Genomic DNA, 72,089 nt, shown 5'->3' on the forward strand with positions numbered 1-72,089 from the left:
ATTTTTGAAAATATCTTCCCTCTTTTTCAAAAATTTCTTTTTAATTAACTAATTATTCTTATTTTTATTTTTAATTTTAAAAAAAAAAATTTTTTTCGAAAAAATACTAACAATTTTCAAAAACCATTTTTGAAAATCACTAACTCTTTTTCAAAAAAATATTTTCGAAAATTCTCCCTCTCCCATCTCATTCTATTTACTCATTCATATCCTAACATCTCATCTCACATATCTAGCCTCCTCACAGTTGTGTTTCTTCCATTATATTACATTCTTTGTCTCCCCCTCTTCTTCTACTCACACAGGGATCCCTATACTGTGGTATAAAGAATCTCTATTATTATTATTATTTTTCTGTGCCTTCTTCTTTGTCATATGAGCAGGAGCAAGGATAAGAACATTCTTGTGGAAGCAGATCCAGAACCTGAAAGGACTCTGAAGAAAAAATTAAGAGAAGCTAAAATACAATAATCCAGAAATAACCTTTCAGAAATTTTCGAACAGGAGAAGGAGATGGCAGCCGAAAATAATAATAATGTAAGGAAGATTCTTGGTGACTTCACTGCACCTAATTCCAATTTACATGGAAGAAGCATCTCCATTCCTGCCATTGGAGCAAACAACTTTGAGCTGAAACCTCAATTAGTTTCTCTGATGCAGGAGAACTGCAAGTTTCATGGACTTCCATCTGAAGATCCTTTTCAGTTCTTAACTGAATTCTTGCAGATATGTGATACTGTTAAGACTAATAGAGTAGATCCTGAAGTCTACAGGCTCATGCTTTTCCCTTTTGCTGTAAGAGACAGAGCTAGATTATGGTTGGATTCTCAACCCAAAGACAGCCTGAACTCTTGGGATAAGCTGGTCACGGGTTTCTTAGCTAAGTACTTTCCTCCTCAAAAGCTGAGCAAGCTTAGAGCTAATGTTCAAACCTTCAGACAGAAAGAAGATGAATCCTTCTATGAAGCTTGGGAAATATACAAACAGTTGACCAAAAAGTGTCCTTCTGACATGCTTTCAGAATGGACCATCCTGGATATATTCTATGATGGTTTATCTGAGCTATCAAAAATGTCACTGGACACTTCTGCAGGTGGATCCATTCACCTAAAGAAAACGCCTGCAGAAGCTCAAGAACTCATTGACATGGTTGCTAATAACCAGTTCATGTACACTTCTGAAAGGAATCCTGTGAATAATGGGACGCCTATGAAGAAGGGAGTTCTTGAGGTTGATACTCTGAATGCCATATTGGCTCAGAATAAAATATTGACTCAGAAAGTCAATATAATCTCTCAGAGTCTGAATGGAATGCAAGCTGCATCCAACAGTACTCAAGAGGCTTCTTCTGAAGAAGAAGCCAATGATCTTGAGAACCCTGCAATAGCAGAGGTAAATTATTTAGGTGAACCTTATGGAAACACCTATAACTCAAGATGGAGAAATCATCCAAATTTCTCATGGAAGGATCAAAAGCTTCAACAAGGCTTTAATAATGGTGGAAGAAACAGGTTTAGCAATAGCAAACCTTTTCCATCATCAACTCAGCAACAGACAGAGAACTCTGAACAAAATACTTCTAATTTAGCAAACTTAGTCTCTGATCTGTCCAAGGCCACTGTAAGTTTCATGAATGAAACAAGGTCTTCCATTAGAAATTTGGAAGCACAAGTGGGCCAGCTGAGTAAAAGGATCACTGAAATTCCTCCTAGTACTCTCGCAAGCAATACAGAAGAGAATCCAAAAGGAGAGTGCAAGGCCATTGACATAAGCACCATGGCCGAACCCAATAAGGGAGTGGAAGACGTGAATCCCAGGGAGGAAGACCTCCTGGGACGTCCAGTGATCAATAAGGAGCTTCCCTCTGAGGAACCAAAGGACTCTGAGGCTCATCTAGAGACCATAGAGATTCCACTGAACCTCCTTATGCCCTTCATGAGCTCTGATGAGTACTCCTCTTCTGAAGAGAATGAGAATGTTACTAAAGAGCAAACTGCCAAGTTTCTTGGTGCAATCATGAAGATGAATGCCAAATTATTTGGCATTGATACTTGGGAAGTTGAACCTCCCTTGTTCATCAATGAACTAAGTGATCTGGATCAACTGACATTGCCTCAGAAGAGACAGGATCCTGGAAAGTTCATAATACCTTGTACCATAGGCACCATGATCTTTAAGGCTCTGTGTGACCTTGGTTCAGGAATAAACCTCATGCCCCTCTCTGTAATAGAGAAACTGGGAATCTATGGGGTGCAAGCTGCTAAAATCTCATTAGAGATGGCAGACAGTTCAAGAAAACAGGCTTATGGACAAGTAGAGGACGTGTTAGTAAAGGTTGAAGGCCTTTACATCCCTGCTGATTTCATAGTCCTGGATATTGAAAAGGAAGAGGATGAATCCATCATCCTAGGAAGACCTTTCCTGGCCACAGCAAGAGCTGTGATTGATGTTGACAGAGGTGAAATAGTCCTTCAATGGAATGAGGACTCCCTTGTGTTTAAAACTCAAGGATCTCCCTCTGCAACCATGGAGAGGAAGCAGAAAAAGCTTCTCTCAAAGCAGAGTCAACCAGAGCCCCCACAGTCAAACTCTAAGTTTGGTGTTGGGAGGCCACAACCAAACTCTAAGTTTGGTGTTGAACTCCCATATCCAAACTCTAAGTTTGGTGTTGGAGAGTCTCAACAAAGCTCTGCACATCTGTGAGGCTCCATGAGAGTCCACTGTCAAGCTATTGACATTAAAGAAGCGCTTGTTGGGAGGCAACCCAATTTTTATTTATCTAACTATATTAGTTATATGTCTTTGTAGGTTCATGATCATGTGGAGTCACAAAATAAATATAAAAATTGAAAACGGAATCAAAAACAGCAGAAGAAAAATCACACCCTGGAGGAGCATCTGTCTGGCGTTCAGCGCCAGAACAGAGCATGGTGCTGGCGCTGAACGCCCAAAATGGGCAGCTTCTGGGCGCTGAACGCCAGAACAGGCATGGTTTTGGCGTTCAACGCCAGAAATGGCACACAAATGGGCGTTGAACGCCCAAAATGGCCACCAACCTGGCGCTGAACGCCCAGAGTTGGGTACAAAGGCATTTTTACATGCCAATGGGTGCAGGGATGTAAATCCTTGAACACCTCAGGATCTGTGGACCCCACAGAATCCACTCAGGATCTGTGGACCCCACAGGATCCCCACCTACCTCCACTCACTTCTTCTCACCACTCTCTTTCACACAACCCCATAAACACTCTTCTCCAAAAATCCTTCACCAATCACCTCAATCTCTCTTCCCCATCACCTCTTCACCTCTCACATCCATCCACTCTTCCCCATAAACCTACCTCATAAACCCCACCTACCTTCAAAATTCAAAACCAATTTTCCACCCAAACCCACCCATATGGCCGAAACCTTCCCCCCTCCCTTCCCTATATAAAGACCTCCATTCTTCATCAAATTCACACAACACACCCCTCTACACTCCTCTTGGCCGAAACCACATCTCCCTCTCCCTCTCCATATTTCTTCTTCTTCTTCTTCTATTCTTTTGTTTATTACTCGAGGGCGAGCAATATTCTAAGTTTGGTGTGGTAAAAGCATAAGCTTTTTGTTTTTCCATTACCATTGATGGCACCTAAGACCGGAGAATCCTCTAGAAAGGGGAAGGGGAAGATAAAAGCTTCCACCTCCGAGTCATGGGAGATGGAAAGGTTCATCTCCAAAGCCCATCAAGACCACTTCTATGATGTTGTGGCCAAGAAGAAGGTGATCCCCGAGGTCCCTTTCAAACTCAAAAGAAATGAGTATCCGGAGATCCGACATGAAATTCAAAGAAGAGGTTGGGAAGTTCTAACAAATCCCATCCAACAAGTCGGCATCCTAATGGTTCAAGAGTTCTATGCCAATGCATGGATCACCAAGAACCATGATCAAAGTAAGAACCCGGATCCAAAGAACTATGTTACAATGGTTCGGGGGAAATACTTAGATTTTAGTCCGGAGAATGTGAGGTTGGCGTTTAACTTGCCCATGATGCAAGGAGATGAACGCCCCTACACTAGAAGGGTCAACTTTAATCAAAGCTTGGACCAAGTCCTTATGGACATATGCGTGGAAGGAGCTCAATGGAAGATTGACTCCAAAGGCAAGCCGGTTCAACTAAGAAGATTGGACCTCAAGCCTGTAGCTAGAGGATGGTTGGAGTTCATTCAATGCTCAATCATTCCCACTAGCAACCGGTCTGAAGTTACTATAGACCGGGCCATCATGATCCATAGCATCATGATTGGAGAAGAGGTGGAAGTTCATGAGATTATACCTCAAGAACTCTACAAGGTGGCTGACAAGTCTTCTACTATGGCAAGGTTAGCCTTTCCTCACCTCATTTGCCACCTATGCAATTCGGCTGGGATTGACATAGAGGGAGATATCCTCATCAAAGAGGACAAGCCCATCACTAAGAAAAAGATGGAGCAAGCAAGAGAGCCCACTCATGGAGCTCAAGAGGCGTATGAAGCTCATTACCATGAGATCCCTGAGATGCCTCAAATGCACTTTCCTCCACAAAACTATTGGGAGCAAATCAATACCTCCCTAGGAGAATTGAGTTCCAATATGGGACAACTAAGGGTGGAACATCAAGAGCACTCCATCATGCTTCATGAAATAAGAGAAGATCAAAAAGCAATGAGGGAGGAGCAACAAAGACAAGGAAGAGACATAGAAGAGCTCAAGGACATCATTGGTTCTTCAAGAAGGAAACGCCACCATCACTAAGGTGGATTCATTCCTTGTTCTTATTTCTTCTGTTTTTCGTTTTCTATGTTATGTGCTTATCCATGTTTGTGTCTTCATTACATGATCATTAGTAGTTAGTAACTTTGTCTTAAAGTTATGAATGTCCTATGAATCCATCACCTCTCTTAAATGAAAAATGCTTTAACTCAAAAGAACAAGAAGTACATGAATTTCGAATTTATCCTTGAACTTAGCTTAATTATATTGATGTGGTGACAATGCTTCTTGTTTTCTGAATGTATGCTTGATCAGTGCATATGTCTTTTGAAGTTGTTGTTTAAGAATGTAAAATATGTTGGCTCTTGAAAGAATGATGACTAGGAGACATGTTATTTGATAATCTGAAAAATCATAAAAATGATTCTTGAAGCAAGAAAAAGCAGCAAAGAACAAAGCTTGCAGAAAAAAAAAATAGGCGAAAAAAAAAATATAGAAAGAAAAAGAAAAATGCAAGCAGAAAAAGCCAAAAGCTCTTAAAACCAAGAGGCAAGAGCAAAAAGCCAATAACCCTTAAAAATAAAAGGCAAGGGCAATAAAAAGGATCCCAAGGCTTTGAGCATCAGTGGATAGGAGGGCCTAAAAGGAATAAAATCCTAGTCTAAGCGGCTAAACCAAGCTGTCCCTAACCATGTGCTTGTGGCGTGCAGGTGTCAAGTGAAAACTTGAGACTGAGCGGTTAAAGTCAAGGTCCAAAGCAAAAAAAAAGAGTGTGCTTAAGAACCCTGGACACCTCTAATTGGGGACTTTAGCAAAGCTGAGTCACAATCTGAAAAGGTTCACCCACTTATGTGTCTGTGGCATTTATGTATCCGGTGGTAATACTGGAAAACAAAGTGCTTAGGGCCACGGCCAAGACTCATAACGAAGCTGTGTTCAAGAATCATCATACTGAACTAGGAGAGTCAATAACACTATTCGAAATCTGAAGTTCCTATAGATGCCAATCATTCTAAACTTCAATGGATAAAGTGAGATGCCAAAACTATTCAAGAGGCAAAAAGCTATAAGTCCCGCTCATATGATTGAAGCTCTGTTTCATTGATAGTTTGGAATTTATAGTATATTCTCTTCTTTTTATCCTATTTGATTTTCAGTTGCTTGGGGACAAGCAACAATTTAAGTTTGGTGTTGTGATGAGCGGATAAGTTATACGCTTTTTGGCATTGTTTTTAGTATGTTTTTAGTAGGATCTAGTCACTTTTAGGGATGTTTTCATTAGTTTTTATGTTAAATTCACATTTCTGGACTTTACTATGAGTTTGTGTGTTTTTCTGTGATTTCAGGTATTTTCTGGCTGAAATTGAGGGACTTGAGCAGAAATTAGATTCAGAGGTTGAAAAAGGACTGCTGATGCTGTTGGATTCTGACCTCCCTGCACTCAAAGTGGATTTTCTAGAGCTACAGAACTCGAAATGGCGCGCTTCCAATTGCTTTGGAAAATAGACATCCAGGGATTTCCAGCAATATATAATAGTCTATACTTTGGCCAAGAATAGATGATGTAAACTGGCGTTCAACGCCAGCTCTCTGCCCAAATCTGGCGTCGAGCGCCAGAAAAGGAGCCAAAACCAGAGTTGAACGCCCAAACTGGCACAAAAGCTGGCGTTCAACTCCACAAATGGCCTCTACACGTGCAACACTCAAGCTCAGCCCAAACACACACCAAGTGGGCCCAGGAAGTGGATTTATGCATCAATTACTTACTCATGTAAACCCTAGTGACTAGTTTATTATAAATAGGACCTTTTACTAGTCTTTTTGACATCTTTGGTCTCAGTTTTAATCCATTGTTCATCTTAGGAGACTATTGATCACGCTTTAGAGGGCTGGCCATCTCGGGCATGCCTGGACTTTCACTTATGTATTTTCATACGGTAGAGTTTCTACACTCCATAGATTAAGGTGTGGAGCTCTGCTGTTCCTCAAAGATTAATGCAAAGTACTACTGTTTTCTATTCAATTCATCTTATTTCACTTCTAAGATATCCATTCGCACCCAAGAACGTGATGAAGGTGATGATTATGTGTGACGCTCATCACTATTCTCCCCTATGAACACGTGCCTGACAAACACTTCCGTTCTACATGAAATAAGCTAGAATGAATATCTCTTAGATCTCCTAACCGGAATCTTCGTGGCGTAAGCTAGAATGATGGCAGCATTCAAGAGAATCCGGAAAGTCTAAACCTTGTCTGTGGTATTCCGAGTAGGATTCAATGATTGAATGACTGTGACGATCTTCAAACTCGCGATTGCAGGGCGTTAGTGACAGACGCAAAAGGATAGTAAATCCTATTCCAGCATGATCGAGAACCGACAGATGAATAGCCGTGCCGTGACAGGGTGCGTGAGCATATTATTCACTGAGAGGATAAGATGAAGCCATTGGCAAGGGTGATGCCTCCAGACGATTAGCCGTGCCGTGACAGGGCATTGGATCATTTTCCCGAGAGATGACCGAAAGTAGCCATTGACAGTGGTGATGTATCACATAAATCCAGCCATGGAAAGGAGTAAGACTGATTGGATGAAGATAGCAGGAAAGCAGAGGTTCAGAGGAACGAAAAGCATCTCCATTCGCTTATCTGAAATTCCTACCAATGATTTACATAAGTACCTCTATCCCTATTCTATTATTTATTATTCGAAAACACCATTATCAATTTATATCTGCCTAACTGAGATTTGCAAGGTGACCATAGCTTGCTTCATACCAACAATCTCCGTGGGATTCGACCCTTACTCACGTAAGGTATTACTTGGACGACCCAGTGCACTTGCTGGTTAGTTGTATCGAAGTTGTGAACCATGGTATTGGCACTATGTTCTTGGCGCCATTGCCAGGGAAAGAAAGAGCCATGAATTTTACATCATTAAAGTGTAATCACGATTACGCGTACCAAGTTGCTCACGTTGCCAAGGATTGTTCGAGCCTGGACATCACAATTTCGTGCACCAAAGGACCAGCTCTTGCTGTGGCTAGGAAGGGTCTTCCAAGGATGATGGATTCATCCTCTTCCTTCCCAGTGTCTAGGATTATGAAATCAGCAGGGATGTAAAGGCCTTCAACCTTTACTAACACGTCCTCTACTTGTCCATAAGCCTGTTTTATTGAGTTGTCTGCCATCTCTAATGAGATTCTGGCAGCTTGCACCTCAAAGATTCCCAGTTTCTCCATTACAGAGAGGGACATGAGGTTTATCCCTGATCCAAGGTCACGTAGAGCCTTCTCAAAGGTCATGGTGCCTATGGTACAAGGTATTAAGAACTTTCCAGGATCCTGTTTCTTCTGAGGCAATCTCAGTTGATCCAGATCACTCAGTTCATTGGTGAGCAAGGGAGGTTCATCTTCCCAAGTCTCATTACCAAATAATTTGGCATTCAGCTTCATGATAGCACCAAGGTATTTGGCAATTTGCTCTTCAGTAACATCTTCATTCTCTTCAGAAGAAGAATACTCATCAAAGCTCATGAATGGCATAAGGAGGTTCAATAGAATCTCTATGGTCTCATGATGAGTCTTAGATTCCTTTGGTTCCTCAGAGGAAAACTCCTTATTGATCACTGGACGTCCCAGGAGGTCTTCCTCACTAGGATTCACGTCCTCCTCCTCTCTTGTGGGTTCGGCCATGATGTTCAATTCAATGGCCTTGCACTCTCCTTTTCGATTTTCTTTTGTATTGCTTGGGAGAGTACTAGGAGGGATTTCAGTGATCCTTTTACTTAGCTGACCCACTTGTGCTTCCAAATTTCTAATGGAGGACCTTGTTTCATTCATGAAACTTAGAGTGGCCTTAGATACATCAGAGACTATATTTGCCAAGCTAGATGGATTCTGCTCAGAACTCTCTGTCTTTTGCTGAGTGGATGATGGAAAAGGCTTGCTATTGTTAAACCTGTTTCTTCTACCATTAGTAAAGCCTTGTTGAGGCTTTTGTTGATCCTTCCATGAGAGATTTGGGTGATTTCTCCATGAGGGATTATAGGTGTTTCCATATGGTTCACCCATGTAATTCACCTCTGCTATTGCAGGGTTCTCAGGATCATAAACTTCTTCTTTAGAAGATGCCTCTTGAGTACTGTTGGATGCAACTTGCATTCCATTCAGACTCTGAGAAATCATATTGACTTTCTGAGTCAATATTTTGTTCTGAGCCAATATGGCATTCAGAGTATCAATTTCAAGAACTCCCTTCTTCATAAGCGTCCCATTATTCACAGGATTCCTTTCAGAAGTGTACATGAACTGGTTATTAGCAACCATGTCAATGAGTTCTTGAGCTTCTGCAGGCGTTTTCTTAAGGTGAATGGATCCACCTGTAGAATGGTCCAATGACATCTTTGATAACTCAGACAGACCATCATAGAATATATCCAGAATGGTCCATTCTGAAAGCATGTTAGAAGGACACTTTTTGGTCAGTTGCTTGTACCTCTCCCAAGCTTCATAGAGGGATTCTCCTTCTTTCTGTCTGAAGGTTTGAACATCCACTCTAAGCTTACTAAGCTTTTGAGGAGGGAAGAACTTGGCTAAGAAAGTCGTGACCAGCTTATGCCAAGAGTTCAGGCTATCCTTAGGTTGAGAGTCCAACCATACTCTAGCTCTGTCTCTTACAGCAAATGGGAAAAGCATAAGCCTGTAGACCTCGGGATCAACTCCATTGGTCTTAACAGTATCACAGATCTGCAAAAATTCAGTTAAGAACTGAAAAGGATCTTCAGATGGAAGTCCATGAAACTTGCAGTTCTGCTGCATCAGAGAAACTAATTGAGGTTTCAGCTCAAAGTTGTTTGCTCCAATGGCAGGAATTGAGATGCTTCTTCCATGTAAATTGGAATTAGGTGCAGTGAAGTCACCAAGTATCCTCCTTGCATTATTGTTGTTAGGTGCGTCTGCCATCTCCTTTTCTTGTTCGAAAATTTCAGTAAGGTTGTCTCTGGATTGTTGTATTTTAGCTTTTCTTAGTTTCCTCTTCAGAGTCCTTTCAGGTTCTGGATCAGCTTCAACAAGAATGCCCTTTTCCTTGTTCCTTCTCATATGAAAGAGAAGAGAACAAGAAAAGAAGAGGAATCCTCTATGTTACAGTAAAGAGGTTCCTTATTGTTAGTAGAAGAAGAAAGGGAATAAGAGTGAAGAAGAATGGATAATCCAAACACAAGGGTGAGGATAGGAGCAGAGATATGAGATGAAGAGAAGTGTTAGTAAGTAATTAAATAAATAGAAGAAGATGAGAGAGAGAAGTTTTCGAAAATAATTTTTGAAAAAGAGTTGATGATTTTCAAAAATTAAAGGGGAAATAAAATTAAAATTAAAATTTGAAACAATTAATTAATTAAAAAGAATTTTTGAAAAAGAGGGAGGTATTTTTGAAAATTAGAGAGGGAAGAGTAGTTAGGTGGTTTTGAAAAAGATAAGAAACAAACAAAAAGTCAATTAGTTAGTTGAAAAAGATTTGAAGATCAATTTTGAAAAGATAAGAAGATAAGAAGTTAGAAAAGATATTTTAAAATCAAATTTTTGAAAAAGATGATTAAAAAGATATGATAGAAAGATATGATTAAAATTAGTTTTGAAAAAGATTTGAATTTTAAAATCAAAATTAATGACTTGACTCACAAGTAATTACAAGACATGATTCTAGAACTTAAAGTTTGAATCTTTCTTAACAAGAAAGTAACAAATTTGAAATTTTTGAATCAAAACATTAATTGTTGATAATATTTTCAAAAATTATGAGATAAAATTAAGAAAAAATGAAAAGATTTGATTTTTGAAAAAGATAGAATTTTCAAATTGAAAATTTGATTTGACTCATAAGAAACAACTAGATTTTAAAAATTTTTGAAAAAATCAACTCAAATTTTCGAATTTTATGAGTAAAAAAGGGGAAGATATTTTTTTTTTTGATTTTTGAATTTTCAATGATGAAAGAGAAAAATATCAAAAAGACTCAATGCATGAAAACTTTGGATCAAAACATGTGATGCATGCAAGAACACTATGAATATCAAGATGAACACCAAGAACACTTTGAAGATCATGATAAACATCAAGAACATATTTTTGAAAAATTTTTTATGCAAAGAAAACATGCAAGACACCAAACTTAGAAATTTGCAAACTTCAGACACTAACAAATTGAAAATGCATATGAAAAATAAGAAAAGACACAAAACAAGAAAATATGAAGATCAAACAAGAAGACTTACCAAGAACAACTTGAAGATCATGAAGAACACTATGAATGCATGAATTTTCAAAAATTTTTATAAAAATAAAAGTATGCAATTGACACCAAACTTAAAAATTGACTCAAGACTCAAACAAACAACATAAAATATTTTTAATTTTTATGATTTTATTAATTTTTTTGTATATTTTTTTTCGAAAACATATAGGAAAAAGGAAGTAATGAATTCAAAGTCCTCAATCAAGATTCCAGGAATCATACCGGGTTAGTCTAAAGCTTGATGGCCAGCCAAACTTCAGCATACCATTTGGAAACTTTAGAATTCGTTCTTAAAAATTTTAAAATAATTTTCGAAAACAAAAGGAAAATTTTTTTTTTGAAAGATTTTTGAAGAAATTTTTTTTTGAAAATAAAACAAAAAGAAAATTACCTAATCTGAGCAACAAGATGAACCGTCAGTTGTCCAAACTCGAACAATCCCTGGCAACGGCGCCAAAAACTTGGTGCACGAAATTGTGATCTCAGGCAACGGCGCCAAAAACTCAGTACGCATGTCTTAATAAATCATTTTTCATTCACAACTTCGATACAACTAACCAGCAAGTGCACTGGGTCGTCCAAGTAATAAAACTTTACGTGAGTAAGGGTCGATCCCACGAAGATTGTTGGTATGAAGCAAGCTATGGTCATCTTGTAAATCTCAGTCAGGCGGATATCAAATGGTTATGGAGTTTTCAAATAATAATAATAAATAAACAGAAAATAAAGATAGAAATACTTATGTAAATCATTGGTGAGAATTTTAGATAAGCATATAGAGATGCTTTCGTTCCTCTGAACCTCTGCTTTCCTGCTGTCTTCATCCAATCATTCCTACTTCTTTCCATGGCAAGCTTTCTGTAAGGCATCACTGTTGTCAATGGCTACATCCCATCCTCTCTGTGAAAAAGGTCCAAATGCTCTGTCATGGCACGGCTAATCATCTGGAGGTTCTCGATCATACTGGAATAGGATTCACCCTCCTTTTGCGTCTGTCACTACGCCCAGTACTCGCGAGTTTGAAGTTCGTCACAGCCATCCCTTCCCAGATCCTACTCAGAATACCACAGACAAGGTTTAGACTTTCTGGATCTCAGGAATGGCCATGTATGGGTTCTAACTTATACCACGAAGATTCTAATATCTCAGACTTGGTCCTCTGTATTAGATATCTAAGAGATACTCATTCTAGCTTGTTTGCATGTAGAACGGAAGTGTTTGTCAGGCACGCGTTCATAAGTGAGAATGATGACGAGCGTCACATAATCATCACATTCATCATGTTCTTGGGTGCGAATGGATATCTTAGAAGCAGAATAAGTTGAATTGAATAGAAAAACAGTAGTACTTTGCATTAAATCATGAGGAACAGTAGAGCTCCACACCTTAATCTATGGAGTGCAGAAACTCTACCCTTGAAAATACATAAGTGATGAAGGTTCAGGCATGGCCGAATGGCCAGCCCCCAATGTGATCAATATGATCCAAAGATAAACTAAAAATCATATATATTATGATAAATACAATAGTAAAAAGTTCTATTTATACTAAACTAGCTACTAGGGTTTACAGAAGTAAGTAATTGATGCATAAATCCACTTTCGGGCCCACTTGGTGTGTGCTTGGGCTGAGCTTGAAGTTTACACGTGCAGAGGCTTCTTTTAGAGTTGAACGCCAAGTTGTAACGTGTTTTTGGCGTTCAACTCTGGTTCGTGACGTGTTTCTGGCGTTTAACTCCAGACTACAGCGTAGAACTGGCGTTCAACGCCCTTTTGCGTCATCTAAAATCGGGCAAAGTATGGACTATTATATATTTCTGGAAAGCCCTGGATGTCTACTTTCCAACGCCGTTGAGAGCGCGTCATTTGGAGTTCTGTAGCTCCAGAAAATCTACTTTGAGTGCAGGGAGGTCAGAATCCAACAGCATCAGCAGTCCTTCTTCAACCTCTGAATCTGATTTTTGCTCAAGTCCCTCAATTTCAGCCAGAAAATATCTGAAATCATAGAAAAACACACAAAATCATAGTAAAGTCCAGAAATGTGAATTTAACATAAAAACTAATAAAAATATCCCTAAAAGTAACTAAATCCTACTAAAAACATACTAAAAATAATGCCAAAAAGCATATAAATTATCCGCTCATCAGTAGCTCGGAAAGAAACCCAGGAGGCTTTCTTCTTCGCTACCCCAGGCTTCGTCAAAACAAAAAGGTAAAGAAAGAGAGTTTGGGTAGGTCGGATATCCAGCTCTTAACACAGCAATTGGAAGATTTTTATGAAGCCCCAAGAATTCGGGTGGAACTGAGAAGGAGCTACATTGCAGGACCACAGCAACTCAGTCTCAAAAGGGGTAAAAGGAATGGTAATATTCAATTGACTAAAGAAATAGTTATAAGCGTAGAAAAAGGGACGTTCTTCTGGAGCCAAAGGAGGAAAACTAACCCTCTCCTCAGGGTCAGGTGACACTAACTCATAATTTTTTTCCTGATCCCTATCACTACAAATTCTATGGTGCCTTCTAAGTTGCACGCAGCACTCATGGTCAGCCACCGTAACACACATCGAAACAATAGAATCCAGCCAGTCAAACATGCCTTCCGGGATCTTGGTAGACATCTCAACAATATTTTTGTGAGAAGACATGGGACAACTATTCCTACAGTGAGAAAAAGGAAAATGGGTTACTACCAAACAACTCGGGCAAATAAGGAAGTAACTCGGACAATAACATATGAACATCAAGAGTCAGATACGGCAGTAAAAGGGAAACCCCAGGATTCACAGTAAAATCCAGGGACACCCTTTGGAGGCAGTAACAAGGTAAGAACCAGGAAAAGAAGACGATCTATGCCCTAAATATCTCACAACAAGGAAAACACAATCCTTCTCTAGTCATCATCACCAACAAAAAACATCAAAATTACAACCTTTCCTAATAACAAGTTTATCACCAAAAGATTGATTAAGCCAGAACAAAAAAAAGCCAGACAATAGTGAAAAGAAATAAGAACAGCAACGAAAATCCTAAGCAAGATCACCAGAAGGCACACATTTTTCTCAAAAGACGAGCGACAAGGAAAAATCACAAGTCATGGATCAAGACATAAAAAGACGCAATCTTTTCACAGAAGAATCAAAGTTTTTCAAAGATAAAAGTCAAAGCCTTACATCAAAAGCATGCATAGTTGTCAAGGGTAAAAAGAGAAAAGAAAGAAAACACTAACCTGCAGAGGAGAAGATAATAGCGGCTCAAGTGAAGAACGACGCAATCCACACCAAACAGTCACTTCGAAGCAAGGAAAATAGAAGGCTTGAAAGGCACAAAAATGCGAAGGCAAAGCGCTACAGCAAGCAATGAATTAGGGGCAAGTAAAGGGAATCGCAGCATTAATAAAAAAAATGCAACCTTTAGGATCAAGCCTTTTTAAAGCGGATTTGATCAAAATTTTTCACAGACATGCAATACCAAGACAAATTATCGAAATGAAAGTATGGAGGAAGAGATACCAACCTGTAAGGAGAAAAGAAACCAAGGAAACAGGGGGCAACAATCGAACACCTTCGAGACAAAGAAAACAGAGAAAACTACGAAGCAGGCAGAGGGGATAAAGCACTTCAAGCGAAACGACGAAAGCAAAGGGTAAAGAGAAAGGAGAAGAAGAAGAAACTGAAAGAAAGCCTTTTGAAATTCAAAATGAAAGGTAAAAAGTAAAGAGGGAACGGCAAGAGGAGTTAATAAGCATTAAAACCCTCGCATGTTTCCAAGGGAAGTACAACGCGCGCTACAATAAAGAGAAACGCTTCGTATCCAAGGAGCCTCAACAAGAGATGAACCTAAGGTAAGATGCTCGAACACGGTTTTCCTAAAAGAGATCGAAATCTAAAAGGAAAGACCGAGCTCGAGCAGGGGCACTGTTCATACCCTGGGTCGAGCTATCCGACCCAGGCTGATCGAAAATAAAAGTAACCGACCTCTTCAGGTCAGGACCCCCGACCTCTACTACAAATAGGTCGGCCAAATCGCTACGAGAGGTCCAAGAAGGCCCAAACAAAGGGACACAGCCCAATCTAAAGGCAGCTAAAGCCTAGAAAGATGAAGGCGGTCCCCCTTTAGAGATAAGATGACTTCACTTAAAGATAAGATATAGATAACTAACTTATCTTATCTAGAAAGGTTAGCCCATACTACTATAAATACACTGGAGCACCCAGGTATAACTCATACTCTGATTCTACCAAATACCTGCTTAAAGCCCATGCTAACTTAGGCATCGGAGTCCCTTACAGGTACCACCACCCTCCGGTGAACACGGATCAGCAGCACTACGAAGGCCCACAAGTCGGACACGACAGTTCCAGCCACCACCGCAGATCTTGACCGAGATCGACTTTTAGTTTCAGGTAACCCTCAGAACACTTTCCTTTTATGCCTTTGACGGGTGAAAAATTGCCGATTAAGAATTTATAATGGAAATAACATTGCGAGTACAGTTCTTAACCGACGAAAATTCCGCTTATCAATTTAAAAAGAGTTGTCACATATTAAGAATAAAATACTGGGAGTAGAATTCCCGGGTCATCTCCGAACGCGTTGACAAAATAGTGCAATTTATTGGTCAAGAATTTTTTGAGAAATTTTAGAGTTGGAGAATGGAAAAATAAATGATTAAAAATTAAAGTAATGGAAATTAACGAGAGGTTTTTTGTAATTAAAATAAAAAGCCTTGACTAGGAGAAGATTAATCAGAAGTTCTATCCTTGTTGAATTTTCCCAAGTGTAATAGTAAGAGGTTGTTGTTTCTACTTAGTTATCCCTTACCGAATAAAGGAAAGTCAAGTAACTGAACCAACTCCGATTCACAAGTCCTAATTCTCTTCTATGGAAGGATTAGCGTTAGTGACTAAAGAGTCAGCCAACAACTTCCAATTACAAATTAACACTTGAGTATTCCAACTCAAGGGTCTCATATTAATCAACTCCAAAGTCAAGTTGAGAGCCTACTCCATTGAGATGGATGCCAATTTCACAAACATGTAAAGGGAGTAGAAAGGAGACATGGTAATTAAAATTAATTTAATAAAAGCTATTTTGAAATAATAAATTGAGGGAAGATGATATTCAATAAATAATGAAATTAAATGTAAAAATAACTCTTGCATTAATACTTTCCAAAATCAAAGATATCTATATGTAACTCTGAACAAAGTAAATGGGAAATAAAAGAGTAAGGAAATAAGAAAACAAACTATAATGATAGAGACTTCAAACGGAGGTAGTAATTCTCTCAAGATCCAATCCAAAAGCATAAACTAGAAATCTATGAATGTGAAGAACCCTAGAGGAAGTAGTATTTTTCACTCTAAGATTCAAAACTAAAACTATAAACTAAGTGAATGAGAATGTGTCTTGAGTCTCTGCTGTCCCCTGGCTTTAGTCTGTGTTTCTGGGCTGAAAACTAGGTCCAAACTCAGCCCAAAATCGCCCCAGCATCATCTGCAATTTCTGCACGTAACGCATGTCACACGTACACGTCAGTCACGCGTACGCATTGATGGTCCTCTGTGCGTGTCATGCGTACGCGTCAGTTACGCATACGCATCGGTGTACGACTTCACCTGTCACGCGTATGCATCTATTACGCATATGTGTCGCTGTGGAATGCGCCAAGTCACGCGCACGCGTGAGCCATGCGTGCGCGTCGATCCTCGCTGGTCAGGTCCTTAGTTTCTTGTGTTCCTTAAATTTTTCCAAGCTTCCTTTCCATCCTCTAAGCCATTCCTGCCCTATAAAGCCTGAAAACACTTAACACACAGATCATGGCATCGAATGGTATAAAGGAAAATTAAAAATTGACAATTTAAAGGCTTAGGAAGCAAGATTTCAATCATAGAACAAAATTAGGAAGATGAATGTAAAACATGCAAATTACATGAATAAGTGTGCAAAGAACTGATAAAAACCACTCAATTTAGCACAAGATAAACCATAAAATAGTGGTTTATCAGCCTTCCAAGTATTTGACAAAATGCTTGGTTGGATTTTAGAGTAGATTTTTCTCCTGTTGGCTTTGGTTGAGTAATTGGAGACTCTTGAGTTATTAAACTATTTTGTTGATTAATAATTAGAAGTTGCTAATTGACTTGAATGATACTAACTCTAGTCTCTGCTTAGGATTAGACTAGGACTTGTGGACTCAAGTTGATTTATCCACTTGACTTTTCTTCCTAGTTAGAGGTTTACTAAGTGGGAGCAATGGACAATTCTTGTCACAATTGAGGAGGATAATGAGGATAGGACTTCTAGTTCTCATACTGATGTGTGGAAAATGATCCAACACAAAACTCACTGGCAAGTGTACCGGGTCGCATCAAGTAATAATAACTCACATGAGTGAGGTCGATCCCACAGGGATTGAAGGATTGAGCAATTTTAGTTAGGTGGTTCATTTAGTCAAGCAAACAAGTGTTGAGTTGAGTGATTTGTATTCAACAGAAGCTAAATTGCATGAAATTTAAAGGGAGAGGGAGAATTGACAGTAAATTAAAGGGCAAAAGAAGTAAAGGAGCTAAATCTTAAAGTGTAAGTAATGTAAATGACAGAAGCTTAGATTGCAAGAAATGTAAATAGCTGAAGCTTAGAGTGCAAGAAATGTAAATTGCTTGAATAGTAAAGGGTCTTGGGAGTTGGGATCTCAGAAATTAAACAAGAGAATGTAAATAGTAATCAACAGAGAAGTAGAAGATGAATTGAAATGCATTAGGTCTCAAACAGAAAAGAAAAATTACTTGAAGAATCAATACAGAAAGTGAATTCAACTCAATTGTAAAATCTAAAAGAGAAGTTGAAGATCTCAGGGGCTGAATGAGACTAGAAAATAAGTCTAGATCTCAATTCCTTCCTTGATCCAACAGAGAATAATTGCAGAAGAAATAGAGATGAAAGCAGTAAAGAAAACTTAGATCTAAATCACAATTCCTTGAAATTATGCAGAAAGTAAACAAAGAGAGATCTCAGATCAAGAATGAACAAAATTCCTTCAATTCTCAATCCAAGATTCAAAACAAAGAGTGAAGAGTGTAGAAGTAAGAACAAAGAGGAAGAGAATTGAATTCTCAATCCCAATTCCTAAACCTAAAGCTAAAATCTAAAATGAGCTCCCAAAATGAAAAATGAAAAGTAAAAGTGTCAAAAATGTTTCTCTCTAAATCAAACTAACTTCTATTTATACACTTCCTATTTTTGAATTTCAGAATTTGGAGTTGGCCTTTCAATTTGGTGAAGAATTGAATCCAATTTGATTTTTAATTGAATTTTGGACCATGGGTGCTGCTCCCAATAGTGCGCTCGGTTGAAAAAGAGAGCGCAGCACACCCTTGGTTCAATTGTTGCGTGACAAGCTCCTTGGGCAGCCCTCCTAGCACTCGGTTGTGTGAGAGAGCGCAGCGCCCTTTGTGTGGGAATGAGGCTCCCCTCCGAGCCTTGGCCTTGCCAAATTGGCGCTCATTTCCTTGGAAAAACAAAAGGGTAGCGCTCAGTTAAGTATAAGAGTGCAGCATCCCTTTGCTTGCAAGGTGAGGCTCCAGGTTCGAATCCTTGTTGAGCCAATAGTGCCCAATTTCTTGCAAGTGAAGTAGCGCTCCTTTGCCTTCAGTGTGGGGAGATCCTCGTTCGAATCCTTGCTGAGCCATTTTGGCTTATTTTTCCTTGCCCAAGCCTTGTAGTAGCGCTTCTCTTGTCCCTTAAGTGCTAGGTTCGAAACTTGGGGCCTCCACTCCTTGGTTTTGTGACTTGAATTTCCTTGAGGAAGAGCCCGAAAAGGTTAACTGAGTTAACCGAGCGCTATGCTTTTTGCTTGGTTTCCTTGGATCCTTGTGGCGCTCGGTTGAGTGAGAGAGCTCAGCATTCCTTGCCTTTTGCTTTCTTGGATTGGATTAGTGCTCAATAAGAGAGCGCTGTGCTCACCAAGAGAGCGCTGCTCCTTGGTTTATTGATGCGCCACGCTTTTTTTCTTCCTTAGGCCACGCTCTCCTTGTTTCTTTCTTTTCTTTACCTATAAGTAATCAAAACAACCAATCAAAGTATCACCAAATTCACAACGTTTAAAATTCATTCAAAATTCAATTAATTCTAGCTTAGACCTCATGATTTTGTGTCAAATAAAGGGTGATTGATTGATTTGACCAAACCATGCAATTCCACTCCAAATCACTTACTTACAATGCAAGAAAGTGCATAAAACCAAATGAAACAAGTGAAAAATGCTTGAAAAGCTAGCATAAGATGACTTGTCATCACATACCTCGACAAGAGCTTTCTTAGCTATTAGTTTATTTCTTTCCATTTACTCTTCATGTTTCTTATCTCAAAACCCCAAAATATACATCTCATAACCAATAACAAGAACACTTCCCTGCAATTCCTTTGAGAGACGACCCGAGGTTTGAATACTTCGGTTATTTTTATTGGGGTTTGTTACTTGTGACAACCAATTTTTTGCATGAGAGGATTATTTGTTGGTTTAGAAACTATACTTGCAACGAGAATTTATTTGTGAAATTCTATACCATGAAAAATCTATTCATCAAAAACATCCAACCACAAACCACTTAACCTTTACTCACTCTTATCCATTCTCTCTCTCCCCTTTACTTACCTTTCCATCCACATTCATCCATTCCGTCACCCATTACTTCCCTTGATTCCCTCACCCCACCTTTCACTCTACCCAATCACCTCTCATCAATCCTATCCATCTCTCTTCCCAACAACCCACATTCAAATTCAATTTTCCCCAATCCCCCCCACTATAACCGAAACCCAACCCACCTTTCCCCTATAAATACCCATCCTTTCATCCACTTTCACCACACCTCCACTACTCTTCCCTTCTTATTCACTCTTCCCCATACACATTCCCTTTCTTCATTTTTTCCTTTCTTCACCCAAAGGCCGAAGCCTCTACCCCATCCCTTCTATCTATTTCTTCTATTTTCTTGTCTTTTTCTTTTTTTATATTTTTATTTGCTCAGGGACGAGAAACATTTTTAAGTTTGGTATTGGACGCTCCACTTTTTGTTTCTTTTATCTTACTCCCATAGCACCAAAGACCGGAGAATCCTCAAGGAAAGGAAAGGAGAAAGCCCCCATTTCTGAGCCATGGGATTTCACCAAATTCTTCACCAAAGACCTGTCAAGACCATTTTTATGATGTGGTGAGAAAGAAGAAGGTGATTCCCGAGGTCGCCTTTAAACTGAAGGACGATGAGTACTCAGAGATCCTATACCAGATTCTGAAATGGGGTTGGGAAGTTCTGGCCAACCCCGTGACCGAAGTTGGAGTATTGATGGTGCAGGAGTTCTATGCCAATGCCTGGGTGATGAAAAAGCATGATAGAATCGTAAACCCAGAGTCGAAGAGTTGGCGCACCATGGTCAGAGGACACATTATGGATTTCAGCCCAGAGAATGTGAGGGTGGCACTACAATTGCCAGAGCCACCAGATGACCCTCATTCATACACTTGCAAGGCCAACACTGACCAAAGGTTTGATCAAGTTCTTGCTGACATCTGTGTACCTTGAGCTCAGTGGAGGAGGGATGCTCAAGGTCGGCATTACCAGTTGGCTAGGCTTGACCTTAGGCCAGTAGCTAGAAGATGGTTGGAGTTCATCCAATGTTCGATCATCCCTACGAGTAACTACTCTGAGGTTACAGTTGAGCGAGCAGTGATGATTCACTGCATTATGCTTGGCAATGAGGTAGATGTACATGAGGTAATCCCTCAAGAGCTTTACAAAGTAGCCAACAAGCCCTCCATCTTTGCTAGGCTGGCCTTACCTCATCTCATTTACCGCTTATGTGCAGTAGTTGGAGCTCACATAGAGGGAGACACCCTGATCAAAAAGGATAGACCGATCACGAAGAAGGGTATGGAACACGCTGGTGCACGAAACAGACTCTGCACGTTTCGCACAGATAGACCGGCAATTATACCGGGTCGTCCAAGTAATACCTTAGGTGAGTGAGGGTCGATCCCACGGAGATTGTTGGTTTGAGCAAGCAATGGTTACTGATGTGAGACGAACCAAATGCATTGGATTAGGAACTTAGTTATCGAAAATGAATTTGGCGTTGTAAGTATAGTCCTAACCCAACAAATTGGCCGTCAATCAAATTGGAAATTCACAAGATGTGTCGCAATTGAAAACTAATTCAAAACCGAGAGTATTTGACTCCCGAGTCGTCTCCTAAAGAATACTTTAGAACAATGAGTGTGCAATTCCGGTTGTAGTGATCAAGGAGTTGTCAATGAAGAAATGAACATATAAAGCAATAAAAGAACATGCAAAATTGTAATGATTGAACTAATGAAGAAATTAAAGAATCGACTATGTAATATAAACAAGTAAAGTATAAAAGAGATTAACATAGGAATGTATGAAAGATTGAAAGCATACAAAGAGGCTTGGCTTGGAGTGAGCTAAGGGTCCTTTCTTTGTTGGAACCACAACTATGACAATTATGATAAATTAGTCTCACTTGATCAACCCTCACATCGGAAAGTAAGTTAAATGAGCATAAGTGTTCTTAATCCACAAATCCTAACTTGCTTGCTAATTGCCTTAGCAACAAATTAGCGTTAGTGGGAACAAGAACAATTAACAATCCAAGAATTGAAACTAAATGTTGGACATTCCAACTCTAGGAACCCAATTGGTCACTTTACCCAAGCCAAGAACAAAAAATTTAGCCTAAAACCATGTTTGACATTTTGTCAAACACTTGGTGGGAAAAAAGCTTAAACATGGAGAAAATGAGAAAAGACTTGAAACTAAAAATAACAATTAATCTCAATCAACAAGAATAACATAAGAAAGCATGAAACAAACATCAAACATCAAATTCATCAACAAGAAATTGAAATTGCAAGAGCGAAGCAAAATTGAACTATAACTTGAATTAGAAGAAAGAGTAATGACAATGTAACTATAAAGAGTAATAACAAGAGAATACTTACAATGAAAGCTAGCAAAATCCAAGATCAAAAATTGAAATGGTACTTGAATGTAAAATCCTAATATAAACCCTAATAGAGATGATGAAAAACTTAGAGAAAAACTAACTAAAAGCTTCCTGCTACTACTCCTAAAACTATACTAATGATATGCTATGTTATGTCCTTCATTTTCCCTCAAATATGAGCTAGAAGACTTCAGAAATGGGCCTCCAAAGCCCCCAAATCGTGAGTCACGTGCTCTTTTAATGAAGCCATGTGCAGACACCTGTGCGGACGTACAGACGTGTGCGTCCGCACACCTTGCGAAAAATCCCTTTCTGTGCATACGCACAAGTAGCTGTGCGTACGCACAAGTAGCTGTGCGCATGCACACTAGGCGATGCATGGCTGGATACACGACGCTCTTGAAATGATCCACGCACTCTGATTGGACAGCTATGCATACGCACAAGCAGCCGTGCGCACGCACACGTCTCTAAACTCATCTCCTTTGATTCCTCTTGTTTCCTCCACTTTGCATGCTCTTCTTCTATTTTCTCCAATCCATTCCTGCCTTATACACCTAAAATCACTCACAAACAACATCAAGGCATCGAATGGAAGGCAAATGGAATAAAATAGACTAAATTAGGCACAAAAGAGCATATTTTCATAATCAAGCGCAATTTGGAAGGAAAGTTCAAAAGCATGCTATTCAATGGAATAAGTGCAAGTTTATGTGATGAAAATTATTCAATCCTAACCAAAAATCATCATCAAATATGGGTTCATCAATTCTCCCACACTTAAATACTAGCATGTCCTCATGCTAAACACACACAAAGAAGATAGATGAAAGGGAAAATGACTTGTGCTATATACTACTTAAATGCATGCAACTATCCTAAGGCTAATCACCAATATGTACTATGATGAGAGTTGGTAGAAACAAACCATGAAATTCCAATCCATCATCGGAAAACTTTAGGGCTAATACAAAGAGTTCATGCACTAAGATCGATGTCCAAAGAATTGAATTGAAGTTATCAAAACTATCCAATTAAACAACTTTCAAGAAGATACAATATGAGGCGTAGGAACATAGAATTGAGCGATCGAACCCCTCACTAGATGTGTATCCACTCAATTCGCTCAGTTTTTATGGTTTAACCACTCAATTCTTCTTTTCTTCATACTTTTCAAAGATTTGCAAGTCATCTAACAATCAACTAGTATTTAATGAATGAATAACAAGTATCATGAGGTCTTTAGAGGGATGTAATGGGGCTAGAGTTTAGGTAGGATGAATTATGGTTAAGTGGACTTAAAGAATTAGTTCTTTGATTAGCTTGGATATCCACCTAATCCTACATCCTATGCACTCATAACAATTCAACCTTTCTACCCATTTTCTTTTTTCTATCTCACCTCACTCATGCATTTTCTTTTCAAACATGGCATATGCATCCTTTATTTACTCTTTTATTTCATACTTTGTTATGCACAAGTTTTTTTTTTAATTTGAACTATGAATGCATATGTTTTAATTAATAAAATGCATGAGCATTACCTAATTGCCCAAAAATTTTTCACAAAGAGTTCATGCCTCTATCACCAATGCTTCCCAAAATTCCTCCACACTTAGAATTTACACACTAATCCACCCAAGCTAATCAAAGAGTAATTCAGGGACATCAATGGTTTTCCGCTTAAGGGGAGTAATGTGCTATCATCAGAACAAAAGGGAATTCATAGGCTCAAAGGGGTTCACAAAGGTGAATGCAAGGGTTGGCCATATAGGTTAGTGAGTTTATCATCAAAGATGGCTTCAGTCATGCTAAATGCATCCAAACACAAATACAGGACATAAAGAATCATGCAAATCAATGATCACAATAAAAAAAGGAGTATAATCACACATAAGAACAACATTATGGCTGAAAAATGCAACCATCTATCAAAGCTCAAATCTCACAAGGTATGTTGTTCTAGCTCTTTTCTATATTCCACAAACAAAATACTCCAAGCAAGTTGGTAAACATAATTTTTCTTCAATTCAATCAATGGTATGCCCCTAGAAAAGGTTTCATGGGAATTCCTTGGTGTCTCACCAACTTATTTATTCTATCATGCAACATGCAAATATTAACTACTAAATATCCATAAACAATAAAGAAATATTTACAACAAACCAAATAAGATGCAATAGAAATAAAGCTACTCAAAATGAAGAAAAAGTACTACAAGAAACATTGCAAAGTGTCTTTTTAAAGAGAAATTTTTACCCCCTTGAAGTCATCGATCCTCCCCCACACTTAAATTGTGCACGGTCCTCCGTGCATGCTTACGGTCCGGGAGGATGAAGAGGGGCCACCTTCAGCTGGTGGACTCAAGAGTGGGTTGGTCAACTGCATCATGCTCCTCCCCAGCTAGTTCGGATGAAGCTCTAGGAATTGGGCCAGGGTCTCTACCTTCTAGCTTTGCCGATATCCACTCAAAATGTTGGTGCTCCAAATGCTCCATGTGGTGGATATCGTGCAAGATATCTTGGAATAGATCCAGAAGAGATCGGATAAAGGGTAAAGCAGTTGATTAAGTTGGTAGAGTTGATGGTGGTGCTGTGGGTGTCTACCTCTCGAAGGGTGTAATGTTTGTTGATCTTTCCAAATCTCCCCTCGGAATGAACTTGTTGTCTCTAGGAACCTGAAACATAATGTCCATTGGTTGCCTCTCTACCCCCGCTGCTTTTGCTAAGCGCATCACCATCAACGGAAATGGAATGTTGATATTCTTCTTCTCAACCAATTTCCAAATCGATTTGCGCAATAAAGGCAAGATGGCTATATGCTTCCCTTGCATAATAGCCCACATTAGCAAAGCAGTTCTAAATCTCACATGGGTAGTGTGGGTGCTCGGGATGATGTAGTCCGCCACAATCTGATGCCATATATGAGCTTCAGCATTGAAATCAGAGTATGCAATATTAGTGGAAACAGAATTTCTTCCTTTGCTATACTCCCAAGATGCACCAAGACGGCCTATTCTATCAAGAATGGGAGTCAGAGATACTCTTCCTTTGAAGACATCCACTTTTATATTGAAATATTCATCCTTCTCAAGTGGAATATGGGGGATGTTCAGAATAGCTTCTAGAACTTGATTGGATGTGTCCAACAACTTTCCCCGGAGGAAAACTGACTTCGCTTCCCAAGCTTGGTAGTTCGCATAGAATTCCCACACTATAGTCTTATTGACTTTAATGGGTTCTCGCTCGAGAAAATCCCAATGAAGCGAGGCAATCGTTTGGTGAATAGTCGCCTTGTATTGGCTTGGAACCTTCAATGGCCGCTCCCAATTGTTGTACGCTTCTCTATAGCCTCGTATTGAGAGTTGGCTCTTTGGTTAACCAAGGTGTTCGGTTTATCACCCTGGCGATCCCACCAAACATCAGGAAAGGGAGCGGTAGTTTGCTCAACCGGTAGAGTAACCAGTGCCTTACCCTTATTTTTCATCCTGAAAATACAAATAAAAGAATTTTGAGATCATAGGGCAACACTAAAGTAAAATCGTTAACAAGCACTAACAAGGTCAAAAGAAGCTTATAGAAATAGTGTGATTTACACAAAACAAGGTGTGTATATTCCAATGATGCGCGCGGTTAGAATACACACACCGACCGGATATCACGGCAATCACACCCAAAAGGCAATTCACAGCTCAAAGCTTTACGACTTAATGCTTAAGTTGCAAATATAAAACAGAGAAATGAAAGCAACTTCAAGCAAGCACCAAAAGTAATTGTTCATTGTTCATCCTCAAGAAGTGGTAATCACACATACAATGTTCTTAATTGGAAGGCAAAAGATGTTTGATCAAGACATCAATAAAAGTTGAACAATGAGTTTATCGACGGTTGAACTCAGCCACTAGGAAAGATCATTTTCCACTTCCGTTTATCGATCAAATGCTCGATTGATTATCCAGTAAATCCCATTATTGCTTTCTAGATGGCTATTCGAGGTACTTCCAAATACACATTACTCTAGAAGACCAAGAAAAAACAATATTTACTTGCCCTTTTAGAACTTATGCCTACAAGCGTATGCCATTCGGCTTATGCAATGCACCAGCAACTTTGCAAAGGTGCATGATGAGCATATTTGCGGATTTTCTAGAGCAATGCATGGAGGTATTCATGGATGACTTCACGGTATATGGCGATTCTTTTGATCATTGCTTGGATAATCTTGAAAAGGTTTTGAAAAGATGTACTAAAACCAACCTTGTCTTGAATTTTGAGAAGTTCCATTTCATGGTTAGGCAAGGGATTGTTTTAGGACATATTGTTTCCAAGGATGATATTTCCGTAGATCCGGCAAAGATTAATGTTATATCTAGCTTGCCTTACCCCTCCTCTGAGAGGGAAGTCCTTTCTTTCCTTGGACATGCAGGATTTTATTGGAGGTTTATAAAGGATTTTAGTAAAGTCGCTGATGAGCGGATAATTTATACGCTTTTTGACATTGTTTTTAGTATGTTTTTAGTAGAATCTAGTTACTTTTAGGGATGTTTTCATTAGTTTTTATGTTAAATTCACATTTCTGGAATTTACTATGAGTTTGTGTGTTTTTCTGTGATTTCAGGTATTTTCTGGCTGAAATTGAGGGACTTGAGCAAAAATCAGATTCAGAGGTTGAAGAAGGACTGCTAATGCTGTTGGATTCTGACCTCCCTGCACTCAAAATGGATTTTCTGGAGCTACAGAACTCAAAATGGCGTGCTTCCAATTGCGTTGGAAAGTAGACATCCAGGGCTTTCCAAAAATATATAATAGTTTATACTTTGGCCGCGTTTAGATGACGTAAAAGGGCGTTGAACGCCAGTTCTACGCTGCTGTCTGGAGTTAAACGCCAGAAACACGTCACAAGCCAGAGTTGAACGCCAGAAATATGTTACAAACTGGCGTTCAACTTCAAGAATGACCTCTACACATGTAACATTCAAGCTCAGCCCAAGCACACACCAAGTGGGCCCCGGAAGTGGATTTATGCATCAATTACTTACTTCTGTAAACCCTAGTAACTAGTTTATTATAAATAGGACTTTTTACTATTGTATTAGACATCCTGGATTGTATTTTTGATCCTATGATCACGTTTTGGGGGCTGGCCATTCAGCCATGCCTGGACCTTTCACTTATGTATTTTTAACGGTAGAGTTTCTACACTCCATAGATTAAGGTGTGGAGCTCTGCTGTTCCTCAAAGATTAATGCAAAGTACTACTGTTTTTCTATTCAACTCAACTTATTCCTCTTCTAAGATATTCATTCGCACTTCAACATGAATGTGATGAACGTGACAATCATCATCATTCCCCCACGAACGCGTGCCTGACAACCACTTCCGTTCCATATTAGATTGGATGATTATCTCTTGGGTCTCTTAATCAGAATCTTCGTGGTGTAAGCTAGATTGATGGCGGCATTCATGAGAGTCTGGAAAGTCTAAACCTTGTCTGTGGTATTCCGAGTAGGACTCTGGGATTGAATGACTGTGACGAACTTCAAACTCGCGAGTGCTGGGCGTAGTGACAGACGCAAAAGGAGGGTGAATCCTATTCCAGTATGATCGAGAACCTCAGATGATTAGCGTGCTGTGACAGAGCATTTGGACCATTTTCACAAGAGGATAGGATGCAGCCATTGACCACGGTGATGCCTCCAGACGATTAGCCATGCAGTGATAGCGCATCGTACCATTTTCCAAAGAGGATGAAAAGTAGCCATTGACAATGGTGATGTCCTTACATAAAGCTAGCCATGGAAAGGAGTAGGACTGATTGGATGAAGACAGCAGGAAAGCAGAAGTTCAGAGGGACAAAAGTATCTCTAGACCTTTATCTGAAATTCCCACCAATGATATACATAAGTATTTCTATCATTATTTTCTATCTATTTATTATCATTTTTCGAAAACTTCATAATCAATTGTTATCCGCCTGACTGAGATTTACAAGATGACCATAGCTTGCTTCATACCAACAATCTCCGTGGGATCGACCCTTACTCACGTAAGGTTTATTACTTGGACGACCCAGTGCACTTGCTGGTTAGTTGTATCGAAGTTGTGAATGAAAAACAATTTACTAAGACGTGCGTACAGAGTTTTTGGCACCGTTGCCTAAGATCACAATTTCCTGCACCATGTTTTTGGCGCCATTGCCGGGGATTGTTCGAGTTTAGACAACTGACGGTTCATCCTGTTGCTCAGATTAGGTAACTTTCTTTTCGTTTTCTTTTCAAAAAAAAAATTTTGTTTTCAAAAATCTTTCAAAAATTTATCCTTTGTTTTCGAAAAAAAAATTTTAAAATAAATGTTTTCAAAAATATATTTTTCTTCAGAATTTTTAAGAATGAATTATAGTGTTTCATGATGATTTGTTGAATCCTGGCTGGCTGTAAGCCATGTCTAATCTTTTGGACTGGGGTTTCAACTTATCATCACAAGAGCTTGTTGATCTTCACACACTTAGTTGCTCTATACATGGAAAGTATAAATATCTTCTAAAGCTTGGCTGGCTATTAAGCCATGTCTAACCCTCAAATTGGAGCTTTAGACTAAAGAGCACAAGATTCCTGGAATTCATATTAAAAATTTTGGAATCCTTATTTTTCTTTTTCAAATTAATTTTCAAAAAATACAAAAAAATTATAAAATAAAAAAAAATCAAAAATATTTTGTGTTTCTTATTTGAGTCTTGAGTCAACTTTTAAGTTTGGTGTCAATTGCATATTCATCTTGCATTTTTCGAAAATTACATTCATGCATTGCATTCATCATGATCTTCAAGTTGTTCTTGATAAACCTTCTTGATTAATCTTCATATTACATTGTTTTGTGTTGTATGGTGTTTTTCATATGCATTTTTGCATTCATAGTGTCTAAACATGAAAGATTTCTAAGTTTGGTGTCTTGCATGTTTTCTTTGCATCAAAAATTTTTCAAAAATATGTTCTTGATGTTCATCATGATCTGCAAAGTGTTCTTGGTGTTCATCTTGACATTCATAGCATTCTTGCATGCATTCATTGTTTTGATCTAAAAATTTTCATGCATTGCATCATTTTCATGTTTTTCTCTTTCATCATTAAAAATTCAAAAATCAAAAAAATATCTTTCCCTTTTTCTCTCTTAAAATTTCGAAAATTAGATTTGACTTTTTCAAAAAAATTTTAAAATCTAGTTGTTTTTATGAGTCAAATCAAATTTTCAATTTAAAAATCTTATCTTTTTCAAAATCTTTTTCAAAAATCAAATCTTTTTCATTTTTCTTAGTTATTTTCGAAAATTTTAAAAATATTTTTCAAAAATCTTTTTCTTATCTTTATCACATAATTTTCGAAAATAACATCATCAATTAATGTTTTGATTCAAAAATTTCAAGTTTGTTACTTACTTGTTAAGAAAGATTCAAACTTTAAGTTCTAGAATCATATTTTGTGATTTCTTGTGAATCAAGTCATTAATTGTGATTTTAAAAATCAAATCTTTTTCAAAAACTAATTTCAATCATATCTTTTCAAAAATATCTTCTTATCTTATCTTTTTCAAAAATTTGATTTTAAAATATCTTTTCTAACTTTTTATCTTCTTATCTTTTCAAAATTGATTTTCAAATTTGTTTCAACTAACTAACTAACTTTTTGTTTGTTTCTTATCTTTTTCAAAACTACCTAACTAACTCTCTCTCTCTAATTTTCGAAAATATCTCCCTCTTTTTCAAAAATTCTTTTTAATTAACTAATTATTTTAATTTTTGATTTTAATTTTATTCCTAATTTTCGAAAATTACTAACCTTTTTCAAAAACCAATTTCGAAAATCACTAACCATTTTTCAAAAATAATTTTCGAAAATTCTCTTTCTCTCTCATCTCCTTCTATTTATTTATTCATCTACTAACACTTCTCTTCATCTCACATCTCTGCTCTCCTCACCCTTGTGTTTCTTTCCTTACATTACATTCTTTTCTTCTTCTTTTCTTCTACTCTTCTCTTCTTCCACTCACCTAGGGGAACCTCTATATTGTGGTAAAAAGGATCCCTATTATTATTATTTTTCTGTTCCCTCCTTTTTCATATGAGCAGGAGCAAGGACAAGAATATTCTTGTTGAAGCAGATCCAGAACTTGAAAGGACTCTGAAGAGAAAACTAAGAGAAGCTAAATTACAACAAACCAGCAAGCACCTGTCAGGAATTTTCGAACAAGAAGAGGAGATGGCAGCCAAAAATAATAATAATACAAGGAGAATACTTGGTGACTTTACTGCACCTAATTCCAATTTACATGGAAGAAGCATCTCCATCCCCACCATTGGAGCAAACAATTTTGAGCTGAAACCTCAATTAGTTTCTCTGATGCAGCAGAACTGCAAGTTCCATAGACTTCCATCTGAAGATCCTTTTCAGTTCTTAACTGAGTTCTTGCAGATCTGTGATACTGTTAAGACTAATAGAGTAGATCCTAAAGTCTACAGGCTCATGCTTTTCCCTTTTGCTGTAAGAGACAAAGCTAGAATATGGTTGGACTCTCAACCTAAGGATAGCCTGAACTCTTGGGATAAGCTGGTCAAGGCTTTCTTAGCCAAGTTCTTTCCTCCTCAAAAGCTGAGCAAGCTTAGAGTGGATGTTCAAACCTTCAGACAGAAAGAAGGTGAATCCCTCTATGAAGCTTGGGAGAGATACAAGCAACTGACGAAAAAGTATCCTTCTGACATGCTTTCAGAATGGACCATCCTGGATATATTCTATGATGGTCTGTCTGAGTTATCTAAGATGTCATTAGATACTTCTGCAGGTGGATCCATTCACCTACAGAAAACGCCTGCAGAAGCTCAAGAACTCATTGACATGGTTGCTAATAACCAGTTCATGTACACTTCTGAGAGGAATCCTGTGAGTAATGGGACGCCTCAGAAGAAGGGAGTTCTTGAAATTGATACTCTGAATGCCATATTGGCTCAGAATAAAATATTGACTCAGCAAGTCAATATGATTTCTCAGAGTCTGAATGGAATGCAAGCTGCATCCAACAGTACTCAAGAGGCATCTTCTGAAGAAGAAACTTATGATCCTGAAAACCCTGTAATAGCAGAGGTGAATTACATGGGTGAACCATATGGAAACACCTATAACCCCTCATGGAGAAATCACCCAAATCTCTCATGGAAGGATCAACAAAAGCCTCAACAAGGCTTTAATAATGGTGGAAGAAACAGGTTTAATAATAGTAAACCTTTTCCATCATCCACTCAGTGACAGACAGAGAACTCTGAACAAAATACCTCTAATTTAGCAAACTTAGTCTCTAATCTATCTAAAGCTACTGTGAGTTTCATGAATGAAACAAGGTCCTCCATTAGAAATTCGGAAGCACAAATGGGCCAGTTGAGTAAAAGAGTCACTGAAATCCCTCCTAGTACTCTCCCAAGCAATACAGAAGAAAATCCAAAAGGAGAGTGCAAGGCCATTGAAATGACCATCATGGCCGAAACCACAAAAGAGGAGGAGGACGTGAATCCCAAGGAGGAAGACCTCCTGGGACGTCCAGTGATCAATAAGGAGTTTCCCTTTGAGGAACCAAAGGAATCTGAGGCTCATCTAGAGACCATAGAGATTCCATTGAACCTCCTTATGCCATTCATGAGCTCTGATGAGTATTCTTCTTCTGAAGAGAATGAGGGTACTATTGAAGAGCAAGTTGCCAAGTACCTTGGTGCAATCATGAAGCTGAATGCCAATTTATTTAGTAATGAGACTTGGGGAGATGAACCTCCCCTGTTTACTAATGAATTAAATGCATTGGATCAACTGAGATTGCCTCAGAAGAAATAGGATCCTGGGAAGTTCCTAATACCATGTACCATAGGTATCATGACCTTTGAGAAGGCTCTATGTGACCTTGGGTCAGGGATAAACCTCATGCCCCTCTCTGTAATAGAGAAACTGGGAATCTATGGGGTGCAAGCTGCTAAAATCTCATTAGAGATGGCAGACAATTCAAGAAAACAGGCTTATGGACAAGTAGAGGACGTGTTAGTAAAGGTTGAAGGCCTTTACATCCCTGCTGATTTCATAGTCCTGGATACTGGGAAGGATGAGGATGAATTCATCATCCTTGCAAGACCCTTCCTAGCCACAGCAAGAGCTGTGATTGATGTTGACAGAGGTGAATTAGTCCTTCAATTGAATGGGGACTCCCTTGTGTTTACAACTCAAGGTTATCCTTCTGTAAACATGGAAAAGAGGCACAGTAAGCTTCCCCCTCTGCAGAGTCAACCAGAGCCCCCACAGTCAAACTCTAAGTTTGGTGTTGGGAGGCCACAACCAAACTCTAAGTTTGGTGTTAAACTCCCATATCCAAACTCTAAGTTTGGTGTTGGAGAGTCTCAATAATGCTCTGAACATTTGTGAGGCTCCATGAGAGCCCACTGTCAAGCTATTAACATTAAAGAAGTGCTTGTTGGGAGGCAACCCAATTTTTATTTATCTAATTTCAATTTATTTTTATTGTTATTTCATGTTTTATTAGGTTCATGATCATGTGGAGTCACAAAATAAATACAAAAATTGAAAACAGAATCAAAAATAGTAGAAGGAAAATCACACCCTGGAGGAGGATCTCACTAGCGTTTAAACGCCAGTAAGGAGCATCTGTCTGGCGTTCAACGCCAGAACAGAGCATGTTTCTGGCGTTGAACGCCAGAAACAAGCAGCATCCTGGCATCCAGACGCCAGAAATGCACAGTAAAGAAGAGCTGGCGCTGAACGCCAGAAACAAGCATCTGGCTGGCGTTCAACGCCAGAAATATGCTGCATCTGGGCGTTGAACGCCCAGAACAAGCATCAATTCGGCGTTTAAATGCCAGAATTGCATGCAAAGGCATTTTACATGCCTAATTGGTGCAGGGATGCAATTTCTTAACACCTCAGGATCTGTGGACCCCACAGGATCATCTCAGCATCTGTGATCCCCACAGGATCCCCACCTACCACCACTCACTCTCTTCCCTCTTCTCAATGTTCATCCTCTCTTCCCAATAAACACTCTTCCCCAAAACTCATCACCAATCACCTCAATCTCTCTTCCCTATCACCACTTCACCACTCACATCCATCCACTCTTCCCCATAAACCTACCTCATAAACTTCACCTACCTTCAAAATTCAAAATCAATTTCCCACCCAACACCCACCCTTATGGCCGAACCTTACCCCCCCTCCCTTCCCTATATATAGCCATCCATTCTCCCTCATTTTCACACAACACAACCCTCTCTTCTCTTCTTGGCTGAATACACCTCCCCCTCTTCTCCTCCATATTTTCTTCTTCTTCTTCATCTATTCTTTCTTTTCTTGCTCGAGGGCGAGCAATATTCTAAGTTTGGTGTGGTAAAAGCATAAGCTTTTTGTTTTTCCATTACCATTGATGGCACCCAAGACCGGAGAATCCTCTAGAAAAGGGAAAGGAAAGACAAAAGCTTCCACCTCTGAGTCATGGGAGATGGAAAGATTCATTTCCAAAGCTCATCAAGACCACTTCTATGATGTTGTGGCCAAGAAGAAGGTGATCCTTGAGGTCCCTTTCAAGCTCAAGAGAAATGAGTATCCGGAGATCCAACATGAAATCCAAAGAAGAGGTTGGGAAGTTCTAACAAAACCCATCCAACAAGTCGGAATTCTAATAGTTCAAGAGTTCTATGCCAATGCATGGATCACTAGGAACCATGATCAAAGTAAGAACCCGAACCCAAAGAATTATCTCACCATGGTTCAGGGAAAATACTTAGATTTTAGTCCGAAAAACGTGAGGTTGGTGTTTAACTTGCCCATGATGCAAGGAGATGCACGCCCCTACACTAGAAGGGTCAACTTTAATCAAAGGTTGGACCAAGTCCTCATGGACATATGTGTGGAAGGAGCTCAATGGAAGATTGACTCCAAAGGCAAGCCAGTTCAACTAAGAAGATTGGACCTCAAGCCTGTGGCTAGAGGATGGTTAGAGTTCATCCAACGCTCCATCATCCCCACTAGCAACCGATTTGAAGATTACTGTGGATCGGACCATCATGATTCATAGCATCATGATTGGAGAGGAAGTAGAAGTTCATGAAGTCATCTTCCTTAAACTCTACAAAATAGCCCAAAAGTCCTCCCCTATGGCAAGGCTAGCTTTTCCTCATCTTATTTGCCATCTATGTTACTCAGTTGGAGCTTTCATAGAAGGAGACATTCTCATTGAGGAAGAGAAGCCCATCACTAAGAAAAGGATGGAGCAAGCAAGAGAGCCCATTCATGGATCTCAAGAAATGCATGAAGCTCATCACCATGAGATCCCGGAGATGCCTCAAATGCATCTTCCTCCACAAAACTATTGGGAGCAAATCAACACCTCCCTAGGAGAATTAAGTTCCAACATGGGACAATTAAAGGTGGAACATCAAGAGCACTCCATCATCCTTCATGAGATTAGAGAAGATCAAAAAGCAATGAGGGAGGAGCAACAAAGACAAGGAAGAGACATAGAAGAGCTCAAGGACATCATTGGTTCCTCAAGAAGGAAACGCCACCATCACTAAGGTGGACTCATTCCTTGTTCTTACATTCTCTGTTTTTCGTTTTCTATGTTAAGTGCTTATCTAAGTTTGTGTCTTATTACATGATCATTAGTATTTAGTAACTTTGTCTTAAAGTTATGAATGTCCTATGAATCCATCACCTCTCTTAAATGAAAACTGTTTTAATTCAAAAGAACAAGAAGTACATGAGTTTCGAATTTATCCTTGAACTTAGTTTGATTATATTGATGTGGTGACAATACTTTTTGTTTTCTGAATGAATGCTTGAACAGTTCATATGTCTTTTGAAGTTGTTATTTAAGAATGTTAAATATGTTGGCTCTTGAAAGAATGATGACAAGGAGACATGTTATATGATAATCTGAAAAATCATAAAAATGATTCTTGAAGCAAGAAAAAGCAGCAAAGAACAAAGCTTGCAGAAAAAAAAATAGCGAAAAAAAATAGAGAGAAAAAGCAAGCAGAAAAAGCCAAAGCTCTTAAAACCAAGAGGCAAGAGCAAAAAGCCAATAACCCTTAAAACCAAAAGGCAAGGGTAATAAAAAGGATCCCAAGGCTTTGAGCATCAGTGGATAGGAGGGCCTAAAGGAATAAAATCCTGGTCTAAGCGGCTAAACCAAGCTGTCCCTAACCATGTGCTTGTGGCGTGAAGGTGTCAAGTGAAAACTTGAGACTGAGCGGTTAAAGTCAAGGTCCAAAGCAAAAGAAGAGTGTGCTTAAGAACCCTGGACACCTCTAATTGGGGACTTTAGCAAAGCTAAGTCACAATCTGAAAAGGTTCACCCAATTATGTGTTTGTGGCATTTATGTATCCGGTGGTAATACTGGAAAACAAAGTGCTTAGGGCCACGGCCAAGACTCATAAAGTAGCTGTGTTCAAGAATCAACATACTGAACTAGGAGAGTCAATAACACTATCTGAACTCTGAGTTCCTATAGATGCCAATCATTCTGAACCTCAATGGATAAAGTGAGATGCCAAAACTATTCAAGAGGCAAAAAGCTACAAGTCCCGCTCATCTGATTGGAGCTATGTGTCATTGATAGTTTGGAATTTATAGTATATTCTCTTCTTTTTATCCTATTTTTTTTTTCAGTTGCTTCGGGACAAGCAACAATTTAAGTTTGGTGTTGTGATGAGCGGATAATTTATACGCTTTTTGACATTGTTTTTAGTATGTTTTTAGTAGAATCTAGTTACTTTTAGGGATGTTTTCATTAGTTTTTATGTTAAATTCACATTTCTGGACTTTACTATGAGTTTGTGTGTTTTTCTGTGATTTCAGGTATTTTCTGGCTGAAATTGAGGGACTTGAGCAAAAATCAGATTCAGAGGTTGAATAAGGACTGCTGATGCTGTTGGATTCTGACCTCCCTACACTCAAAATGGATTTTCTGGCGCTACAAAACTCAAAATGGCGTGATTTCAATTTCGTTGGAAAGTAGACATCTAGGGCTTTCCATCAATATATAATAGTCCATACTTTGGCCGCGTTAAGACGACGTAAAAGGGCGTTGAACGCCAGTTCTACGCTGCTGTCTGGAGTTAAACGCCAGAAACACGTCACAAGCCAGAGTTGAACGCCAGAAATACGTTACAAACTGGCGTTCAACTCCAAGAATGACCTCTGCACGTGTAACATTTAAGCTCAGTCCAAGCACACACCAAGTGGGCCCCGGAAGTGGATTTATGCATCAATTACTTACTTCTGTAAACCCTAGTTACTAGTTTATTATAAATAGGACTTTTTACTATTGTATTAGACATCCTGGATTGTATTTTTGATCTTGTGATCACGTTTTGGGGGCTGGCCATTTGGCCATGCCAGGACCTTTCACTTATGTATTTTTAACGGTAGAGTTTCTACACTCCATAGATTAAAGTGTGGAGCTCTGCTGTTCCTCAAAGATTAATGCAAAGTACTACTGTTTTTCTATTCAACTCAACTTATTCCTCTTCTAAGATATTCATTCGCACTTCAACATGAATGTGATGAACGTGACAATCATCATCATTCCCCCACGAACGCGTGCCTGATAACCACTTCCGTTCCACATTAGATTGGATGATTATCTCTTGGATCTCTTAATCAGAATCTTCGTGGTGTAAGCTAGATTGATGGCGGCATTCATGAGAGTCCGGAAAGTCTAAACCTTGTCTGTGGTATTCTGAGTAGGACTCTGGGATTGAATGACTGTGACGAACTTCAAACTCGCGAGTGCTGGGCGTAGTGACAGACGCAAAAGGAGGGTGAATCCTATTCCAGTATGATCGAGAACTTCAGATGACTAGGCGTGCTGTGATAGAGCATTTGGACCATTTTCACAAGAGGATGGGATGCAGCCATTAACCACGGTGATGCCTCCAGACGATTAGCCATGCAGTGACAGCGCATCGGACCATTTTCCAGAGAGGATGAAAAGTAGCCATTGACAATGGTGATGTCCTTACATAAAGCCAGCCATGGAAAGGAGTAGGACTGATTGGATGAAGACAGCAGGAAAGCAGAAGTTCAGAGGGACAAAAGCATCTCTAGACCTTTATCTGAAATTCTCATCAATGATATACATAAGTATTTCTATCATTATTTTCTATCTATTTATTATCATTTTTTGAAAACTCCATAATCAATTGTTATCCGCCTGACTGAGATTTACAAGATGACCATAGCTTGCTTCATACCAACAATCTCCGTGGGATCGACCCTTACTCACATAAGGTTTATTACTTGGACGACCCAGTACGCTTGCTGGTTAGTTGTATCGAAGTTGTGAATGAAAAACAATTTACTAAGACGTGCGTACAGAGTTTTTGGCGCCGTTGCCTGAGATCACAATTTCGTGCACCAGTCGCATTGCCTCTCTCAAGATTGTTGCAAAAGGACATTGAGTTTGATCTAAGCAAGGAATGCATGGAGGCTTTTGACAAGCTCAAGGTAGCATTGACCCAAGCTCCCATTGTGCGAGGGCCGGATTGGAGTCGGCCATTCGAAATAATGTGTGATGCTTCAAACTTTGCCATGGGAGCCGCGTTAGCACAACGCGAGGGTAAGATTCCATATGTCATAGTCTATGCATCAAAAACACTAGACGGAGCCCAATACAACTACACTACCACCGAAAAAGAACTTTTGGCCATAGTTTTTGCCTTGGACAAGTTCCGAGCATATCTTCTCGGTTCAAAGGTGGTAGTGTACTCGGATCATGCGGCGTTAAAGTATTTGTTGGCTAAGAAGAAATTCAAACCGAGATTGATTAGATGGGTTTTATTGTTGCAAGAATTTGACTTAGAAATTAAGGATAGGAGTGGTACGCAAAACCTAGTGGCGGACCACTTAAGTCGCCTTAAACACACCAAAGGTGATACCACTCCTATTAATGATTCTTTCCCCTTTGAGGGCTTGCATGCAATCTCGGAAACCATTCCTTGGTATGCACCAATCGCCAATTACTTGGTATCTCGCTCCTTCCCTCCTAATCTCTCCAAACATCAAAGGGATAAGCTAAAAAGCGAATCCAAATACTATGTGGTCCTTTATTTTGTGAGAAACAATATCATTTGTAGATTTGGGTCGGCACGAGAAATCGTGAGCGACCAAGGTTCACATTTTTACAATAAGAGAATGGAAGGGCTCATGAAGAAATATAGCATCATGCATAAAGTAGCCACGGCCTACCACCCACAAACAAACGGCCAAGCCGAGGTTTCCAATAGGGATATTAAACGCATCTTGGAAAGGATTGTGAAACCCAATAGGAAAGATTGGAGTGCTAAGCTCACTGATGCATTATGGGCCTACTGAACGGCATAAAAAATGCCAATTGGCATGAGCCTCTTTCGGTTGGTGTATGGCAAAGCTTGCCACTTACCGGTGGAGATAGAGCACAAGGTATATTGGGCCATTAAGGAGTGCAATCCAAGTTTGGGTGGAGCTAGAGTTGAGAGAAAGCTACAACTAGCGGAGTTGGAATGTTTGAGGCTTGAAGCTTATGAGAATTCTAGACTTTACAAGGAGAAAATGAAAGCCGTGCATGATAGGAACATAAGAGGTAAAGAATTTAAAGCCGGTGATCTAGTCCTCCTTTACAATTCTAGATTGAGATTATTGCCCGGAAAACTAAGGTCAAAATGGGAAGGCCTATATCAAGTAATGAAAGCGGAACCTATGGGGATTACCATTTGCACCATCCCTCAAGTTCGGATATCTTCAAGGTCAATGGGCACCGTCTCAAGTTGTATCATGGTGAGTAGATGAAGAGCAACAAAGAGATTGAGGTATTACTTTTGGAAGATGCACCTCTTTGCAAAGAGCAATGAGCTAGTGAAAGTCCAACTTAAGGACATTAAACAAAAGTGCTAGGTGGGAGACACCCCACCATGGTGAGATCTATCCTTTTTACCCTTTTGTATATAGTTTTTGAACTCTTCTTTGTTTTGTGATTGCTTAGCTATAGTTTTGCTTGATTAGAGTTGATTGTGACTACCTTAGATAACTTGTTCATGAAGGCTTGTATTGATTTTTCAATGGATGAATTGATTTTGTGGTAGGAGAACATCCCTTCTCTAGGTTTGCATTGAGTTTTGGGTGTTTTTCAAAAAGTAAGTAGAAAAAGTCAATAACCCTTTAGACCAAAAGGCAAGGGTAAAAATGACCCAAGACTTTGAGCATTAATGGATAGGAGGGCTGAAAGGAATAAAATCCTGGCCTAAGCGGCTAAACCAAGTTGTCCCTAACCATGTGCTTGTGGCATGAAGGTGTCAAGTGAAAAGCTTGAGACTGAGCAGTTAAAGTCGTGGTCCAAAGCAAAAAGAGTGTGCTTAAGAGCTCTGGACACCTCTAATTGGGGACTCTAGCAAAGCTGAGTCACAATCTGAAAAGGTTCACCCAGTTATGTGTCTGTGGCATTTATGTATCCGGTGGTAATAATGGAAAACAAAACGCTTAGGGTCACAGCCAAGACTCAAAAAGTAACTGTGTTCAAGAATGAACATACTGAACTAGGAGAATCAATAACACTATCTGAATTTTGAGTTCCTATAGATGCCAATCATTCTGAACTTCAAAGGATAAAGTGAGATGCCAAAACTGTTCAGAAGCAAAACGCTAATAGCCCCAGTCATCTAATTAAGACTGATCTTCAAAGATGTTTTTGGAATTTATTGTATATTCTCTTCTTTTTATCCTATTTTGTTTTTAGTTGCTTGGGGACAAGCAACAATTTAAGTTTGGTGTTGTGATGAGCAGATAATTTATACGCTTTTTAGCATTGTTTTTAGTATGTTTTTAGTATGTTTTAGTTAATTTTTATTAGTTTTTATTCAAAAATCACATTTCTGGACTTTACTATGAGTTTGTATGTTTTTCTATGATTTCAGGTATTTTTTCTGGCTGAAATTGAGGGACCTGAGCAAAAATCTGATTCAGAGGCTAAAAAAGGAATGCAGATTCAGCGCGATCTTAATTGCGTTGGAAAGTAGATATCCTGGGATTTTCAGCAATATATAATAGTCCATACTTTTCTCGATATTTGATGGCCCAAACTGGCGTTCAAAGTCCAAGGAATTCTGGCGTAAAACGCCCAAACTGGCACCAGAATTGGAGTTAAATGCCCAAACTGGCACTAAAGCTGGCGTTTAACTCCAAGAATAGCCTATGCACGTGAAAGCTTCAATACTCAGCCCAAGCACACACCAAGTGGGCCCCAGAAGTGGATTTTTGCATCATTTACTTATTTCTGTAAATCCTAGGCTACTAGTTCATTATAAATAGGACCTTTTACTCTTGTATTTTTATCTTTAGATCATTTTTGAGACTATCTTTGGATCATATTTTGATTTTTTGATCATCTTTTAGAGAGCTTCATTTTATATTTGGGGAGGCTGGCCATTCGGTTGGACCTTGTTCTTATGTATTTTCAACGGTGGCGTTTCTACACATCAGAGATTAAGGTGTGGAGCTCTGCTGTTCCTCATGAATCAATGCAAAGTACTATTGTTTTTCTATTCAATTCACGTTTATTCTTGTTCTAAGATATTCACTCGTACTTCAACCTGATGGATGTGATGATCTGTGACACTCATCATCATCCTCCCTTATGAACGCGTACCTGACAACCACCTCCATTCTATCTGCGAGAGCTTGAGTGTGTATCTCTTGGGTTCCTGGTTCACGACACATGATTGCCTCTTCTGACAACAGAGCCTTTCAATTCCGTGAAATCAGAGTTTTCGTGGTATAAACTAGAATAAATTGGTAGCATTCTTGAGATCCGGAAAGTCTAAACCTTGTCTATGGTATTCCGAGTAGGATCTGGGATGGGCTGACTGTGACGAGCTTCAAACTCAGTGATAGTGCGCAAAAGGATCATTGGATCTTATTCCAACACAAGTGAGAACTGACAGATGATTAGCCCTACGTAACCCATAACCGGACCATTTTCACTGAGAGGACGGACGGTAGCCATTGACAACGGTGATCCCCCAACATACAGCTTGCCATGGAAGGGAGTATGAATGATTGGATGAAGGCAATAGGAAAACAGAGATTCAGAAGAAACAAAGCATCTCCATACGCTTATCTGAAATTCTCACCAATGAATTGCATAAGTATCCTTATCTTATTTTATGTTTTACTTATCTTTTAATTATCTACACTCCATAGCCATTTGAATCGCCTGACTGAGACTTACAAGATGACCATAGCTTGCTTCAAGCCAACAATCTCCGTGGGATCGACCCTTACTCGCGTAAGGTTTATTACTTGGACGACCCAGTGCACTTGCTGGTTAGTTGCGCGGAATTGCAAAAGTGTGATTGCAATTTCGTGCACCATCATGCATCTTTGAAACGTTGCAGGTGCATTGCATAAGCCAAACGGCATTCTCTTATATGCAAACGTTCCAAAGGGGCAAGTAAAAGTAGTTTTCTCCTGATCCTCAGGAGCTATGTGAATTTGAAAGTACCCTGTGTATCCATCTAGAAAATAGTAATGGGATTTACTTGCCAAGCGATCCAACATTTGGTCAATGAACAGCAACGGATAAGGATCCTTTCGCGTTGCTTGATTCAGCCGGTGGTAATCAATGCACACTCGCCAAGTATTCTGAACTCGGGTGGCCACAAGCTCTCCACTCTCCGTCTTCACCATTGTTACTCCGGACTTTTTTGGCACTACTTTGACCGGACTTACCCATTCACTGTCGGAAATGGGATAAATGATGTCCGCTTCCAAGAGGCGAGTTACTTCCTTCTTGACTACGTCAAGGATTGTGGGATTTAGCTGTCTTTGCGGTTGTCGGACCGGCTTAGCGCCTTCTTCCAAGAAAATCCTATGGAGGCACACTTGAGGACTTATTCCCACAATGTCACTTAGGCTCTATCGGATCGCCTTCTTATACTTCTGGATAACCTCAAGGAGTTGTTGCTCCTCTTGATCGGAGAGATCGGTTGCCACTATCACCGAAAATTTATGTTCCTCATCAAGGAACGCATATTTAACATGGGGTGGTAAAGGTTTCAAATCTTCCCTTACTTCTTGGTGGGATAACTTATCCTCTTGGTTGTGGAGACTTGGTGGGGCACTTTCATCTTCTTCATCTTCAAGGTCTTCCGCTTGTGAGCTCTCTTCATCACTTAGACCTTTTTGAAGCACATGGGTGCTACCTACCTAAAGTTCCTCCTCTCTCCTATCTTCAACTAAATTCTCGCCCCCACTAATAGATTCCTCCTTCGGAAGAGTGGGTTGAGGGTTTATCTCATTAAGCGGCTCACTTCCCTTCGAAGTTATAGCATCAATGCTAGATTTTCGAGTTGATGGGTGTGGCAAGGGTGGAGGAGCAAGGTTACTAGGGGTGGGGTGAGAGGGTGCTAGACATGACAAAGCCTCGGCAAGAGTTGCCATGCAATTCTCTTGCTTCCTTTGAAATTTTCTTTGCTCTTGGATGAGGACTTGAAAGCTAGGCTCTCCATAAGGGAAATTAATGGGGATGGGATGGTGGTGAAAGCTAGGTTGTCTCAAATATGGCGGTAGGTAGATGGATGGAGAGGGAATTGATGGTGAAAAAGATAAAGGAGCTTGAGGGTATGATGGTTGTATCTCATGTCGAGGGCACAGAGCATGAGCATAGGGATGGACAAAATTGTAGTGAGGACGTGTTCCACTAGGTGTGAGAGGTTGATAGATGTTAAGATCGTATGGCCCTCGCAACGGTCCTTGTTGCCAATAGTTGATTGCTTATGACCTTTCTTCCAATTGACCTCCCATACCTTGAGGTGAACTAACATCGGAATTGCTATCCCCTACAACATCATAACAACTAGACTCCAAGCCAAAAGGGTAATAATTCATGATGAATAGGAAAAATAGAATGCAATGATATCAATAAAAGCAATGAACAAATGAGTACATATGTTCTAATTATATCTACTCATCTAGGACTAGGAAAACAAAAAGTGTTAGTTACTATCAATACTAAGATAGAGGCGCCTCCTACCAATTAGTGCCAAGTAGCAAACCAAAAATCAAGTATTTACAATATTCACATATTTACAACAACCAATATAGTAGCACTCATTGCACTTAAAGTGAACTTCCCGGCAACGGCACCAAAATTTGATGTGAGACGAACCAAATGCATAGGATTAGGAACTTAGTTATCGAAAATGGATTTGGCTTTGTAAGTATAGTACTAACCCAACAAATTGACCGTCAATCAAATTGGAAATTCACAAGATGTGTCACAATTCAAAACTAATTCAAAACTGAGAGTATTTGACTCCCGAGTCGTCTCCCAAGGAGTACTTTAGAACAATGAGTGTGCAATTCCGGTTGTAGTGATCAAGAGGTTTTCAATGAAGAAATGAACATATAAAGCAATAAAAGAACATGCAAAATTATAATGATTGAACTAATGAAGAAATTAAAGAACCGACTATGTAATATAAACAAGTAAAGTAAAAAAGAGATTAACATAGGAATGTATGAAAGATTCAAAGCATAAAAATAGGCTTGGCTTGGAGTGAGCTAAGGGACCTTTCCTTGTTGGAATCACAACTATGACAATTATGATGGATTAGTCTCACTTGATCAACCCTCACATCGGCAAGTAAGTTAAATAAGCATAAGTGTTCTTAACCCACAAATCCTAACTTGCTTGCTAATTGCCTTAGCAACAAATTAGCGTTAGTGGGAACAAGAACAATTAACAATCCAAGAATTGAAACTAAATGTTGGACATTCCAACTCTAGGAATCCAATTTCTCACTTTACCCAAGCCAAGAACAAAAAATTTAGCCTAAAACCATGTTTCACATTTTGTCAAACACTTGGTGGGCAAAAAGCTTAAACATGGAGAAAATGAGAAAAGACTTGAAACTAAAAGCAAAAATTGATCTCAATAAACAAGAATAACATAAGAAATCATGAAACAAACATCAAACATCAAATTCATCAACAAGAAATTGAAATTGCAAGAGCGAAGCAAAATTGAACTATAACTTGAATTAGAAGAAAGAGTAATGACAATGTAACTATAAAGAGTAATAACAAGAGAATACTTACAATGAAAGCTAGCAAAATCTAAGATCAAAAATTAAAATGGTACTTAAATGTAAAATCCTAATATAAACCCTAATAGAGATGATGAAAAACTTAGAGAAAAACTAACTAAAAGCTTCCTACTACTACTCCTAAAACTATACTAATGATATGCTATGTCATGTCCTTCATTTTCCCTCCAATATGAGCTAGAAGACTTCAGAAATGGGCCTCCAAAGCCCCCAAATCGTGAGTCACGAACTCTTTTAATGAAGCCATGTGCGGACACCTGTGCGGACGTACAGACGCGTGCATCCGCACACCTTGCAAAAAATCCCTTCCTGTGCATACGCACAAGTAGCTGTGCGCACGCATACTAAGTGATGCATGGCTGGACGCACGATGCTCTTGAAATGATCCACGCGCTCTGATTGGACAGCTGTGCGTACGCACAAGCAGCCATGCACACACATACATCTCTAAACTCATCTCCTTTGATACCTCTTGTTTTCTCCACTTTGCATGCTCTTCTTCTATTTTCTCCAACCCATTCTACCTTATACAGCTGAAATCACTCACAAACAACATCAAGGCATCGAATGGAAGGCAAATGGAATAAAATATACTAAATTAGGCACAATAGAGCATATTTTCATAATCAAGCGCAATTTGGAAGGAAAGTTCAAAAGCATGCTATTCAAGGGAATAAGTGTAAGTTTATGTGATGAAAATCCATTCAATTCTAACAAAAAATCATCATCAAATATGGGTTCATCAGTTACCTTGCAGATCTTAGTCAGGAGGATAGAAAATATAGTTGTCACGAGAAAACGCTTAAAATAGATAAATAAATAAAACATTACTAGATAGGTGTGAAATCAACGGTATGAGAACAGTTGAGGCTTCGGAGATGCTTCTTCCTTTTGAATAAACTTTTCTCACTATCTACTCCAACTTCTGATTGATTCATTCCATGGCAAGCTGTATATGATTAACGCTGGGTCAGCGCTCATTAATCTCCTCTACTTCAGATCAAACACCGGGTCACCGGTCATCCAATATGAACGAGAGTGAAGATCTAGTAGTCCATTCCCTTGGTTATCCTACTCAAAACACCACAAACAAGGTCGTATCTTCCGAATCAAAGAACGCTGCTCCTTTGGTTCTAGCCTATACCACAAAGGCCCTAATCGCCCCGCACCTCGGTTGTACTGATGTCTCGAGAAGTACCCAACGAAGCCGTGGATTAGCAGTCCAAGAGATGTATTATCAAGCTTATGGTTCAATACTATCCCGTCAAGGACTCACAAGAACCCATGTGAAATTGGGATGATGGTCAAGTTACACTCCCAATCCATTAAGATGAAGAATGAAGATACATATTAGAATAGAATTAAGCATAGGTTGAAGTGGAATAGTGATATTATTAATTCATAAGAATCAGCAGAGCTCCTAACCTTAACCTAGGAGGTTAGTGGCTCATACTGTACAGAGAATCAATGTAATTCGAAAATATGGCATAAAGTCCTGAACAAGGGTGATCTTTGTTCTATATATACTAATCTGCTAACTCATAATTACAGAAAATAAGATAAGCTAGTCTTGTAGTGTGAAAATCCACTTTCTTGACCCACTTGGTGAGTGTTTGGGCTAAGCTTGAGTGAAGTCACGAGCTAATTCTCCTTGTTGGACGTCTAACGCTGGCTTTGGACTCCTGAATGGGTGTTGGACGCCAGCTACTCCCTTCTGGGCATTGGACGCCAGGAATGACGTTGGTGTCTAGCGTTCAATGCCAGTTTTGAGCCTTCATTTTCGAAGAAAAGTATAAACTACTATACATTTCTGGAAAGCCCTGGATGTTAGCTTTCCATAGCCATTGAGAGCGCGTGAATTGGACTTCTGTAACTCCAGAAATTCTCCTTCAAGTGCACAGAGGTCAGATCATGACAGCATCTGCAGTCATTTCTCTGTCTCTGAATCAGACTTTGCCAAAACTCCTCAATTTCAATCCGAAAATACCTGAAATCATCTTAAAATACAAAAAATCAAAGTAAAATCCAAAAATATGAATTTTTCCCTAAAACCTATCAAAATATAATAAAACTTAAACAAAACATAATGAAAACTATGAAAATAATGCCAAAAAGCGTATAAAATATCCGCTCATCAGAGCACCAAAATTAAACTATTGCTTGTCCCCAAGAAACCATAAACAAAGTAGGAGTAAAAAGAAGAGAAGGATATAATAAATCTCAGAGTTCTCAATGAAGTTCAGTTTCACTTAGATTAGCGGGACAAGTAGCTTTTTGCTTCTGAATAGTTTTGGCATCTCACTTTCCTTTGAAGCTCAGAATGATTGGCGTCTTTAGAGACTTAAAATCCAGATGATATTATTGATTTTCCTAGTTCAGTTCTTTTTTATTCTTGAATACAACTTCTTTTGAGTCTTGGCCCTGACCTTAAGTGCTTTGTTTTCCAGTATTACCATCAGATATATAAACGCCACAGACACTTAACTGGGTGAACCCTTTCGGATTGTGATTCAGCATTGCTAGAATCCCCAGCCAGTGGTGTCCAGAGTTCTTAAGCACACTCTTTGCTTTGGATCACGATTTTAACTGCTCAGTCTCAAGCTTTTCACTTGACACCTTCACACCACAAGCATATAGTTAGGGAAGCAGCTCATTTGAAATGTTTAGGCTAAGATATTTCTTTTAGGCCCTCCTAACCATTGATGCTCAAAACCTTAGATCCTTGCTCTTGCCTTTTGGTTTAAAGAGCTATTGGCTTTTTCTTTTTCTGCTTCCTCTTTTTTCTTTTTTTTGCCATTTTCTTTCTATCTTTCTTTCTTTTTGCTGCTTTTTCTTGCTTCAAGAATCAATTTTTGGATTTTTCAGATTACCAATAATACTTCTCCTTTTTCATCATTCTTTCAAGAGCCAACATTCTTAACTCCAACATCAAATATACATTGTTCATTCATGCATTCAGAAAGTAAAGCACTACCACCACATCAAATAATTGAACTATTCTTAATATATAATTCAAAATTCATGCACCTTTACTGCTTCTAAAAAATCAACATTTTATTCAAGTTCAATGGGATGATAAGAGGAATATTTTATAGCTAATTCAAAAAAAATATAAACTTAAATCCTAATAATGCTCATGCAATTTTGAAATTTAAAAGATAGAAACTTAAATAGAAACTTAAATACTACTAGTAATCATGTAAATCTAAATATAAGAAACAGGAATTAGAATAGACATAGGAGTAGGGAGGTGGAACTCAACCACCTTAATCATGGGAGGCGTTAAGCTCTTCAGGGGATAATTTCTGACGCTTAAGTTCTTCTAGCTCACACCCCTGCTTCTCTTGTTCCATGACCAGTTTGCAAAGCATGCTAGTCTGGTCTTTTTGCTCCTCTCTTAATTGATCCAAGCTGGTTTGTAATTGTGAAATAGATGCTTCCAGATGGGTCCAATATTCAATTGGAGGGATCTCTTGTATCTAAAGAGGCTCAGGTGTCTTCCTTTTGGGATGATCATCTGGTACTTTGGAGCTTTCCATCACTTGCTTGGTGATTGGGCTTTCTACTGGGATAAAGGAGTCTCTGTTAATCATGACTCCAGCCTCTTTACACAAGCAAAAGATAAGGTTTGGATAGTGATAACAAAAAAAAAATTAATTCTCTTCGTTAATAACTACCGGCAAGTGCACCGGGTCGTATCAAGTAATACAACTCACTAAAGAGTGAGGTCAATCCCACAAGGATTAATGGATTAAGCAAGCAATGGTTGATTGATTAGCCTAGTTAGATGATTCACCTGGAAACTGTCTCTCAACAATTTCCTACCAGCAAGTGTACCGGATTGTTGTCAAGTAAAAACTCACTGTAGAGTGAGATCAAATCCCACAGGGATTGGTTGGTTAATCAATGTTAATTAGAAAATATTTCTAGTTGAGCAAAATCAGAATTGAGTTGAGATTGCATAATGTAAATTGGCGGGAAACTTAAATTGCAAGAAATTAAATGATAGAAATTAAATTACAAGAAATTAAGTGACAGAAGCTTAAATTGCAAGAAATTAAATGGGAATGGGGATTAAGCATGAAATTAAAGAAGCAAAATGTAAAGGAATGGGTAGATCAGAGATGGGGAAGCTCATTGGGGTCAGGAGATGTGATAATTCTCCGGATCAAGTTCATTTTTATCTCTTCCTCAATCAATGCATTCATTGATCTCCTTAGCAATCTTAAGTGATTAGATCTCAATTCCTTGGCAATCTAATCTCTCTAAGCATGAACAATTGCCCAATTCCTTGATTTAAGTGTTCATGGGAAGAGATGAAGTTTGGCCACTGATTATACCAAACAAATTCATAGATCAAAGTATTGGTAGGATTATATGTCACTATATCCATCCAAACCCCAATCTAATCCAATGTGAGAAAGGATTTCTAGCATGATCTCCTCATTTCTTTTCCAAGGTTCAGAGGAGATCCAATTATGAATAGCTTCTTTCCCAAGACAACTATCCAATTGGATGAAGAACGAAAGCTTTCTAGTAAAATCAAGAGAAAAGAAAGAAGAAGATGAATGAAAACTAATATTGATCCATTGAATTACATAGAGCTCCCTAACCCAATGAAAGGGGTTAGTTGTTCATAGCTCAATTCAATTTACAAAGAAAAGAAAACGCAGAAAAGTAAGAAAGTCCAAAAGGAAAATGTTGCAGAAAAAGAAAGTACATCAAACTAAAGAAAAAATTGCAGATGAAATGAAAATTAGGGTCTGAACCCCTAGAGCCCCTTCAGGGCCTCCCGAAAGCTCCTAAAATCTTCAACAATTCTTCTATTTATAACCATCTTCAATTGGCTCTGTGGTACTTGGATGTAGGCCTTGGCCTGGATTGAAGCAATGAGGAATGATTCTTAGTGATGGGCATTGGCAACTAACTTTCATATTCTGTATAGGTGCAATTTGGAATTGAATTGTCCTTAACGTTGGTGATCACGTTTGAGGGAAAACATTGAATCAAACGCCGCTTTGAAAATTTAGTTCTGCTTGCTGTCATTGGCGTTTGACTCAACGTTGGAGTGCCAATGTTCTCGCGTCCACGCATGCGCGTCTACCACGCGTATGCGTGAAGGCTGTGTTTTTGCCCTTCCACGCGTGCATGCACACCACGCTTACGCGTTCATTACCATATTTCCATTCCACGCATACGCATCATAGACGCGTGCGCGTCGATTCAAGTTTCTCAATGGGCTTCTCATCGCGGACGGTTGGAGGCAGCGTTTGAGACAACGTTGGACCTCTAACGTTGGCACATCCACGTGTGTGCGTCACCTACGCGTGCACCTGGATGCTAAATTCTCAAAGTTGCCAATTTCATGCCCACTATAGACTATTATATATGGTTGGAAATCTCTGAATATCCGCTTTCTAACCGAACTGGAGTCACCTCAATTGAACATCTGCAACTCAAGTTATGCTCCTTTGAAGGGGACAGGGTCGCTGGCGTCGGTGTGCAACGTTAGAGGCAACGTTGGCATACCAATGTGGTCGAAAACGCCAGATTCTGGAGCTCAAACGCATTGTCCACTGTTGAGGGGATAATTTATACCCTTTTTGGCATTCTTTTTACATAGTTTTTAGTATGTTTTAGTTACTAATTATATTTTTATTAGTTTTTATGCAAAAATCACATTTCTAGACTTTACTATGAGTTTGTGTGTTTTTCTATAATTTCAGGTATTTTCTAGCTAAAATTGAGGGACCCGAGCAAAAGTCTGATTCAGAGGCTGAGAAAGGAATGCAGATGTTGTTGGATTCTAACCCTCCTACACTCGAAGTGGATTTTTTGGAGAAACAGAAGCCCAAATGGCACGCTCTCAATTGATTTGAAAAGTAGACATCTTGGGCTTTCCAGAAATATATAATAGTTCATACTTTGTCCAAGATTTGAGGGCCCAAACTGGCATTAAACGCCAGCTAAAACTTTCTGGTGTAAAACGCCAGAACTGGCACCAAAACTGGAGTTAAACGCCCAAACTGGCACCCAAGCTGGCGTTTAACTCCAAGAATGGCCTATGCACATTAATGCTTCAATGCTCAGCCTAAGCACACATCAAGTGGGCCCTGGGAGTGGATTTCTGCACTATCTGCACTTAGTTACTTATTTTCTGTAATCCCTAGTAACTAGTTTAGTATAAATAGCATTTTTACTATTGTATTCGATGGATGGAAACCCTATTTTCACTTTTATGTTACATTTGCGAGGCTGGCCTCATGGCCATGCCTAGACCTCTTTTCTCTTATGTATTTTCTACGATAGAGTTTCTACACCTCATAGATTAAGGTGTGGAGCTCTGCTGTTCTTCATGAATTAATGCAAGTACTATTATTTTTCTTTCAATTCACGCCTACTTCTTCAAGATATACTCTTGAACTTAATTCAGTTAAGTCAGAATGAAGGGGTGACCCGTGATAATCACCCGCTATCTTCGTTACTCGCTTATCCAAGATCCGCATGCCTGACAACCACAAGCGGTCTACATGATGTTCAACGTAGTAATTGGACAACAGCCGGAGTATATTCTCTTGGGTCTCTAAGCCACGATTCGCATCGTCTCTCCTGACAACAGAGCATCCGAATTTGTGATTAGAACCTTCGTGGTATAGGCTAGAACCATTGGCAGCATTCCTGAGATCCGAAAGTCTAAACCCTGTCTGTGGTATTCCGAGTAGGATCTGGGAAGGGATGACTGTGAAGAGCTTCAAACCTGCGAATGTTGGGCGCAGTGACAGTGTGCAAAAAGATAGAGAGATCCTATTCCGACGCTAGCGGAAACCGACCGATGATTAGCCGTGCGATAGCTATACATGGTATTTTTCATCCGAGACGAGAAATTTGACAATTGATTAGCCGTACAGAGATCGTACCTGGTATTTTTTTATCCGAGAGGATCATACAGCTTGCCATGGAAGCGAGCACGCATTATTGGAAGAAGGGAGTAGGAAATCAGAGGTTCAGAAGCAACAAAGCATCTCCAAACGCTTATCTGAAATTCCCACCAATGAATTACATAAGTAACTTTATCTTATCTTTTGTTTTATTTATCTTTTAATTATCAAAACCTCATAACCATTTGAATCCGCCTAACTAAGATTTACAGGATGACCATAGCTTGTTTCAAGCCGACAATCTTTGTGGGATCGACCCTTACTCACGTAAGGTATTACTTGGACGACCCAGTGCACTTGCTGGTTAGTTGTGCGGAATTGTGAAAAGTGTGAATCACAATTTCGTGCACCAAGTTTTTGGCGCCGTTGCCGGGGATTGTTCGAGTTTAAACAACTGACGGTTCATCTTGTTGCTTAGATTGGGTAACTTTATTTTATGTTTAAGCTTTTTATTTTTGTTTTAGAAAAAAAAACAAAAAAATTTAATAAAATCATAAAAAACCAAAAAAAAATTTGTGTTTCTTGTTTGAGTCTAGTGTCAATTTTTAAGTTTGGTGTCAATTGCATGTTTTAATTTTTCTTTAATTTTCGAAAATATATGCATTGTGTTCTTCATTGATCTTCAAGTTGTTCTTGATGATTTACCTTGTTTGATCTTTAAATTTTCTTGTTTTGTGTCTTTTCTTGTTTTTCTTGTGCATTTTCGAATTCATTGTGTTTAAAAGTCACAAATTTCTATGTTTGGTGTCTTGCATGTCTTTCTTTCCTTAAAAATTTTCAAAAAAAATATGTTCTTGATGTTCATCGTGATCTTCAAAGTGTTCTTGGTGTTCATCTTGACATTCAAAGTGTTCTTGCATGCATTATTTGTTTTGATCTTAAATTTTTATGTCTTGTGTCTTTTTTTTTTGCTTTTCCCTTTCTTCATTAATCCAAAAAATCAAAAAATAATCTTTCCCTTATTTTACTCATAAATTTCGAAATTTTGGGTTGATTTAGTCAAAAATTTTAAAAATTTAGTTGTTTCTTGTTAGTCAAGTCAAAATTTCAATTTAAAAACTTTATCTTTTCAAATCTTTTTCAAAATCAAATCTTTTCTATTTTTCTTTTGATTTTTTTGAATTCCTTCTTAAAATTTTTCAAAATCTTTTTCATTTTTTTCTTTTAATGTTTTCAAAAATCTTTAAATTAATTTTCAAAATCTTTTTCTTATTTTTACTTCATATTTTCGAAATTATTACTAACAATTAATGTTTTGATTCAAAAATTTCAAGTTTGTTACTTTCCTGTTAAGAAAGGTTCAATCTTTAAATTTTAGAATCATATCTTTTAGTTTCTTGTTAGTCAAGTCAATCAACCTTAATTTCAAAAATCAAATCTTTTTAATTTCTTTTTCAAATCTTTTTCAAAATAAATTTCAATCATATCTTTTTAGAATTTAATTTCAAAAATCTTTTTCTAACTTCTTCTCTTTTCAAAATTTATTTTAAAATCTTTTTCAATTAACTACTTGACTTTTTGTTTGAGTTTAAAAAGTTTACTATTTCTTATCTTTTTCAAAATCACCTAACTACTTTTCTCTCTCTCTAATTTTCGAAAACCACTAACAACTTTTTCAAAAACCTTTTTAATTAACTAATGGTTTTAAATTCTAATTTTATTTTATTTCTTCTAATATTTTCGAATACTCACCAATAATTAAAATAAAAACAAAAATATTTTTCTTTTCTCTTAAACTAATATTCGAATTCCCTTTCTCTTTCATCTCTTTCTATTTATTTTATTTAATTACTAACACTTCTCTTCTACCCATAATTCGAACCCTCTCCCTCTCTCTACCTCATTCTTCTATTCTTCTACTCACACAAAGGAATCTCTATACTGTGACATAGATGATTCCTTTTCTTTTTCTATTCTCTACTTTTTCATATGAGTAGGAACAAGGATAAGGACATTCTTGTTAAAGCTGATCCTGAACCTGAAAGGACTCTGAAGAGGAAGCTAAGAGAAGCTAAAGCACTACACTCTGGAGAGGACCTTACAAAAATTTTCGAAAAAGAGGAAGACATCCTCATTGAAGAGGACAAGCCCATCACTAAGAAAATGATGGAGCAAACAAGAGAGCCCACTCATGGACCTCAACAAGAGCACTCCATCATCCTCCATGAAATTAGAGAGGATCAAAAGGCCATGAGACAGGAGCAACAAAGGCAAGGAAGAGACATAGAGGAGCTCAAGCACTCCATAGGATCTTCAAGAGGAAGAACTAGCTGCCGTCACTAAGGTGGACCCGTTCTTCAAATTCCTTGTTCTTATTTTTCTGTTTTTCGGTTTTTATGCTTTATGTTTTGTCTATGTTTGTGTTTTTATTACATGATCATTAGTGTTTAGTGTCTATGTATTAAAGCTATGAATGATCCCATGAATCCCTCACCTTTCTTAAATAAAAAATGTTTTTATTTGCAAAAGAACAAGAAGTGCATAATTTCAAAAATTATCTTGAAAATAGTTTAATTATTTTGATGCGGTGGCAATACTTTTTGTTTTCTGAATGAATGCTTGAACAGTGCATATTTTTTATAGTGAAGTTTATGAATGTTAAAATTGTTGGCTCTTGAAAGAATAATGAAAAAAGAGAAATGTTATTGATAATCTGAAAAATCATAAAATTGATTCTTGAAGAAAGAAAAAGCAGTGAAAAACACAAAGCTTGCGAAAAAAATGCGGAAAAAAAAGAAAGAAAAAGAAAAAGCAAGTAGAAAAAGCCAATAACCCTTTAAACTAAAAGGCAAGGGTAAAAAGGATCCAAGGCTTTGAGCATTAACAGATAGGAGGGCCCAAAGGAATAAAATTCTGGCCTAAGCGGCTAAATTAAGCTGTCCCTAACCATGTGCTTGTGGCGTGAAGGTGTCAAGTGAAAAGCTTGAGACTGAGCGGTTAAAGTCGTGGTCCAAAGAAAAAAGAGTGTGCTTAAGAGCTATGGGCACCTCTAACTGGGGACTTTAGCAAAGCTGAGTCACAATCTGAGAAGGTTTACCCAGTTATGTGTATGTGGCATTTATGTATCCGGTGGTAATATTGAAAAACAAAATGCTTAGGGTCACGGCCAAGACTCATAAAATAACTGTGTTCAAGAATCAACATACTAAACTAGGAGAATCAATAACACTATCTGAATTCTGAGTTCCTATGGATGCCAATCATTCTGAACTTCAAAGGACAAAGTGAGATGCCAAAACTGTTCAGAAGCAAAAAAAAAAAAGCTACTAGTCCCGCTCATCTAATTGAAACTAATCTTCATTGATATTTTTGAAACTTATTGTATATTCTTTTCTTTTTATCCTTTTTTGTTTTTAGTTGCTTGGGGACAAGCAATAATTTATACCCTTTTTGTCATTGTTTTTACATAGTTTTTAGTATGTTTTAGTTACTTCTTATTATATTTTTATTAGTTTTTATGCAAAAATCATATTTCTAGACTTTACTATGAGTTTGTGAGTTTTTTTGTAATTTCAGGTATTTTCTGGCTGAAATTGAGGGACCTGAGCAAAAGTCTAATTCAGAGGCTGAGAAAGGACTGCAAATGCTGTTGGATTCTGACCCTCCTGCACTCGAAGTGAATTTTCTGGAGATACAGAAGCCCAATTGGCGCGCCCTGAATTGCTTTGGAAAGTAGACATCTTGGGCTTTCCAGCAATATATAATAGTTCATACTTTGTCCGAGATTTGATGGTCCAAACTAGCGTTAAACGCCAACCAAAAACTTTCTGGCGTAAAACGCCAAAACTGGTACCAAAACTGGAGTTAAACGCCCAAACTGTTACCCAAGCAGGCGTTTAACTCCAAGAATGGCCTATGCATGTTAAAGCTTCAATGCTCAGCCCAAGCACACTCCAAGTGGGCCTCGGGAGTGGATTTCTGCACTATCTGCACTTAGTTACTTATTTACTGTAATCCCTAGTAACTAGTTTAGTATAAATAACATTTTTACTATTGTATTCGATGGTTGGAAACCCTATTTTCACTTTTATGTTACATTTGGGAGGCTGGCCTCATGGCCATGCCTAGATCTCTTTTCTCTTATGTATTTTCTATGGTTGAGTTTCTATACCTCATAGATTAAGGTGCAGAGCTCTGTTGTTCTTCATGAAATAATGCAAGTACTATTGTTTTCTTTCAATTCACGCCTACTTCTTCTCCAAGATATACTCTCGTACTTAATTCAGTTAAGTCAGAATGAAGGGGTGACCCATGACAATCACCCACTATCTTCGTTACTCGCTTAGCCAATATCCGCGTGCCTGACAACCACAAGCGGTCTACATGATGTTCAACGTAGTCATTGGATGACAGCTGGAGTATATTCTCTTGGGTCTCTAAGCCACGATTTGCATCGTCTCTCCTGACAACAGAGCATCCGAATTCGTGATTAGAACCTTCGTGGTATAGGCTAGAACCATTGGCAGCATTCTTGAGATCCGGAAAGTGTAAACCTTGTCTGTGGTATTTCGAGTAGGATCTGGGAAGGGATGACTGTGAAGAGCTTCAAACCTACGAATGTTGGGCGCAGTGACAGTGTGCAAAAGGATAGAAAGATCTTATTCCAACGCTAGCGGGAACCGACAGATGATTAGCCGTGCGATAGCTGTACATGGTATTTTTCATCCGAGACGAGAAATCCGACAGCTGATTAGCCATACAGAGATCGTACCTGGTATTTTTCATCCGAGAGGATCATACAGCTTACCATGGAAGGGAGCACGCATGATTAGAAGAAGGGAGTAGGAAAGTAGAGGTTCAGAAGAAACAAAGCATCTCCAAACGCTTAACTAAAATTCCCACCAATGAATTACATAAGTATCTTTATCTTATTTTATGTTTTATTTATCTTTTAATTATCAAAACCTCATAACCATTTGAATCCACCTGACTAAGATTTACAGGATGACCATAGCTTGCTTCAAGCCGACAATCTCCATGGGATCGACCCTTACTCACGTAAGGTATTACTTGGACGACCCAGTGCACTTGCTGGTTAGTTGTGCAGAGTTGTGAAAAGTATGAATCATAATTTGGTGCACCATCAACCCAATACTATTGTATATTGTTGGAAAGCCCTGAGTGTCTACTTTCCAGTGCCGTTGGAAGCGCATCATTTAGAGCTCTGTAGCTCAAGTTATTCTTGTTTGAAGTATACCCCTTCAGTCTGTGAGGAGCAACGTTTCCAGCAACGTTGGAGCACCAACTTTGGCTTTAACATTGCTTCCCCTTGCTTCCTTTCATGGCTTTCTTGTTGCTTCTTTGCCTTCCCTTTTCTTAGCTTCCTTTCCACCTATCATCAACCAAACATTTGCATCAAAGTTTGCTATAATTCACAAGATCTTTGCATCATTAAATCATCAAACATAAGTTGCATAAAATCTTATGAAAAGCTCAAAAATAACCAAGTTTGCATAAATCAAGGTGTGCATGAAATTCTCATCCAAATACTTACTTATTGCCTAAGAAATGCATGAAACTACTCTAAAACAAACTAAAAATGGCTTGTGAAACTAGTCAAGATGCCCTGGCATCATTAGACAAGCATATTGGAGTGATAATCAAATAGGAATTGTAAATTGAAATAAAATTAAAGAAAAGCAATAAAGTGCAAGAAAGTGAATAGCAAGGAAAGTATGTACGGGAAAGTAAAATACTGGAAATGTAAAGTGCAGAAAAATAAATGTAATAACTAAAAATAAAATGAACATTAGGAGAGAGAGATGTTGTAATCCTCCGGATCAAGTTCATTCTCATCTCTTCCTCAATCAATGTATTCATTGATCTCCTTGGCAATCTTAAGTGATTAGATCCCAATTCCTTGGCAATCTAATCTCTCTAAGCTTGAACAATTGCCCAATTCCTTGATTTAATTGCTCATGGGAAGAGATGAAGTTTGGTCACTGATTATACCACACACTTTCATAAATCAAATTATTGGTAGAATTACATGTCACTATATCCATCCAACCCCCAACATAATCCAATGTGAGAAAGATTTCAAGCATGGTTTTATGATTTCTCTTCAAAGACTATCGCAAAACCCAAGTACATTCAATTTCTTTCCCAAGACAATTGAATGCTTGAATAAAGAACAAAATCTTTCAAGAAAAATCAAGAGAAAAGAAAGAAGAATAAAAATGAAAACTACAATTAATCCATTAAACAACAATAGAGCTCTCTAACCCAAATGCAAAGAGTTAGTTTAGTTCATTGCTCTGTTCGAACAGAAAAGAAAGAAAGTGTAGAAAAATAAAGATGAAGATTAAGAATTAAAAACTGAAATAAAAAATTCAAAATTCATAAATGAAAATTACAAACGAAACTAAACTACTACTAAGGAAGAAAAGAAAAGAAAATGAAGAAGGGTGTGTGAGGGGTGTGTGTCAGGGGATGTGTGTGCGTGATTCTGGACTCCCCTCCAATCCAAAATATCTTCAATGTAGAAACTAAGGCCTTTATATAGACTCTCCTAAATTACAAATTGAAATGAAATTGAAAGAAAATTACAATCAAATTAACTATTCTAGATGCTTATTGTGCCTTTGATTGAGTGATGTTAATGAGCTCTGCTTGCTTGAGAGGTGAATGCATGCTTCAGGGGTGTATTGGCATTTATTAGGGCCATTTTTGATCACAGACGTTGAGAAATTCTCCCAGGCTCACTTCAATGTTTAACCCAAAGTTAGACCTAACGTTGGACCCAATGTTTGACCCCAACGTTGGACCCAATGTTTGACCCCAACGTTAGTGCACCAATGTTGGTAACAACGTCCATTTCTGAAGCTCAAACTTATTGTTCACCCCATACTATTATATATTGTTAGAAATCCCTGAATGTCTACTTTCCAATGCCATTGGAAGCGCATCATTTGAAGATCTACAGCTCGAGTTATACTCCATGGAAGGTGAAGAGGTCATCTGGCCTTACTACAGGCTGATACTATGTTCATCTTTGCAATTTTGGGTCAAATTTTCTCCCTCAAATTTAATGTCCACCATGTAGTGCCATATATGTTTGAAAAGCTCTAGATTCCTACTTTTCAATGCCTTTAGAATCACCTCATTTGGAGCTCTGTAGCTCAAGTTATTCTTGTTTGAAGAAGGCACAATCAGGTTGTCAGGAGCATAGTTTGAGGCATAGTTGGAGGCCAACTTTGGCTCCAACTATGGCTTCTTGATTTCCTCTTGGCCAACGTTTGAGGAAACGTTGGAGGCCAACTTTGGCTCCAACGTTTCACCTTCTTCTTGGGATTTTGTCGAGCATGTTGGAGTGGTAACGTTGGTTCACCAACGTTCCCTCCAACGTTGGTGCTTCAATATTTGTGTATCAACGTTGGTTCATTCACTCCAACGTTGCCCCCAATGCTGGTTCTCCAACTTTGCTTTTCTTTGCCTATTAAGCTCCTTTCTTCTTTCATACTTGTTTTGTGCTTTTTACTTCCTTTTTCCAACAATTTCTGCAAAATAGATCAACTCAAAGAGATGAAAGTAATGTATGATTTAAGCACAAAAATACTCAATAATTAAGCATGATTAGTGAAAATTAAAGGCAAAAAAGCATAGAAAAACAAGCCATGATGCCCTAGTATCAGATAGGCCAATCTAACTTGAGTTGACATCCTATTTGCAACCTTGTACAGCTCACAGGGAATCAACACTACCCTTTTGATGGTAACTTCAGAGCGGTTGCTAGTAGGGAGTATGGAACGCCCAATGAAATCCAACCAACCCCTAGCAACTGGTTTGAGATCTATTCTTCTCAGTTGGTTTGGATTTCCTTTTGTCTTATTGATCGACTAAGTTCCAGGTAGACATATGTCTTCTAGAATCTGATCCAGCTTGGGATCAGCTACCACCCTCCTATTGAAGGATTCTGGATCTGATAAACCCTAATTTTGTGGTTTATCTTGTGTTGAATTTAGGGGATTTTATCAACTTTTCTCACATTTATTCAATGAAATAGCATGGTTTTGTGAATTTCTCCTAATTTGTGCTTAAGAGTAAAAACATGCTTTTTAGGCCTTTAAATTGCTAATTTTAATTCACTTTAATTCCATTCAATGCCTTGACATGTTTGTTAAGTGATTTCAGGATTAAAAGAAAAAGATTGGGTTGAAGGAATGAAGAAAAAACATGCAAAAATAGAGAATTCATGAAGAAATGAGGATTTGCTGAACTCAAGGCCACGCGCACGCGTCACCCACGCGTACGCGTGAAAAGGAGATTTGCTAACGACGCGCACGCGTGACCAGAGAATCATCAAGCAACGTGCACGCGTCATCCACGCGCACGTGTGATGTTGGTCACGTGACTCACTTAAAGGCAAAACGCTGGGGGCGATTTCTAAGCTCAAGGAGGCCCAAATCTAACTCATTTCTGATGCTTTTGAGCCCAAGGATGCCAAGGGAATGAGGGGGACAATCATAGCATAGTTTCCATCATGTTGTAGGTAGAATTCTATAGAGAGAAGCTCTCCCTTCTCTCTAGAATTTATGGTAGTTTAGATCAAATTTTCCTAGATCTAATTTTTAATTCTTATTTTGATTTAGTTTTCCCTTTTTATTTCTTATTACATCTTTATTCTTCTTAGTTTTACTTGTCATTTCCTTTATTTTGCTCTCTTTTATGTTCATACACTCTTGTTTATTTTAATTTCCTTTTAATGCAATTTTATGTTTCCATGTCTCTTTATGTTTATCTTAGTTACTATTGTTGATTTCTTGTTTGTGTTAGTTATGGGTTCCTTTAATTCTCGCATTTTGTGATGTTTACTTTTATTTCACACTAGGTGTTTGTTAAAATGTTTTCACTAGTTTTAGAGTAGTTTTCTTTATTCTTGGCCTAGGCTAAGGGAATTGAGTGACATTGAGTCATTGGGTCTCATTGAATTGGTGATTTGAGAACCCTTAGTGGTCAATTTGATAACCATTGACACTAGCCTACTACTAAGTCAATTAGTAGCTAGGTTAGGACTTATGGATTGATGTTGATCAAGCCTATTTGACGTACTTCAATCTTGAAGTAGATATTGTAGGTACTTCAAGCATAGAGGTAGACTAAATGGGTTGGTCCCTCATAATTGTCAACACACGGTTTGTAGACAAGGATGGTGATCTCAATTTCTATGCCTAGCCAAGAGTTCTTTCCCTTTCTTTATTAGTTATTGTCATTTACTTTCTTGTTATTTACTTTTCTTGCAAATTACAAATCAACCCCCCTTTGTTCTTTCATAGCCAATAATTGAGCACTTCATTGCAATTCCTTGTGAGACGATCCGAGGTTTGAATACTTCGGTTAATTTTCATTGGGGTTTATACTTGTGACAACCAATATTAAAACTTGATTTGAGGATCGATTATCGGTTTGGGCTATGCTCACAACGAAATTATTTTGTTAAATTCCGGGGTAAAAATTCTCTTATCAAGATCATCCCCTTGTGGAGGTAATTTAAAGATCTCTCTCACCTTGTCAAGATAAAAATAGAGAGTCTTTCCTCGGACCATGGTGTGAAAAGTATAAAACTCTTGTCCATCTTTCTTTTGCTTATCTGTCATCCACAGAATTGCATAGAATTTAGGGATCGTTGTTATTCCAACATTGATCTCAGAGTCGGCCAGGATCTCCCAGCCTCTCTTTCGAATTTGTTCTTGGATCTCCGGGTACTCATCTTCTTTTAATTTAAATGTGGCCTCCGGGATCACTGTCCTCTTGCACATTATTTTGTAATAATTTTCTTCATGCTACTTTGTGTCGAATCTGAGAGGTTTGAAAACAACTGTTTGGTTGTCTTCTTTCTTGTTTCTTGAAGTGGGTTTTCCACTTTTTGGATCCATGGAATTCGAATGGAGTGAGAAGGCAAGGCTATTTCCACACCAAACTTAAAAGGTTTGCTCGTCCTCGAACAAAAAGAGAAGAAAGAAGACGAAGAGGAGGAGAAGAATTCGAAAAGAATGAGGATGAGGGAGTGTGTGAGGCAAACGGTATATATAGGGATGGAAAGGGTGGGTTTCAAAATTAATTAGATAAAATATAGAAAAGGATAAGTTTAATAAAAGATATAAAAAAGATAAAAAGATAAGATAGAAGGTATGAAAAAAGATTTTAAAGTTTAATAAAAGATTTGAAAAAGAATTGCAAAAGATATGAAATTTTGAAAAAGATTTGAAAAAGAATTGAAAAAGATTTAAAAAGATTTTAAATTTGAAAGGAATTTAAAATTAAAAGATGATGGTTGAAAGAATCTTTTTTAGAAGGTATGATTAAAAAGATAAGATTTGGAAAAGATAGATTTTGAAAAAGTCAAAAACTTTTCCAACCCTTGTTGGGCGTTGAACGCCCAGAATGCCTTGATTCTAGCGTTCAACGCCATCCTGGTGTTCTTCTGGGCGTTGAACGCCCAGGCAGTGCCTCCTGCCTAGCGTTCAATTCCAGCTTGCCACTCCTTCTTGGGTGTTAAACGCCCAGCCAGCGCTCCCTGGCTGGCGTCCAATGCCAGTCTTGCATCCCCCTTCAGGGCGTTGAACGCCCAGCCAGTGATCCATGGCTGGCGTTCAACGCCGGCTTGCTACTCCTTGAGGGCGTTCAATGCCCAACCAGTATCGCCTGGCTGCCATTGAACGCCAGTATTGCTGCCCCTTGGGGGCGTTCAACCCCCCTCTTTCCCTCCTGTCTGGAGTTCAACGCCAACAAGGGGCTTTTCCCAAGGTGCTCTATTTTTCGCTCTGACTATCTCTGCTTCTGTTTTGACTTTTGCACATGATCACAAACCTAAGGAAACAATTATGAAAATTAAACTGATATAATTGAAATATACTTAACGAAAACAGAAAAAAAAACTTTAATTATGGTTGGGTTGCCTCCCAACAAGCGCTTCTTTAACATCACTAGCTTGACGATACTGCGTTCAAGTCAGCAACATGGTGGCTTTTTCTTGCTCAACTTCAGCACCCAAGTAACGTTTCACTCTCTTGCCATTAATAGTAAATATTTTGTCAGAGTAATTACTCTGGAATTCTATATGACCATAGGGTGATACATTAGTTATCAGGAAAGGTCCTGTCCAACATGACTTAAGCTTTCCAGGGAGGAGCTTCAATCTAGAATTGAAGAGCAGAACTTTCTGTCCAAGTTCAAAGACTTTGAAAAAAATATTTCTGTCATGCCACTTCTTGGCCTTTTCTTTATAAATCTTTGCATTTTCAAATGCAGCAAGTCAGAATTCGTCCAACTCATTTAGCTGGAGCAACCGTTTTTCTCTTGCAGCCTTTGCATCAAGGTTCAGGAGTTTGCTTGCCCAGTAGGCCTTGTGTTCCAGCTCCACTGGCAGGTGGCAAGTCTTCCCATACACCAATTGATATGGTGATGTTCCTATAGGGGTCTTGAAAGTTGTTCTGTATGCCCAGAGAGTATCATCAAGATTTCTTGCCCAATCCTTTCTAGAAGTATTCATTGTCCTTTCCAAGATTCTCTTTAGTTCTCTATTTGAGACTTTAGCTTGCCCATTTGTTTGTAGATGATATGGGGTGGCCATTTTATGGTGAACTCCATATCGGTTCAGCACAAAGTCAAGCTATTTGTTGCAGAAATGAGTTCCTCCATCACTGATCAGTGTCCGAGGGACACCAAACCTGCTGAAAATGTTCTTCTGAAGGAACTTCATCCCTACTCTAGTATCATTCGTGGGTGATGTGACTGCCTCAACCCATTTAGACACATAATCTACTGCCACAAGGATATAGGTTTTTGAGTATGAAGGTAGGAAAGAACCCATGAAGTCTATACCCCATACATCAAATAGCTCAATCTCTAGGATTTCTTGCTGATGCATGTTGTGACCATGAGGGAGATTGCCAGCCCTTGGCAACTGTCACAGTGACGGACAAACTCTCGGGAATCTTTAAAGAGTGTAGGCCAGTAGAACCTACTTTGGAGAAACTTAGTGGCTGTTCACTCACCTCCAAAGTGTCCTCCATAATCGGAGCCATGGCAATGCCATAGGATTTTTTGTGTCTCTTCCTCAGAAACACAGCAGCGGATGATACCATCCGAGCATCTCTTAAAGAGATATGGTTCATCCCACAAGTAGTATCTCGCATCATGAATGAGCTTTCGGGCTTGCTGCCTACTGTATTCCTTGGGGATGAATCTTATAGCCTTGTACTTTGCAATATCTGCAAACCAAGGTGTCATCCGGATGGCAAAGAGTTGCTCATTCGGTAAGGTTTCAGACACCTCAATAGAGGGAGGAGATGTTCCTTCTACAGGTTCAATCCGAGACAAGTGGTCAACCACTTAATTTTCTGACCCTTTTCTGTCTCTGATTTCTATATCAAACTCTTGCAGGAGTAGTACCCATCTTATTAGCCTGGGCTTAAAATCCTGCTTGGTGAGTAAATATTTGAGAGCAGCATGGTCAACGTAGATAATAACCTTAGATCTAATTAGATAGGATCTGAACTTATCAATGGCATAAACCACTGCAAGTAATTCTTTCTCTGTGGTGTTGTAGTTCTTCTCCGCATCATTTAGAACACGATTGGCATAATAAATAACATGCAGAAGCTTGTCATGCCTCTGCCCCAGAACTGCGCCAATGGCATGGCCACTAGCGTCACACATTAGTTTGAATGGTTGGTCTCTGTTGGGTGTAGAGATGACAGGTGTAGTGATAAGTTTAGCTTTCAGAGTCTCAAAGGCCTGCAGACACTCTTGGTCAAAGACAAATGGAGTGTTTGTAGCTAGTAAGTTGCACAGGGATTTTGCGATTTTGAAAAAATCCTTTATAAATCTCCTGTAGAATCCTGCATGTCCCAGGAAATTTCTGATTCATTTGACATTAGTAGGTGGTGGTAACTGCTCAATTACCTCCACCTTTGCTTGATCCACTTCTATTCCCTTGTTCGAAATCCGATGCCTAAGAACAATTCCTTCAATCACCACGAAGTTACACTTTTCCCAATTCAAAACCAAGTTTGTCTCTTGGTATTATTTGAGAACTAGGGCCAGATGGTCAAGGCAGGAGTCAAATGAGTCTCCAAAGACAGAGAAGTCATCCATGAACACTTCAAGGAATTTCTCCACCATATCAGAGAAGATGGAGAGCATACACCTCTGAAAGGTGGTAGGTGCATTACACAGGCCAAATGGCATCCGCCTATAAGCAAACACACCATATGGGCATGTAAATTTGATAAACCCCAATTTTGTGTTTTATCTTGTGCTTAATTTAGGGGATTTTATCAATTTTTCTCACATTTATTCAATGAAATAGCATGGTTTTGTAATTCTCCCTAAATTTGTGCTTAAGTGTGAAAACATGTTTTTAGGCCTTAAAATAGCTAAATTTAATTCACTTTAATTCCATTTGATCCCTTGATATGTTTGTTAAGTGATTTCAAGTTTAGAAGGCAAAGATTTCGTTGAAGGAATGAAGAAAAAGCATGTAAAAGTGGGAGAACTCATGAAGAAATGAAGGAATTACTAAGCTGTCAATCCTAATCTCTTCGCACTATAACGATCATAACCTGAGTTACAGAGGTTCAAATGAGGCAGTTCTAGTTGTGTTGGAAAGCTAACATCCGGGGCTTCAAAATGATATAAACTTTGCCATAGTTGCTTTGCGTTTGGTGATGCGTACGCATCGTTCCACATGGACACATCACAAGATCAGCGTGGACCATTTTGGGCAAAATGTGGCCAGCAATTTCTAGCTCATTTTGGGCCCAATCCAACTCATTTCTAATGCTATTGAACCCAAGGATTGAGAACGGAATGAACCAAAGAGTCATAGTTTAGTTTTTATCATGTTTTAGGGTAGAATTCTAGAGAGAGAAGCTCTCTCTTCTCTTTAGAATTAGGTTAGATTAGATTCAAATCTCTTCTTAGATCTAGATTTTAATTCTTGTTTTCATCTACTCTTCCTTTCAATTTCTTGTTACTACATCTTTACTCTCTTAGTTCCTTTTGTTAATTTCTTATTCTAGTCATTTTTATGTTCATGCACTTTTGTTCCCTTTGATTTCAATTAATGCAATTTATGTTTTATATTCCTTTATTGTTTAATTGCTTTGTTCTTGTTATTTCCTTGCTTTTGGTAGTGTTAGATTTTATATTTCTTATCATTTTACTATGCTTTTCTTTTATGCCTTCCAAGTATTTGATAAAATGCTTGGTTGGGTTTTAGTGTAGATTTTTATCCTCTTGGCTTGGTTTGAGTAATTGGAGACTCTTGAGTTATCAAACTTTTTTGTTGATTGATAATTGGAAGTTGCTAGTTGACTTGAATTTCACTAAAGCTAGTCTTTCACTATGATTTGACTAGGACTTGTGGACTCAAGTTGATTATATCCACTTGACTTTTCTTCATAGTTAGAGGTTAACTAAGTGGAACAATGGACAATTCTTGTCACAATTGATGATGATAATGAGGATAGGACTTCTAGTTCTCATTTCTTGCCAAGGGCTTTCTTAGTTATTAGTTTATTTCTTTTGCTATTTACATTTCTTGTTCCTTATTACAAAAACCCCAAAACATTCCTTCATAGCCAATAATAAAGCACTTCATTGTAATTCCTAGGGAGAACGACCCGAGATTAATACTCTCGGTTATTTTTATTGGGGTTGAACTAGTGACAACCATATTTTGTTTGATGTGAGGATTCATTGTTGGTTTAGAAACTAGCAACGAGAATTTATTCGTGAAATTCTATACCATCAAAAATCCCTTCATCAAAATGGCACCGTTGCCGGGGAGTTGCAATGGTGTTATGTTATTGGCTATTGTGAATATGTTAATATTGTGAATATGTTCATCTTTTGCTTGTTTGTTAGTTTTTGTTAGTCTTAGGACTTTGTTTCATTATCTCTTGTTAGCTTTTGTCTTTATTTTTCCTTTTCACTATGAATTCTCATTACTTTGGCTATGAGTGTGGTTACAATTATGTTGTAGAGAGTGGAAGCTTCAATGAGAATGTGCATCAAGGGTGGAACAATCAAAGGTGGGAGGAGCCTCAAGGGATTGATCGACCTTCTTGGCAATAACCTCCTCCGGTTTCTTATAGGTATAATCCAACCCCTAATACATATCAATCCAATAGCTATGGTGGACATCCTTGTGACTATCAACAACCACCACCATATACCTATGAGCCCCATCCTTAACATAACCCTCAACCATACTCACAAGCCCTTTCTTACCAAACATCTTCATATGACCTTAATCCTTACCCACCATACCAACAACAATATGAGCCATATGAACCACACATAGAACCACCACTATTCCAACCTCAACATCTTCAAAAACCCCCTCCATACTATTACCAAGATGAACCACCTCCAATGTATGAAAATTTTCACCCACAAGATGAATTTTACTTTCTACCACAACCCTCCATGGAAGAATATTCAAGTCCATCGATCCAAGAGTAATATGATCTTACTTATGTTAGCAATTTGAAACAAGAATCAAGGGATCACCTCAAGGAATCAATGGATCGGCTTCAAGCAACCATCCGTCAAAAGATAGACTCATGGGATTCATACCCCAAGCAAAACATGTTCAAAGATGATTGTGGAGGAGCAATCGTGGAGTGTGTTGTGCAACAAGTGAAAAACCTGGAGAGTGTTGAACCGCCACACCCTTACCAAGAAGAACCACCTACCTATTATGAACCCTTCCTCCAAAACAATGAAGCTTCCTATCCACCCCAATCTCTAATAGATGAAACCCTTAGTCTTCTCCTTTAAGGGCAAGAAGAGATGCAAAGGGAGGTACTAGGATTCACGGCCGCCTTGGACGAGGTGGTGAACCGATTAGCCTCCCAATGCTTAAACACTCAAAGCATTCCCATGGCCACATGTGGAGAATCAATTGAAGAGCATAGCATGAAGGAGAGATTGGAAACTCCGGTGGAAAGGAAGGAATTTTGCTTTATGTTGGAACAATTGGAGGAAGCTATGATTATTGAAGAAGAGGAAGAATTGGTTGAAGACTTAGGAGATGCGGAACCTCCATGGGAACCTAGAGTTAAGGGAAACCCTTCCAACAAGATTGAAGTTGATGTTGAGGAGGGAAGTGCACAACCTCCAAAGCATATTCCATATGAAGAATTGGATGGGATAGAATAAGAATTGAGTTCCCATGGCAATGAAGATCAAGCATCATATCCTAGTGGCGAAGAATCCTTTGAACTTGAAGAACCTTCTCCCAGTGAACTTGAGAGTGTTGTGAAGGTAGACTTCTTTCATCCTCTCAATTATGGTTTGAGTAAGGGAAAAGAGTTAGATAAAATTGATAAGCAAAGGATTGAAATTGAGAAATCTTGTGAGGAGGTGGAGGTCCTTAGAAAAAGAAGGACAGGAGTTGAATACGTTGTGTCAAGATCCTCGGAAGCTTCTTTACCTAGGTTGTCATCTACTCCTTCATTTGAGTAGGTAAAACTTATCTCTATCAGCTTTACTCTCCCACTTGAGTATGGTTTGCTTGAAACGGATGGTCAACTTAGGGTGCTTTGCGGGATGAAGCGTAAGAGAAGGATGTTTCGTGGTTGGTATTGCAAATCAAGGCACATTTTGGTTGACACCTCAAAGATGAGATACAAAGGTTTGGCGAGTGCTCAATTAGATGGGTCTAGAAGGAGGATTTGGCACTTCATTGAGAATTCATCTTGCTTACCACCCAGAGGGAACAATGCTGATCAACTTGAAGACAGGTGTCAAAACAAAGTGTGGGATCCCGGATCACACAAGGAGAATCAAATTTGGGAGCCCTTAGCTTGTGTAGAACTCCATCAAGGCTTGGAGGCATTAATTTTGAAGAATGGAGCTTATTGGAAGTCCAAGAATTGGTGGATATTCAAGGATAGATTCAAGCACAAGCCACCTTGATGAGGAGCTCCCCATAAGTCCAACTTAAGGATAATAAATAAAAGTGCTAGGTGGGAGGTACCCCACCATGGTAAACTCTTTCCATTCTTTTGTATATATAATCAATGAATGAATTGAGTTGCCATTGTAGGTAGTTTTTCTTATTTTCTATACTCTTATACATTTTGTTTTTATTGATAGGTTGCTTGTTAAATTCATGCTTTGATTAGAATAGTTGTTTTTGAATTGCATTTTGCTTGTAGTGTAAGTTTTGTTTGTTTTGTATTTGAAAATTTTTCAAAAACAAAAAAATTTATTGTTAAATTTGAATTTTGGGTGATTTAGAATGTTTATAGATTAAGAGAGTGTTAAATTCTATTTTTATACTTCTAAAAAAAAAGGTCAATCCACACTTAAGCGTGGGCCATGCTTATGCGTGGATTGCCATATGGGGCCTCCTGGTACAAAAACCAGAGAGTTATGCCTACTTTGTGCCAACTTTGTGCGAAAATCCACGTGTAAGTATGGGCGACGCGTACACGTCGATTGTCCCTGCTGCAATCCACGCGTAAGCATGGGCGACGCTTATGCATGGATTGCACCCTGTTTTTCTCCTTTCTCCTTTCTTCTTCTTTCTTTCTACCTTTCTTCTTCTCTCTTCTTCCTTTCTTGCTTTCTTCTTCTTCCTCTCTTCAAAAAAAAAAAATAAATAAATAAATAAATAAATAAATAAATACTAAAAAAAATTCTTTTCTTCCATTTTCTTTTATTGCATTTGCTTATTTTCATTCATTACATTTTAATTTTGTGTTTATAGCTTGTTCTTATTTTATTTTCTAAGTTTCTCATTTTAATAATGGTGTTAAATTCTCTTACTCAATTGTCGAGAATTTCTTGCATTGTTTTGGTGCTTCGTGACTTTTTTCGCATTAATGGTCATATTTGTTCCACACACAATATTAGTGCTTTAGTCCTTCCTAATTCATTATTCTTTGTTTTTGTACTTCATTATCATTGAGTTAGGATGGGACTAAATGCTTTCTTGCTTATCACTAATCTTGTTTGTGTCAATTCTTGTTTGAACTTGATGCTCAACATGCTCTTCATGCTTTGATTTTACTCTTATATCAAGTATTAGTTGATATGCCTTAACTTATATTATTTTCTCACTTATATGTTGTAGCTACCATATAGTTGAGAACCTTACTCTTATTTGGCATTATCCCCCGCCTATGTTCTATTGCTTTGATATCTTTATTGTAGGCTTAATTTTCTTTCCTTTTCTTTCCTTTTAGATTGGCCACCGAGAGGAAAAGGAAAAGCTTCTAAATGAGGCAACAAACAAGTCCACCCGCACAATCCTTTGAGGAAGCTCATCAATTGTAGCAACCCGTCCACTTTGCTATTCTTTGCATGCACCGAGGACGGTACAATCTTCAAGTGTGGGGAGCTCGTCCGATCGATCTCCATGGGTAACAATTTCCTTTTTCAACACCAATTCTTAATTTTCTTTGTAGATAGTTGTTGCATTGCATGATAGGTTGCATAATTGTTAGACTTTGTACATATTTTACTACTTCTTTTTATGTTAGGACTACTTGGTTAGGGCGATGATTTCTTTTCCAAGAAACTATTTTTTAGGACTCCCTACCAATTTGAAATTTTTTTGTTGAACTTTCTTGAAGAATGTATTTCGGAAAAGGTTTTTGAGCTAAGAACACAAGCATATGAATTTTTGAGCCCAATTGCGTGGTTACATCATATAGCCACTTATTTCCATTCTTGCGTGTGATTATTCTCTTTCTATGATTGTAATCTTTGATTTGTTTGATTCTTTATGTCTATTATTCTATGTATATATGCATTTATATGATTGAGGCCATCATTTCATTTAGCCCACTTACCCAAATAGCCTACCTTTCATCAACCATTGTTATCCAACTTTGAGTCTATTTTAATCCACTTTGTTCTTAATATTAGCACATTACAAGCCTTAAAGTGAAAAACAATAAATGTCCTTTATTTGTATCTTTGATTAGCTTAGGCTAGTAAGTGTGTGTATCATTCAAGTGTGGGAAAACTTGGGACATTGGTTGAGGTAAAAGTGTATTTTATATTTTTGTTGGAAATTATGGGAGTGGGTACATGCTCATGCATTAAATATATAAAACCATATGCATTGATACGTTTGTATGTACTTTATTGTGAAAAAAAAAAGAAAAAAATATAGAAAGAAAAATAAAAAGAAAAAATAGAAGAAGAAAAAAATATATATAGAAAAAAATGCAAAAAAAAGGGGACAAAAATGCCCCAAAGCAAAGTAGTAATAACAATGCATATGGAATGTGAATTAAAGAGAATGTATGAGTATGTGAAAAAAGTGGGAATCATGGGTAGATAGGTATTGTATTAGAATTGTATAGGTTGTTATATGTGTTTGGTGAGAGCTTAGGATAATAAAAGATTCAAATTTCAAGCTCACTTGACCATATATGCATCCTTACCTTCACCCTAGCCCCATTACAACCTATGAAAATACCTCATTATATATGTATATATGCATTAAATAATTGTTAATTGTTAGATGAAAAATAAATCTTAGAAAGCATGATTATAAGAGAATTGAGTGGATCGACCCTATACACTTGAGCGACTAGAGCAGATACACATCCGGTGAGGGTTCGATGCTCAATTCCTTGTTCCCGGCTTTCATGAGCTTTCTTCTTGCAAGTCTATTTGAACTTCATTTTTTTATATTTGAATTGGTGGGATTCATGAATCGTCATATGATCTTAGCCCTATTTGTTCATATACGTTCTTGGAAAATTGATTTACTTTTAACCAAGTAGGTAAAATCACTTTGCATTTAGTTGCATGCATGTAGATCGGTTTGTATAGTTTCTTTGCATTAAATAAATGTTCATACCCCTTTTCGTGTCCTTCTTTATTCTTAGCATGAGGACATGCTTGGTCTAAGTATGGGGAGATTTGATAAACCGTAATTTTGTGGTTTATCTTGTGCTTAATTTAGGGGATTTTATCAACTTTTCTCACATTTATTCAATGAAATAGCATGGTTTTGTAATTCTCCCTAAATTTGTGCTTAAGTGTGAAAATATGCTTTTTAGGCCTTAAAATAGCTAAATTTAATTCACTTTAATTCCATTCGATGCCTTGATATGTTTGTTAAGTGATTTCAGGATTAGAAAGCAAAGATTGTGTTGAAGGAATGAAGAAAAAGCATGTAAAAATGGGAGAACTCATGAAGAAATGAAGAAATTGCTAAGTTGTCAATCCTGACCTCTTCGCACTAAAATGATCCTAACTTGAGTTACAGAGATCTAAATGAGGCAGTTTCAGTTGCCTTGAAAAGCTAACATCTGGGGCTTCAAAATGATATAAAATTTGCCATAGTTGCCTTGTGTTTGGTGATGCGTACGTGTCGTTCCACGCGCACGCATCGCAGGATCAGCGTGGACCATTTTGGGCAAAACATGGCCAGCGATTTCTAGCTCATTTTGGGCCCAATCCAACTCATTTTTTATGCCTTTGAACCCAAGGATTGAGAGGGGAATGAACCAAAAAGTCATAGTTTACTTTTTATCATGTTTTAGGTTAGAATTCTAGAGAGAGAAGCTCTTTCTTCTCTCTAGAATTAGGTTAGATTAAATTTAAATCTCTTCTTAGATCTAGATTTTAATTCTTGTTTTCATCTACTCTTCCTTTCAATTTCTTGTTGCTACATCTTTACTCTCTTAGTTTCTTTTGTTAATTTCTTATTCTAGTCATTTTTATGTTCATGCACTTTTGTTCCCTTTGATTTCAATTAATGCAATATATGTTTTATATTCCTTTATTGTTTAATTGCTTTGTTCTTGTTATTTCCTTGCATTTGGTAGTGTTAGATTTTATATTTCTTGTCATTTTACTATGCTTTTCTTTTATGCCTTCCAACTGTTTGATAAAATGCTTGGTTGGGTTTTAGTGTAGATTTTTCTCCTCTTGGCTTGGG

At 38.3% G+C, this 72,089-nt stretch overlaps 1 protein-coding gene and 1 non-coding gene across 2 annotated transcripts; both read left to right on the forward strand.

Annotated features, from left to right (window-relative positions):
* The first annotated feature begins 9,191 nt into the window (after positions 1–9,191).
* LOC148568019 (small nucleolar RNA R71) lies at positions 9,192–9,299 on the forward strand. The gene has a single exon (XR_015882016.1). It is a non-coding gene; the product is annotated as a small nucleolar RNA R71 (small nucleolar RNA).
* Positions 9,300–38,478: 29,179 nt separating this feature from the next.
* Positions 38,479–38,919, forward strand: LOC148568020 (uncharacterized). The gene has a single exon (XM_088484650.1). The coding sequence runs from the start codon at positions 38,479–38,481 to the stop codon at positions 38,917–38,919; it is 441 nt and encodes a 146-aa protein (XP_088340776.1).
* The last annotated feature ends 33,170 nt before the right edge of the window (positions 38,920–72,089 follow it).

The sequence above is a fragment of the Arachis ipaensis genome, chromosome B4 (genome assembly GCF_059453495.1).
Source record: "Arachis ipaensis isolate K30076 ecotype BB chromosome B4, ASM5945349v1, whole genome shotgun sequence".
In the NCBI taxonomy this organism is placed as follows: Eukaryota; Viridiplantae; Streptophyta; class Magnoliopsida; order Fabales; family Fabaceae; genus Arachis; species Arachis ipaensis.

What these genes read in the sequence shown, in the direction of transcription:
- LOC148568020 (XM_088484650.1), top strand. Translation starts at nt 38,479, where the DNA reads ATGCCAATTGGCATGAGCCTCTTTCGGTTGGTGTATGGCAAAGCTTGC.